The sequence below is a fragment of the Lissotriton vulgaris genome, chromosome 1_1, assembly GCF_964263255.1.
Source record: "Lissotriton vulgaris chromosome 1_1, aLisVul1.2, whole genome shotgun sequence".
Taxonomy (NCBI): Eukaryota; Metazoa; Chordata; class Amphibia; order Caudata; family Salamandridae; genus Lissotriton; species Lissotriton vulgaris.
In genome coordinates, this window is record NC_141685.1 from 99407724 (window position 1) to 99479812 (window position 72089).

Genomic DNA, 72089 nt, shown 5'->3' on the forward strand with positions numbered 1-72089 from the left:
GTATACTTAAGCTGTCCGGAATTCGGTTTAAACCGACTGTAACTGACAGTACACAACTGGAGGAAAATCAGCTGACTCATTTGAAACCGAGTGTCACTGATTTTCCTAGTTGTTGGCCACTCGGCCAATTGAAGGCGCCCAAGCATTACAAGCATTGGCCTGCCTGTGGTCACCTGGCACGGAGGTGTCAGGGGAAAACACTGCTTCAGTGCTTCTGCACCCGGGGAGCCGAGGAGTGAATGGTCCAAGGGCTAGAGCAACACCAGGTGGTAAGCAGAGACACTTTAGAAAGTGATCCGATGAAGGCAAAGCAGGAGCAGGTCTCTCTAAATTACAGAGATTCCACTTGTAAATTCGGATATTCCCTCTGAGGACGAGCAGCCTCACTAGAAGAAAACAACCATAACCGGCGTTCCACAGCAGGAATGAGAGAGGATGTGTGGTGTAACGGCCAGAGCTTCATTCTTTGTAGCAGGAAATCAGGTTTGAATCTCGGCGCCCCCTCAACATACTGTGATTCCAGGCAAATGAGTTAATTTCCCCGTGCCTAAAAACCACAAAAATGTGTGTGGCCTTGTGCAATGTAACTGGTGGCACTCCAATACATTTAGGTCGAGTCAGCGCTTCATAAACATTATCAGACGCAAAACTCAGCACCTGTTAAATGACACATTTTCAGTGCAAAGTCAGCGTCAGCATCCAAGCGGACAAGGACACAACAAAATATTCCACAGCTATTTTGTTACCCTTTCACTTCTAGGTAAAACATTTAAAACAAATACCGAAAATGAAAAGTACATGCAATTTAAAAAAATGACATCTGGAATTTCTGCTCAGTCAGTTAATGTGACCAGTGCAGATGACAGAATAATCAGACAGTCTCAGAATGTAATCCTGTGTGGCCCAGATTGGGAATAAATAATGACATGCATATATATAGTGCTACACCAGGCCCCCTGTTTAGCTCACGTGGGGGGGAGAGGAGCTGTTGTGGTCTGCCGTCTGTCTTATAGGACTGCACCCGAGTACTTCACAGGTCTTTAAAAAGACCATTTACTTAACAAGATGTTAATAAAGGAGTGGGCGCTGGGGCACGGGCACTTGAGAAAGAGGTGGCAACCACGTTTCTTGTTTAAACGTCCTGTGTGTTTGCTATTATCTCCAAATTCGAGGTTCAATGACATACTCTGCCTATAAATAATGGTGGCGCGGGATACAGATTTGTTCTTTCTGAGAAGTTGGGATCTGGCAGTGTTAGTCAGATCGGCATATTTTTATGACCATGCTGAAAGCTCATTCCTTGGAGGAAGAAGAGAGACTGACGGGTGAGCGATCTTGAAACCCCACCAGGGCTGATACCGCCAGCTCAGGGCGAGTGAGCTTTGCTGCCCTACAATGGAAGTCACTCACTCCATCAAGGAACGGACTATTGCAGAGAACAGCCTGATCATACTGCTGCAACGCATTCACGGGCTTGTCACCACTGTGGAGCTACGGGACGAGAGCACTGCAAAGGGACGCGTCATCAATGTGGACGCCTTCATGAACATCCGCCTTGCGGAGGTGACCTACACAGACCGGTAGGATCGTGTTTCCGAGCTGGATGACCTGTTTGTGACAGGCCGGAACGTCCGCTATGTTCACATTCCCAATGAGGTGGACATTATTAAAACAATTGAGAAACAGCTGGAGACCATTCACAGGGTTGGCAGATTTGGCGACAAGCGGCGGAAGGAATTCCTTACAAAGAAGAAGTGTTGTGACTTCCTATTGAATCGAAATGTGTCTTTCCTTTTTTTGTTTTTTTAGGGATCTAAGTTATTCTTGTACACCACAATGAGGGAACCTCCTCCAAAAGCAATATATACACATTTCAATAAGTTGTGCTCCGTTTCTAATGGTTTACAGCTCAGACAACAACCAAAGGTGCATCTGAGCAGCCAGTTAACTGATGCACATGCGTAGGTGCTTAGGAGAAATGAAGACCAAACTCTAGCGTTCTGCAGGCACTGACAACGATGGTCTGATTTGTGCGAGGAAACAATGAACTTTGTCTACTGAGCCTTCCTTCTTCATTCTTCCTGCTACCGGCACTGCTGCTATGCAGTAGTTAACGGGTAGCATAGATGTTGCTGGAATCTGAAACTTCATGGCAAGTTATTTTTTTTCGCTATCATTAAAAGGGCCTTATTTGTAAACTTTTCTTAAATCAAAAAAGCATTTCTTTGTTCTTTTTGTTAGATTTTGATATGCATAGGCACTCTATGTATGTTCAGAAGTGACTCCTGTTAAGAGAACACACGTGAAATACTTGAGAGGGTGGTGGCAGTAAAATTGTTGTTGGAGTGATAGCTGAGTAGACCAGACAGAGAGTCCCCCTCCTCCCCTCCCCCCCCCCCCCCCCATGTGGATAAATGCATTATTTTCATGCTATTCCTGTGGGGTAACAGTCGGCCTTACTTTACTTGAATGAATTTGAAGCACATCCTTAACCATGCATAGCACTCTTTCTGGGTTATTTTACAAGCACTTTTGTATAAATGTTTTTGGACTAATGACCGCATATTTTCTATAAATAATGGAGACTAGAGAATGAGGGTAGCAGTTGTAAAACATCACAGTAGCTTCATTACCATGGAGTTAAAATACTATTTAAAGAGACACTGAATATACAATGCTCGGATTCGGACTTTCACCCCCTCATCACCCTCATCACCCTCCACCAACACACACAACAAGATCGCTGCTTCATTTCTGGCCTCGCTGACAATTACAAAGTTAAATGTCTAAAAAAATACCTTGGCAAGAGTCTATCTGAAATGTTGATAAGTGCAAACTAACTTTTAATGCATCAGTTTTTCAAGCAACACATTCCCCAAGCTATGTAATCACAGCGTTTTTTTCCTCAGTGCAATTGATTTCTCTTCTCCCATTGACAGGCTGACCTCGAGTTATAAAACCGTTTGCTTGCGCGCTCTTGGCCGTGTTTGTGTAAATTATGTGAACAGTACACTGTAAATATTCACGTTCCTAGCTCGGTGGTTGAAACAATACCTGGGCTGGTCAGCTTGGTGACTATAAACAGCTATCTGACATCATCCTGCACTGTACATTCCCGGCATACACATTTACACAAACCCCCTGAAAAAATACAGATGTCTCCTGAGCCACACTATAACCCTGTGTAAACAGTGACCTGTGGGCAGGGGAGTGTGGCTTGTACTGGGAACAGGAAGCACAATGCGAGGGGAGCACAGCCTTAGGCCAGTTATAGAGGACTAGGCTGTAGCGCTTTTCCTTCAAAACTAATGGGGAGATACCTCACGGGGTCAGAGTTCAGAGCTTTACTATTGATACCAAATCACAAGATCAAAGGGTGCATTCTTGAGCACCTCAGCAGGTTGAGCGCCGCTTCCAGAGAAACTTGGTGACAAAGAGGTATGAATTGCTGCAGGGCCAACCTAACTATTGCGTCGAGTAATGTTATTTATAAAGGGCAAGAAGACAATTCAGTGTGTTTTGTGCACACACATATAGTCCTTTTTGGTTAATATTGTTTTAGGAGAATGCATGTGAAAAGGAGCTTATTTGGAGAAAATTGGTTTTACCTTTGACCGTTTTTAGGGTTTATGGTCTTGGATAAGTGTTTTTTTCTTTGTGTAGTGGCTGTGCAGCTTTTCAGAGTCTGCGACGTAGCATTTCTGTGGGAATTACACTTCTATGCTGAACTGTAGAAAATACTAAGCAACCCCCACCCTCTTTTGGAGGGAATCCCCTTTCTTGGATTCACCTTCGCCATCCAAAACGAGCAAAATGCCGCCCATCAATTTCATTGACCTCACATGACCTGGTAACCTTCCGCACATTACATAAATTAGTCCATCCGCCATGATTTCAGTATGCTCACCCTCTAAACGAGTCTTTTGAGTCTAAGGGCGCAGAGGTGTGCGGAGGTAGACAAAAGTGATAGAGTGGTGAGGGTGTACAAATGCGCAGCAAGTGCCAAAGCTAATTCCACGAGAATTGTGCAAATCCATCCACTTTCATTGTATTGCTGTAGAATTAACATTCTATGAGGAATTATACACAGTTCAAAATCCTACAAACATCTACATGTTCTACATGCATCTCTGCATTAACACAGCCCAGCACATGGTGCACCTAACAGTACCTTGTTCCATTTCAGCAGTTGCTACACAATCCTGTTGGAGAGCAGTCAAAAGAGCAAAAGCTACCATCACTGTTGGACAAAAAAAAAACAAAGTACAACAACAAAGCGCCAAATACTTATTATTTTTTTTGCTAGAGGATGTCTTTTTTTAACCCCATTTTTTTGACTTGCATATGCCCCTTCGGCCACATTGCAATTTCATAATAGCATTTTAAAAAGCTCTCTATGTATATTTGACAAACACTTGCTGAGTGACCAATGCACGCTTTCATTTAAAACAAGCATTTACAATGCAATGGGTCTTGCATTTACGCAAGTTTGAGCTATTCACATTGCAAATAACAATGCCTTTTATTTTTGTTTTCGTTTTTAAAACATAAATAAAAGGCTTTGTCATTTACAATGCCAATAGCTTAAACTCTCTTAAATGCGAGACCTATTGCATTGCAAATGCATGTTAAATCTGAGCTGTAGAGTCAAATGACAATGGAAAGTATTTCATGCCTTATTATTAATCTTCTGAAATGCAGAGCAGTATACAATTTCTGAAGAAAAATTGAAAAAGCAATCATAAAAGCAAAGCGTTCCATAAACACCGGCAAAACACTGTTTAAGTTGTTTTTTATGGCTCGAAAATGAGTAAACACTGAAAAGCACTGTCTTTTTGAGGTATGGAAATCACTGGAAAACACTGAAAAAACACCACCAGAATTTACCAAAAATAGAAACTGAAAACAGGAAAGCCTAGATATGTGTATGATGTGACTCTCGACATTCAAGAATTTCTCCACTATACACAAAATATACCACAAACTCCTAATATCCTAACCACTTAGCACTATACGTCTTCTATACAGATGGCTCTGCACATCCTGTGGTTGTTATGACACAGAAATACTCCGTGACATGTGCTGCATGCAAGGAAATTGTGAAAACACCTAATTTAAACCACTATAGACTCACATTAAAACCTTTGGTGACTGCACTGCAGGGCTCGCAGATATTCACGCCTTGTTGCTCACACAACAGAAGGCGGATCCATCCATTCCCACACTGATAGTGTCAGATTCATCCTTCCGTGCAAGGGCAAAATGTTGATTTAGCACAATAGCATTTGAAAGGTACCAGACATTCAAAAAGGAAACCCATTAAAAATAAGCAAGCGCAAGGTAAGCGTTTTTCTTTTTTTAAATGTAATTTTCCCTCGTCGTTGACTGTTGACTCCCTCCCCACCCCGCCCCGCCCCACCACCCTTATTATTGCATTATTATTGCATTTCTTGTATAGCGCCAGAATCGACCCCCGAAGGGGTATCTCCGCGCTTGCCTTGGGAACCCGTCCTGGTTTTTCCCTGTGAGATAGCCCCTACAGGGCATCCCCAAGGTGAAAGCCAGGCATCCCGCCGCGGGGGGGCCGTTGTGGAGATTAAGCAAGCTTAATGCCCAGAGTTGCATAGTGTGAACCCATGATTAGGTCAGGCACCGAAGCGAGAATTATCGAGTCCGTGGACATTTGAGCTCAACACCCTGCCGCGTCGGGAATCGAACCCTGGTCCCGGGTCTGACCTCTGCTTCAGGGTCTGCCTGCTCTAACCAGTGAGCCACGCTGCATGGGCAGCTCCTGTGCATAGATTCCTCATAGTGAAGTAAGATGAATTGCAGCATGCACCGACTCATAGTGCCCTGAGATGCAGTGCAGTGTGCACAGATTCCTCATACTGCAGTAGGCTCCAGTGCAGCATGGACAGGCTCTTCACAGTGCAGTAAGTTGCAACGCACACTGATCCCCTCTTTAACACAAATGATGCCCACAAACACCCCCATGGCTGGAAGGAAAGCCCCCCACGGCCCCCGGATAGAAGAGCCCAGCTCAGCCCCAAAGGCCCCGGGAAGAAGCACCCAGCTCGGCCTCAGGGGCCCCGGATAGAAGAGCCCAGCTCAGCCCGGCTCCTGCAGAGATTCCCTCCAGGATTATTCACTTTATTTCTACAAACACAGCAGAAGGTGCTGACAATCTCCTACTTGAGCAGAGACCTGTGCAGACGTGTCCAGGCTCTCTCCTCCTCTGGGGGTGGGGGGGCAGATCTGGGTTCTTAGGGGGGGCAGGGGTAGATCTGGGGTCTGAGGGGGGCAGATCTGGGGTTTGGGGGGGCAGGGGCAGATCTGGGGTCTGTGAGGGTCTGAAGATGAAGGTAACTGCACAGACAGGGCTCCTTCCTCCTCTGCAGCAGGCTGGAGACACGAGGAGAGGCCGGAAGTAATGTCAGCACCACTGCTGGTGCTGTCTCTACCGTCGCTGACCCGGAAGAGGAAATCCTTCACCCTTTCAACCAATGTACAGCTCAGCGGGTTTCAGCAGCAGGCAAGGAGCACCCTCTGGTGGCAGCTGATGGAACCGCCGCCTCCAGGCTCCAGCAGGGAAAAAAGCATTGGTGCCTGTAAAGACACAGACCTTTGTGTTTAAAGACACTCACAGTCCAAGGACAGGCCTCACCCTTCCCTGGTGTGTTCTTGAGGAGCCTCAGATTCAGCCCCTCATGCCAGCTCTGGCCCCTCCCTCAGTGAAATACCAGCAATGTGTTAATTTTTTAAACTTCTGCAAAGGAACAGACATGACATTCAGGAGTGAATTTAAATGACAACTTGTATTTCATTCAATGTGTGGAATGTAGACACAGCTGCTGCAATGAGACTGGGCAGCGTTTCTAATGTTCATGTTCCTGGGGGTGGTTCTTTATATTATACAGGCCTCTGAGTGTTTGTGTGAGTGGCGCAAGAGAGAAACAGAGAGCTTGACAAAATTAGCCTTTCTATTGCTTAATACATTGTAAATGTGAAACGCTTTGGGCTTAGGGATAAAGAGTAACGTCAGGAAACAAGCACAAATTAAAAGCACATTTTATTTATTCACTGAAAACTGTTTAAAATTTTAATTTCCAAGTTCCACATATCTGTTTAAAAATATTTACACTTTCAGTAATTTCTGAGTTTAGTTACAAACTAAAAGTGGGAAAAACCCATGATGTATAAAAACTTAAACCAAAAACTTATTTTTACATTATTTAATGTTTCTTGTTTTTTGTTTTTAAAACAGGCCATCAACCTCTCACGTGAAAATTATTATAAGGGCCTGACATCACTTCTTGTGATCGTAACACAAGAAGGGTACAAAGTTCCCCGGCGTGAGTGAAGAGACCAAGAGTGCGTGCTGCAACTAGTAAAGGAAAAGGGGGAATTTCCCTTTTTGGAACTAAAACCCTCACACACCTAGCAAGCTAGATGTCATGCTTCATCATATGGGTTCTGCTCCTCATCAGACTGGCGCTGCAATGTCTGACGGGCACCCGTAAAGGGGCTCTTTATCAGAGATCTTTTGTTCCGGCCATATGGTGCATGTGGGTGAGAGGGTAAGTGAAGGTGTAGTCGTGAAGTGGTGGTGGATAAAAAAGGTGGGTCAGTCCACAAGGAATTTATTAGCGTGGCTGACACCCTTGGTTAAAAACAGTGGGAGGGGAGATATGTGCTGAGAAAGTTCTCAGTAGGACATCTACAACCCTCTAGTCAGGTCAACATGTTTCTTGCTCCAATGGCAATTCGTCAGGACCTAGGTGTTCAGTACTACACAGTGAATAAAAGTGATTTACAACCTTATTTCAGGAGGTCATAAAAAAGGCAGGCCAACTGGTCCTGCTTTTAAAAGACGACCTAGGAAAATATACAAACATGGAAGATAATCAATGCAATGTTCTATTCATTTCTAGGTCACATCTATATTGAAAAGCACTCTTTTGGAAAGGACACTCACTAATTAAAACCCATTAATGAATGGGGACAACAATTCTACACATATAAGTAAATCTGAATTAAAAAGAGGAGGGGGGGCAAAGGTACCCACACAACTGAAGAGAGGGATGGACTGAAGGCGAGACAGAAGCTTACCCTAAGAGAGTCCCTAAGGTGCCTCGTAGTCTGCTCTCGTGGGACCTGTGCCAATGGTCAGGTACCTACAGTGAAGAAAATGTACACAGCTGGGACGTTGTTTTAGACTTGACTCATAAGGAGATGTAGTAGTGAGTCAATTTTATCAGGGCTCATTGGTGATGATGGCCGTATGAGAAGTTACTGCTAATCACATCATGAGAGGCGAGATTCCATTGCCAAGTGGTCAAGGAAAAGGGGCCGGGGAGTCGCACAACACACGACCGGAGCGCGGCGCGCACAGAGCTCACCCGACTGACCTTTGCCCACCCCGACCAGCGAACTGGCGGGAGTGGCGTCAGGCCTGAACGGGGCCCCGCGTGCACACGGCAACCTGCCAGCACAGTGCAACTAACCCGGCATAAACCCTCCACTAGAGGGTTTGGAACTCACCGATACTTGACGCGTTAGAGCTCTCAGGGCGAAGTGCTCAGTGCTTAAGGCCGGTGACATACCAGGCGGGAGACGGACTCAAATTCAATCGGACGGCACTTACCGGATACGTGCACGGTCAAAGCCACAAATTGGACTGCCAGGTCTTCAATTATGCAGACGATACCCAGCTGCTTGTACGGATTAATAACTCCAGTGCCTCTCAGGCACATGTTCAAGAGGTGCTGCATTTCACAGCTGGTTGGATGACCGATAACTCTCTTAATATAAATCCTGATAAGACGGAGATCCTGGCCGTTCCTTACACCAGTAGTCCCTGGTGTGACCTGTTCTGGCCGCCGGAACTGGGAGTCATCCCTAATCCAGTTTCAGTGGTTAGAAGTCTAGGCATTAAAATCGATGCCGACCTCTCCATGAACGATCAGGTGTCGGCGGTGGTTGGCACCTATACAGGGATATTGAGGTGTTTGCGAAAACTTGTTCCTCTCCTTACTACCAATTCCCTTAAGGTCATTGTTTCCGCCACAATTTTATCTCGGTTGGACTATGGGAATGCCCTGTAAATTGGCCTCCATTGGAAAATAACAAGGAGATTGCAGGTGGTGCAGAATGACACGGCACGTCTGGTTTTTGACCAACCCAGACGGACTCATGCTTCCCCCCTGCTGGCTAAATTACATTGGCTACCTATTAGGCAACGAGCCTCATTTAAGGGCCTTTGTATAGCCCACAAGGCCATCTACGGTCGAGCCCCAGCTTATATTAAGGATCGGGTGACAAGCTATATTCGGGCTCGGACCCTACGCTCTTCCGTAGCCTGTCGTTTGGTCAACCCCCGGTTTCACTTGGCCCGCAAAGGCCGCATTGCCTTCTCCACCTTGATTCTATTGCTTTGGAATGATTTACCTGACAATCCGCGTAAGGAATCTGCCATCCTTCCATTTAGGAAAAAACTTAAGACTATCTTGCTCCTGGAGGCATCGACCACAAAATAACTCATCCACTTCAGCCCCGCACATTGTCTGTTGTAATTCTTCCCCCTAGAAGCGCGAAGAGACCGGATGGTGAACCAGCGCTATACAAAAACTAACTAACATTAACATTAACATTAACAGCCATCACAACCTACCCCCACGAGCCTGGTCAGGGCATCAGAGCGACTAGTGGTTTCCATCTTGTTAAGCCGCCGTATTTGTAATCACCGCATTTTCGCCTCGACAAGCTCGCGGAGGGCGGGGCTGCAGACGGAGAATCCCGTGCATGCGCCAGATACCTGCCAGGAAGAAGGAGAACCCGATCGGATCTGGTTGTAGTAACCTGCGGCAAGCAATGGCGGCCATGTTGGTTGTGGGTCCTTAGTAAGGCTGTCATAATAATTTTGGACAATTTAATATAATTAATTCACATATGAGCCAATTGATGTGGTGGTCGGAATATTAACCACAGTGGGGCAATGGAAGGATTGATGTTACGCATGTGCAAAGGGTGCATTAAAAAATCTGAATATCAGTGACCCCACAAATATTGTCGTGCTTGGCAGAGTAAACCCCAAATCCTAATGTGAGCCAGTTGGTGGAGGCTATGGGATTGGTGAAGACTCAATGGACCATCAGAGTGGATATCGGGCCCAATAGTACACAGCCAGGTGCGAGGTATTCCCAGTTGTTTGTCTAAATATACCAGCCTTTAATCAGTCGGAATCATAGTCATAGCTAGCGTGTCAGTGATACCCATGGCACAGAGTCATTCAGACCTAGTGTGTCTAGTTTTAGCCGGTGCACCCATCTTTGTTCGATTCGAAATAGGGCCTGTTGTGTAATAGCGGGATGGGATTTCAACACAATCCAGCGGACACTGTCCGCGTGATGTCCCTGTTGTGTATAGTGTTCATAGAGTCTGGTATGTGTTTTTGAACATCTAATATTACTTTTATGTTCCATTATTCTTAGTTTCACCTGTCGCATGGTCATTCCGACATAATACTTGTTGCAGGGACAAGTCAGCAAATATATGCATTTAGTGCTGTTGCAATTAGTATGTCTCTTAAATTGCCACGTGAATGTCTCAGTAAGCATGATCTCTTTACATGGGTGGGTTTGTGGGCAGACAGCGCACCCACCACAGGGGAAATGACCCATCACAGGGGGGAGGTCCCATAGTGTGCCCTGGCTGTTAGTGTGTTGTTTCTTGGGCCGAGTGTGGATAAGAGCATCTTTTAGATTGGGTGTCCGTTTAAATGCAAAGCGAGGTTGAGGGATATCCAGACCTCCCGCATTGATGATGTTCCAATGTTTTTTAATACAGCTTTTGATAAAAGCCGAGTTTTTGGTGAAACTGGTGACACAGGTTATCATTTCAGATTGTTCTGTAAGACGTGTTTCCAATAGTGCTTTCCTGGGGTTGTTTAAGGCTCATTTGCATGAGTTGTGAATGAGCCTGGTAGGGTACCCTCTGTCCTGCAACTTATGTTGTAAAAGGCTGGCTTCTAGTTTGAAATCAGCTTTGTTAGTACAGTTTCTACGAACTCTGAGGCACTGTTCGAAGGGGAGATTGTCCCTCAGAGCTTTGGGGTGATGGCTCCCATATAGTAACAGGCTGTTCCTATCAGTGTTCTTACGGTAGAGTGTTGTGCTCAGCCCAGTCGGGGTCAAGTTAATGTTTAAGTCCAGGAAAGGTATGGCCGTATCTGAGATGGTGCCAGAGAATTTGAGGAAGGTGTTCTGCTGATTAATCCAGGTACAAAAGGCCTCGCAGGTAACCCTGCCTCCTTTCCATAGTACGAGGATATCGTCTATATACCTGCACCAGAGTGTTATGTTGTCACTGAAGGGGTTTTGTATTGCCCTAATGACATTCTCTTCGAATGTAGCCATATAAATGCAGGCCAGGCTGGGGGCGAAGGTAGAGCCCATCGAAGTCCCCTGGATCTGATGGTATAGCTGTGTTCCATACTGGAAGAAATTCTCAGTCAAGGCTAGATTAGCACAGGCTATAATGAAGGGGATTGGTGTAGGTGACAGCCACTCCTGTAGGAGAGTGGTTTCAACGGCTTCTAGTGTAGCCTGTTGCGGGATGTTGGTATCTAGTGCTTCCACGTCTAATGTGAGGAGGAGATCAACACCCTCCCTCCCCTCGATGTTATCCAGTAGACGGAGCACATCCATGGTATCTTGCAAAAAAGAAGGTATCTTCCTAACCACTGGTTGAAGAAAAGAGTCACAGAATTTAGACAGTGGCTCAAGCAATGAGCCAATCCCTGACACATACGGCCTCCCAGGGACTGGTGTTTGTCCTTTGTGAATCTTGGGGAGGGTGTAGAAATATGGTATCACTGGATCGGTAGTAATAGGAATGCTGCTTCATTCTTAGTGATCCATTCGTTAGTTTCACCCTCCACAAGGAGGCTGGTGATGGCAGTGGTAAGCCTTTTTGTGGGGTCTGTTGCCAATGGTCTATAGTGGTTGGTGTTAGCTAGCTGGCGTTTCCACTCTGTGTCATTGTCACCACTATTCTGGATCACCGTGGCACCCTCTTTCTCCGCCTGTTTAATGACAATGGTTGTGTCATTAGATAGTGCCCGTCAGACATTGCAGCGCCAGTCTGACGAGGAGCAGAACCCATATGATGAAGCATGACATCTAGCTTGCTAGGTGTGTGAGGGTTTTAGTTCCAAAAAGGGAAATTCCCCCTTTTTTTCTCCCTTTTTCCTTTACGAGTTGCAGCACGCACTCTTGGTCTCTTCACTCACGCCGGGGAACTTTGTACCCTTCTTGTGTTACTAGTCGTTCGGACATGTACATTGGACCCCGTTAAAATATAGTTCGCACATGGTTCCCCTTGTTGTAAAAAAAAAAAAATTACTTCTTGTGATGTCACTACTTGTGACGTCACTGTGATTTGATTATGATATTGAGTTCCTTCACTATTTTCCTTTCTTGTACCCTGTTTATTGGCATGACATGAGTCTATAGGTATTAAAAATAAACATGTAAATTCAAAGGTGTTCAGGCCATTTCTCTGGTGATGTCGCACATTGACATGTACTTGGCTGCTTCTTCTATTTTTAGGGGAGTACAAATAACGTGCAGTTCCCCCTTCTTCCATTTCTCTCTTTTTCTCCCCCTTTATTTGTCTCTCTCGCTCTCTTTATCTCTCCACCTCTGTATCTCCCACACACTCCTGTTAGCGTTAGCTTCATGAATGTCACTGCCACTTCTGGCATTCATATGACAAATCCTTTAGAACATTTGAGGACAAGGGACAACCAAGTGTGGAATACGAGTTGCTTGGAGTGCAACGGATTGTCCTGCTGTGGGATTTTGCTATTTCACCACATTCTTCAAACAGAGTCTACTGCTTACAATGACTCAATTCAGGTAAAAAGTAGAGTTTGGCAAGTCATAAAATGAATAGGGACAGCCAAGTCGGAGAGGAGCCGCGGGTCACACTTAGTTATAAGGCCCGAGGCATGAGCTGATCCATCAACCAATAACAGAGTGTAAAAGATAAGGCAAACATTACTTAAAAACAAGGTATATGCTCTTTTATATAAAAAAAATCGGTTATTTCTTGAACACCTGTGCTTTGCTTTAGTTCATTACACATACTGCAGTGGCATTTGTTAATAGCAATACCTACATTTTACCAATGACGTTTCTCATCTCCAGAGCCCTGACAACATGTCCACGATGGGGGCCTTTGGTTTATAGGTTTTATCACTAATCCGACAAGTTAGCTGAAAATATCGTTGTTTGTCCCAGGATTGTTCACTGTTGCTTTTACAGATAGTGTGATCAGGTGCGATTGAATGTTGTTCTTTGTATCTCTTCTTCACCAAATAAAAATCAACAATTTTTCTTTTCTTTTAGTCCACATTGTGCTAGCCTCCCACTGTGTATCCTGATACATCATGTCGCTTTGCTATGTGTACGGAAGTGAACAATCACTGAAAACAAACACTTTTATAATTCTGCAAATACTGTTATCTATTTTCCTTCTTTACTGCTAGTTCGGTCTTCAATCATCTGGTATTTCAATATACCACATAATTTGAATGTAATCTTTCTCCGTAATTCATTCCTCTCAAAATAACTGCACTGTTCTGCTCTTGTCTATGTCCTCAAATGGGTCAATATTATTTTTGATGTTCTTAAGTTCTTTCCGGAGTCTCTGTGTTCGCTGATGTGTTTGGAGGTTTGATAAATGACTAAAGTTCTTCCTACATTCACTGTGGTTCAATAGTTTTAATCCCGTGTGTGTTCGCTGATGTCTTTGAAGGCTTGATAACTGACTAAAGGAATTTGCACATTCACAGCACTTGAATGGTTTTCCCCTGTGTGTGTTCGCTGATGACTTTGTAGCACTGATAATAGACCAAAGCTCTTCCCACATTTACTGTGGTTCAATAGTTTTAATCCCATGTGTGTTAGCTGATGTCTTTGAAGGTTTGATAACTGACTAAAGGACTTTGCACATTCACAGCACTTGGATGGTTTTTCTCCTGTGCGAGTTCGCTGATGAATCCTTAATGCTGAAGAGTAACTAAAACTACTGTCACATTCACTACAATGATAGGGTTTTCCCTCAGTGTGTGTTCGCTGATGGTTTTGTAGGTGTGATGACTTACTGAAGCACTTCCCACATTCACTGCACTTGAATGTTTTTTTCCCCTGTGTGTGTTCGCTGATGTCTTTGAAGGTTTGATAACTGACTAAAGGACTTTGCACATTCACTGCAGTTGAATGGTTTTTCTCCTGTGTGAGTTTGCTGATGGCGCCTTAATGTTGAAGAGCAACTAAAACTACTGTGACATTCACTACAATGATAGGGTTTTTCCCCTGTGTGTGTTCGCTGATGATTTCGTAGTCTTGATAATCGACTAAAGCTCTTTAGACATTCAGTGCACTTGAATGGTTTTTCCCCTGTGTGTGTTCGCTGATGTATTTGTAGCCCTGATAATTGAATAAAGCTCTTTCCACATTCACTACACTTGAATGGTTTTTCTCCTGTGTGAGTTCCCTGATGATACCTTAATGCTGAAGAGTCGCGAAAACTACTGTCACATTCACTACAATGATAGGGTTTTTCCCCTGTGTGTGTTCGCTGATGTATTTGTAGCTTTGATAATTGACTAAAGCTCTTCACACATTCATTGCACTTGAATGGTTTTTCTCCTGTGTGAGTTTGCTGATGTGTTTGGAGGTGTGATAACTGACTAAACCTCTTTACACATTCACTGCTGTTGAATGGTTTCTCCCCTGTGTGTGTTCGCTGATGTCTTAGTAGCCCTGATAATTGAATAAAGCTCTTTACACATTCACTGCACTTGAATGGTTTTTCTCCTGTGTGAGTTCGCTGATGAATCCTTAATGCTGAAGAGCGGCGAAAACTACTGTCACATTCACTGCAATGATATGGTTTTGCCCCTGTGTGAGTTCGCTGATGTGTTTGGAGGCTTGATAAATCCCTAAAGCACTTTCCACATTCACTGCACTTGAAGGGTTTTTCCCCTGTGTGTATTCGCTGATGAATCCTTAATGTTGAGTAACGACTAAAAATGCTTTCACATTCATTGCAATGGTATGGTTTTTCCCCTGTGTGTGTTCGATGATGTGTTTGTAGATTTTCTAATCGACTAAAGCTCTTCCCACATTCACCGCACTGGTGTGGTTTTTCCTCAGAGTGTGTTCGGTGATGTATTTGAAGGTGTGATAACTGACTAAAGGACTTTGCACATTCATTGCACTTGAATGGTTTTTCTCCTGTGTGAGTTCGCTGATGAATCCTTAATGCTAAAGAGTAACGAAAACTACTGTCACATTCACTACAATGATAGGGTTTTTCCCCAGTGTGTGTTCGCTGATGTGTTTGGAGGTTTGATAACTGACTAAAGCTCTTCCCACATTCACTGCACTTAAATGGTTTTTCCCCTGTGTGTGTTCGCTGATGGTTTTGAAGGTTTGATAACTGACTGAAGGACTTTGCACATTCATTGCACTTGAATGGTTTTTCTCCTGTGTGTATTCGCTGATGAATCCTTAATGTTGAAGGTTCACTAAAACTACTTTCACATTCACTACAATGATAGGGGTTTTCCCCTGTGTGTGTTTGCTGATGATTTCGTAGTATTGATAATCGACTAAAGCTCTTTAGACATTCACTGCACTTGAATGGTTTTTCCCCTGTGTGTGTTCGCTGATGTATTTGTAGCCCTGATAATTGAATGAAGCTCTTTACACATTCACTGCACTTGAATGGTTTTTCTCCTGTGTGAGTTACCTGATGATACCTTAATGCTGAAGAGTTGCGAAAACTACTGTCACATTCACTGCAATGATAGGGTTTTTCTCCTGAGTGTGTTCGCTGATGTCTTTGTAGCTTTGATAATTGACTAAAGCTCTTCACACATTCATTGCACTTGAATGGTTTTTTTCCTGTGTGAGTTTGCTGATGTGTTTGGAGGTCCGATAACTGACTAAAGCTCTTTACACATTCACTGCAGTTGAATGGTTTTTCTCCTGTGTGAGTTCGCTGATGAATCCTTAATGCTGAAGAGCGGCGAAAACTACTGTCACATTCACTGCAATGATAGGGTTTTTCCCCTGTGTGTGTTCGCTGATGTGTTTGGAGGTTTGATAAATGCCTAAAGCACTTTGCACATTCACTGCACTTGAATGGTTTTTCCCCTGTGTGTATTCGCTGATGAATCCTTAATGTTGAGTAACTGAGGTTCCGTGACGATTTGAACCCGTGTTTTCAAGTTTGTCGGAAATACATAATATTAGTATCAGCGAACCGCAAATGATCCATTTAGCATATCCTGGTGTTTTCGCTACGATACGAGCAAGAGCACTCCTGTTATGAACACATTTCTGATCTACCCATGGCATCCATCTTAGATCATGGCAGCCATTTTGTGTTTCTTGCCCTCACATATGCAATAACCTCTGATCACTTCATTTCGATTAAGGACACGTAGCCTTAGCCGGAGATTCACCTCTTTCATGACACGTACACCTTAAACCAGATCACGCTGAAGCTGCATGACTCGACAAAGGCTGCCTCCTCTGCCCGAGGCCAGCCCACCTGAACTGGTTTTCCTGTCCATTGTCCTGATCATGATTAGGCGGCCGAAACTGGTAGCCTTGCCCATTTACAACCCACAAACATCTCTTATCCCGTTTTCTATCTTCTGCACCTGGCTCTGCTCCTTTCCTTCTGGGCCTTTATTAGGGGGAGGTAACGAACTTTACGATGAGGCGGTCCGGCACTTGAATGCAATATTGACAAGGGATTGTGATGGACTAGTGGGAACCCCTCTTCGTGATGTTTGGCATCAGATATTATCGACAGTTCCTGTGTAACGCCAAATATTTATTGTTTAAGACACAAAGGTTTGGGAATGTACTGACATGTGAAATATTTGCCTGAAGCACAATTTTTGGTATATAAGGAGCAACCCTCAATGTACAAATCGAACAGTCTCCTAGTCTCTGCCCGTGTGTAGATTCTGTGATTTCTGTGTCCCTGCAGTAATAAACCTTTGGTCTTTGACGCCACCATCGAGAAGCCCGTGTTTCTGTTCATTTGCGCACCAAGGCAGGTGGAACTCCGGGGTCTTTGGGTGTTGTTCCCTGACACCTCTGGACGGAACCAAAAAGTCCAGAACTCCAATTGGCGCCCAACGTGGGGCGACGTCATTCGGTACCGGTCCAAAAGCCCGAAGAGTTCGAGAAGCTTCGTGTGAAGATTCCTGAGGGAGGCGCCCCACTTCATCGATCCCGGCATATCGCAAAAGTGGCCCTGAAGTCCTCTTCCACGAGGGTTCCCGTTCAGGACGGCTGCAGTGGGCCGTTGCCTTGACCGTCGCCCTGTCTTGGACCCGAGGTGCAGCCTTAGTACAGCGAAACGTGACGGGTTTCTCCTTGGTGACGTCTTCAGTGCCTCAGTTAAGTATTTAGTGATAGCTAGCTGGTTACTTTGTGAGGATTGTTAAAAATCCTTGATCGGTTCTTGGTTTGGTTTGGTTTCGTAAGATTATCACTAGTTGTTCTGATTACGATAATCTATTTGGTTCAGTTTGGGTATCGATACATTAGTTTGGTTTTGGTAGGCCTAAGTTCTTGGTTCAAGTGCACATATCTGTTTCGTGTTTTGTTTGTTTTGTGTTCCAGACTGAAAATGGTAAGTCGGAAAATGTTGTCTTGTTTCGGTTGCAACCATGACTCACGATTGGAGGATTCTTGTTTGGTTCCTCCAATTGGGACTCCCCTTTATGACCTATATTGCAAATTTGGAGTGGGTCCTATATCCTATAACGAGGTGTGGGTCCGTTACTGTAAGAAGGATGGTGTCCTTAGTTGGCCACTACATGGTAGTTTTGAACCCGAGATCCTTGATAATTTAGAAGCGAAATTGTTTAGTAAGAAAGCCCGGCCGGCAATGTTTGATTCTTTCCGTTATTGGCGAAAAGAATCTAAACAGAGAGAAATGAAAAGGTTGAAGAAAGAACAAAAAGAGCAAGAAGAGTTAACTCTAGAGCAAGCAACTAAACAACTGCAAGATAATGAGTGCGAAAAGGCTATAGATGTAGCAATTAGAGAGCATAATTTAGCGATTGACAAGTGCTACCCTGCCTTGCCATCGAAAACAGCTAAGATACTGGAGGATCCCGAAAACGATCCTCTGTTGTCTTATCTGTTACGTTCACCTCCACCGTACGCACAAGGTGCTACGGCTCAACTTGTACCGAATGTTCAATTGCCGGTTGCTGGACAACCTGGTGTTCTTGTTCCTCAGAATCTAGTTCCTGTACCTCCTGTGGTTAATGTGAATGTTCCTACGGCTCCTCCTCTTCCTGGGTTGCCGACTTCTATACCTGTATCTGTCTCGCTTACACCTACTACTTCACAAACTATTTTCATCGATACTCCTACTGCTTCGCAATCTGTTCCTACCTCTACTGTGTTCTCTACGTCTGCAAGTGTATTAACTCCACTTTCTGTACGTCGAAAAATAACTGATTCTGTTGCTAATATTCTGTCTCCTTTATATAAATCCTTAATTAAGACTCCTACTTCTGATTCAGTTCAGAGACGTAGTCAGCTACCAAGTACTGAAGAACGGGGAGTTTTAGATTCCACGGCTCTCAGATGGATTACGAAAGTTAGAAGATATAATACGAGAGATGTATTAGATACGTTTATGCAGTGGAAGGAACCAACGCAACGATACGTCTTTGATGAGATGTGCTCGTTGTTACGTGAGGAAATAGAGGAAGATGAAGTTGAATCAGACTTGGAGGATTTAATTAAGGTGCAAAAAGAGTTTGCTGCAGGAATGATAGTGGGTGATAATATAAAAGAAGCGATGGAACTTATTTTGAGTTTTAGGAATGATCCATCTCTTCGTTCGCCGAGAGATTTAGAGAAAGGTAAAATGAAGCTAAGTCGCCAATATCCTATGAGGGAGGTTCCTCCAATTTGGCGCGAAGCTGTGCAAGCTGATCATAACGCTGGTATTGTAGCTGCTCCAGCACAGTTCCAACGAGTGTGGATACACATTCCATGGAAGCGAGCTGAAGTACTAGCAGTGAAACAGGCCTTACCAGATCCGCGTAAGAATCCAGCCGGATATTACAAGGAATTGACACAGACAGTTGAAGCTTGTATAATGAATTTGGCAGACATTGACATGGTATTTGGCAATGTAGTTCCACAACCAGTGTGGGCTAAAATTCGTAGAGAGGATCATCAAGCAGCTTTAGGTGGTGATTGGGCAGCTATCACTGCAGCAGATGGTCAGCAAACGGGTGGTGCAAAACCCGAACCCCTAATTGCTAATCTTCCAGGTAGAATAATTGACTTAATGAAGACTCTGATGCCTGCGTTGCGTGTTAATTGGGATAAATTATCCGCATGCAAGCAAAAGAAAGATGAAAGTGTCTCCGACTTCTTCACGAGGTTCGAAGAGACTTTTGTAGACCATAGTGGTCAGGATATGAGCACTGAAGGAGGACAGAGATTGTTTGTCGATAAATTTGTGCATAATTTGTTACCTGAATTATGCAATAAATTAAAGGATTCAGAGAGTGCGTGGGCTGTTTCCACAACTGCGCAAATACTTGCGACTGCGCAGTACTACGAAAATAGGGATAAAGAGGAAAAGGAGAAATCAGAGAAGAAAACGAAAGATTTAAAGACTAAAGTTCTTTTACAGCAGGCGTATCCGCCTCGCACGAACCAGACTAATATGCAACAGAATTCGTATCAAAGGACAGATTATAGTTCAACCAGGCCTCAATATCAGTGGAATCAGTGTGCGTACTGTAAGAAAGAGGGTCACTACAAGAATGAATGTCCGATTTTAGCGCAAAATAACGCAGCAGCAGCTCAGAGAGGTCGTGGTGGTTTTGCGCAGAATTCTAGAGGTCGAGGGCGAGGTGCTATGCCTCCGCAAACGAATGATCGTCCCTCTAATCACTTTGATCAACGAAACGTACAGTCAGCTCAACAGAATAGATCTCAGCAATATCTTGTTGAGGATTATTGTGAAGTTGATGAGGGATTCCAGCAAAATGGGTACTAGGACAGCCATGGACAGAGAGAGGGAGTAGTATCAGTTCCAGTGGATCAGAGTGGGCCTTATGTCGCAGTAGCAACATCAGGTGTAGTCGAACCGTTTCTGTTGGATACTGGTGCCGCAAAAAGTTCTATAATTCATGCGAAACTCCCTGGCGCACCTTTGTCTGGCTCAACAAATGTTTCCGTAGGTTTTTCAGGCGCCCCTGTTTACAACCCGATATCTAATCCTTTGTCTATTTCTGTTGGACCATGCCAATTGAAAGCACCCTTGATTTTGACGACAGGTTGTAATGAAAATCTGCTTGGTTTAGATTTGTTAAAACGACTATATGCGACATTGTACTGTTCTCCGGAAGGAGTACAGCTTACTTTGGGTAAAAGACTCACTTCTCCGATGTACTTGTCAATGGACGCACTCCCGCCAGAGCTGCGCTCACTCCCTAATTCTCTTTGGGCGACTGGTCCTAATGATGTAGGCCTTTTAGAAATACCACCGTATGTAGTAACTTTGAAAGCAAATGTAAAATTTCCCAGAATTCCCCAATATAAAATATCGAGTGAAGGAGAACGTGCACTTTTATTGATTGTGCAAGATTTGATTAAGAAAGGTGTGGTTGAAGAAACTCGAGGAAATGTTTGTAATAGTCCTGTATTGCCAATACTGAAACGAACTGATCCTACGAAGCCTCCAGTATATAGGTTTGTCATAGACCTTAGAGAAGTTAATAAGATTGTGGTTCCGCAGTTTCCTGTGGTTCCAGACATTACTGCCTTGTTAACATTGATTCCTGCTACAGCCAATTGGTTCTCAGTCATCGACTTGAAGAATGCCTTTTTCAGCATTCCGATAGCCGAGGAAAGCAGGGATATTTTTGGCTTCTGTCTAGGAGGTCGAAGCTTCAGATTTAAACGCGCTCCACAAGGCTACTGTGAGAGTCCATCTATTTACAGTCAAGCATTAAAAAGTCAGCTAGATTCTTTTGTCCTTCCTCCAGGTTCTGCCCTAGTACAGTACGTAGATGATCTTTTAGTGGCTGCCGATGACAAGGAAACTTGCAAAACAGCTACAGTATCGTTGTTACATCATTTGTCTGATTTGAATCACAAAGTATCACCTTCCAAGATGCAATACTGCTGCCAAGAAGTGACCTACCTAGGTCATCTCTTGTCAAAGGAGGGAAGGAAGTTGACCCCAGAAAGAATAAAAGCAATTACGCAAATGAGTGTTCCACGCACACAGAGAGAAGTACGTGCCTTTTTAGGTATTACCTCCTACTGTAGGCAGTGGATTCCAAATTTTTCTCTTTTAGCGAAACCATTGGTAGCTGTGACTGGGAAAAATGTTCCGAGTCCGGTGCCATGGTCTGATGAATGTCAAGAGAGCTTTACCGAATTACGAAAAGCCTTGTGTTCAGCTCCTGTATTGGGTACACCTGATTACAGTAAACCATTCACGCTCTACGTTCACGAGAGAGAAGGTTGCGCGTTGAGTGTCCTGACACAGAAGTTTGGTGATAAACAACGCCCTTGTGCGTATTTCTCATCAACATTAGATCCGGTAGCTAGAGCGTTGCCTAGTTGTTTGAGGGCTACAGCGGCAGCTGCGGCTTCCATTCGGCAATCTGCTGGTTTGGTGATGAACAACATGCTAGTGGTCATGGTTCCTCATGCAGTGGATACACTCATGAACCGAACGAAGACACAACACCTTACCAGTGCGAGATTATCTGGTTACGAACTGACACTACTAGCGAGTCATATTCAGATCAAAAGGTGTAATCTATTGAATCCAGCAACGCTGTTGCCGACTGATCAAGAGTCGAGTGATTCTGAGCCACATGACTGCTGTTTTAAAACGGAGGAAGAGACAAAAGGACGCATCGACTTGAAAGATACTCCGTTACCCGATCCGGATGGTACGCTGTATGTGGACGGGTCATGTTTTAAATTGGAGAATGGTGATGTGACTGCTGCTTACGCGGTGACGACTTTGAAGACGATTGTGGAGACTGCAAGAGTGAGTCAGAATTCTGCCCAAGCTGCAGAATTAATAGCTCTAACGAGAGCATGTGTTTTAGCTGAGGGAAAGAGAGTGAATGTGTTCACAGATAGTCAGTACGCATTTGGCGTGGCCCATAGTTTTGGCCGGTTGTGGAGAGAAAGAGGTTTCATTACGTCCCATGGGACTAAGATTCAACATGGTCAGCTAGTTAACGACTTGTTGGAATCTCTAACCTTGCCAACTGAAGTTGCAATTGTAAAGTGCAGTGCTCATAAAGCAATCACGGATGATGTTGGACGTGGGAATGCTTTTGCTGATGAAATTGCTAAACAGACAGCTAGAGATGTGATGAGTAGAATGTATGTTGCAACGTCTGCAAGATGGATCGCTGAGTCTGGGATGTGTGAAGACACAATGGAAAGTGTGAAAGAGATTCAGAGAGAAGCAACTGAGGAAGAGAAACGTGTATGGAGAGAGTACGGGCAAGTTGGACTCGAATGGATGTTGGATTGATTTGACAGAGCAGCAACGTTGGATGTTGCCGGATGCGTATGTGCTTGCAGTAGTGACAATGGCGCACGGAGTAGGGCATATAAGTTCTAAAGGTATCTGTAAGATGTTGGCTCCGGTCTGGAAGAATGATGGGATCAGTAAGTGTGCAGAGAGAGTGGTGAAAAATTGTATGGTGTGCTTGATGCATAACCCTGGCAAGGGAACTCCAACTCCAGCTGGTCATTTCGCTCCTCCTTCCTGTCCCTTTGAAGTGATTCAGTTAGATTTCATTCACATGGAACGCTGTAATAATTTGAAATACGTCTTGGTGGTGGTTTGTGCTTTTTCCAGGTGGATAGAAGCATACCCACTGAAGGACAATACCGCCTTATCAACTGCCAAAATTCTTCTCAAAGAATATTTCCCTAGATTCGGTATGCCACGGATTGTATGGTCAGATAACGGAAGTGAGTTTATAGGGAAAGTTATGCAGAGTGTATGTGCAGGCCTAGGTTTGAAACAAAAATTTCATAGTGCGAACCATCCCCAGTCAGCTGGTCTAGTGGAGGGTTATAATGGCACCCTCAAGCTGAAGATAGCTAAGATACAAGCATCCACAGGTTTGGCTTGGCCAGACGCACTTCCTTTGGCTCTGTTATCCACAAGAGCGACTGTACATTCTCGAGTGGGGCTTAGCCCTTACGAGATTGTATTTGGTCGTCCTGCCAATATTTGGGGGGTGCCAAGACCAAGGGAGTTCAGACAGCTGGAATATCCTATGTTGATAGACTACCTTTACGACTTGACTGCTAAATTGAGTCTTATTCATCAACAGGTTTTCGATGCACTACCAAAGCCTCCGGAGAGTCCAGGGCATCAACTGAATCCCGGCGACCAAGTGGTGGTCAGAAATTTTGCGAGGACAAAGAATCTTCAGCCCCGCTACGTCGGCCCCTTCCAGGTCCTACTGACAACGAGGACAGCAGTCCGTGTAGCTGGCCGTAAACATTGGGTACACGCGTCACATGTAAAGCGTGTACCCTTGCCGCTACCTTACGACGACTGGGTGAAAAAGGGAATTGGTGCCTCCGAAACTGACAGCACACCAAAGTTTATTCCTTTCAGCGATGCCAAATTGATTACTGATACTCCAAAATCTGACTCTCCTCCTGAAAAGACTCTTTTGAACACTGAACATTTGTCTCCAGCATCAGAAGACACTTTGCTATCTGCGAACTTAAACACTACAACAGCTGCTAATGATACACTATTTTCCGATCAGACGATACCTGCGAAACAGAAATACAATTTGAGAAAACGCAAAACGGACAAATAAAGCAGGCAACTGCATATTGTGATTTTTTGATATATTGAACATTTGATATTGAACATTTGCCTTCAGCCAGGAAGTTTGCTATTGTTTGTTTTTTTAATTGCCTTGCCGTCTGGGTAGCCGTAGGGTCGTGGCTGTGTGCCTAGTTTGAATTTGCAGGGGTCTGACACAAGGTCGATCTTTCTGTTGGTTCTGGGAACTCCCAGGGCTGACAGAGGCATTTTCATCTACGTACACATCATCAGTGGTCGCGAGCGGATTGTAGAAGATGGAGCTTCCTGCGCTGCAACGAGAAAATGTGATTTATGTTCGCAGAAACAGACTGTACAGAATTCTTCGTAACAAATGCTTTTTGATGCAATGTGCCGTTACATTTTTGATTATTTTAGCAACATTGGTGGGTGGAATCGTCTTTAGTATAAATCTGATTTTTGTGCCAGTTACTACAGTACCTCCCCTTGATCCTGTTACTTCTACTGTTTCTTCTATACACTCTTTTCACTCGTTTCCTGAACATGAGCAAGCCCGACGTACAGAGTTCATTAACAACACTTTTGTACAGCTCTTGCACCAACACCAACTGGTAGTTAACACTACAGACTGCTGGGTGTGTGGCTTGATACCCCACACTATGGATAAAGGTATTCCTTATCTGGTTTTGCCTTTCAGCTACAATGGATCATTTCAGGCCCTTCAAACCATCTTTGCTTATGCCCTTGAGACCTATCCTCCGCGTCCACCACGTTCCACTAAATATAACTCTGCCAACAAAGCTTTAGTCCAGGGAATTATTGACATGATCAAGGATGTCAATAATACTCCATCATACCCTAGAGACGAACTACGAGTGTATTTGAGTTGGAATACTTCAGAGTATCGCCTTAGTTTAGGAGAAAGCAAGCGTAAAAGCTCAACTCCAATCTGGGTCGTACCTCACCGAGGTCAAGTCTGTTTGCAAGGTAATGGGAGAAATCCGAGAGCTCAGCTAGGGAGGAGTGAGTGCGTTGAGACTTATGTGTTTCCGGCTAACTCTTCCCCTGCCTTCCTTACTGCTAGGGGTACCTATTTCATTTGTCGAGACCGAGCTTATACATGGTTGCCTGCAGACTTTTCAGGTTCATGCTATATTGCTCGATTGTTGCCTCCAACATACACTGCTTCATCTGATTACCACAGAACCAGAGTAGCGAGAGGTGTCTTCAGCAAGGAAGATACTGCTGGTCAGGAAGCTGGAGACTTCTTCAAAGGCTTCCTTCCGTTTTGGGGGCCTATGGCCAATAGTAGAAACATACGTCAGCTAACACGGGTAGTTGAATCTACTATTACCGAAACTGCTGGTGCCCTTAGCAACCTGACAGCTGAGCTTCAAACGGACAGACTCATGACGTTGCAAAACCGTATGGTTTTAGACGTTATCCTTGCAGACCGAGGTGGGGTATGCAGAATGATCCAATCGAGCTGCTGTGTCTTTATTCCTAATAATGCTCCAACAGTTTATGAGGCGATCTCTAAGCTACACAAGATTTCCGACTCTATACATGTAGACAAGGGAAACTGGTCCTTTATGGAGTGGGTTTGGACTCTGATCTCAGCGTGGGGATGGAAGGTTCTAATGGTCATTGGTGTCATCTTAGTATTCCTCTTCTCATGCTGCCTGATTATCCAGTGTGGTCCAGCCCTGTGTAGCCTTTGTGCTGCAACCTGTTTTAGGAAACCACCTGCGTTTGGAGAAAAGGCACGAGAAAGGATGATGATACAACAACATGTCACTGACCTGATGAGTATAGAACTAGACTCTGATATAGACTGAGTAATTGCCTATGTAAGGGCAAAAGGAGGGTCTGAGGTTCCGTGACGATTTGAACCCGTGTTTTCAAGTTTGTCGGAAATACATAATATTAGTATCAGCGAACCGCAAATGATCCATTTAGCATATCCTGGTGTTTTCGCTACGATACGAGCAAGAGCACTCCTGTTATGAACACATTTCTGATCTACCCATGGCATCCATCTTAGATCATGGCAGCCATTTTGTGTTTCTTGCCCTCACATATGCAATAACCTCTGATCACTTCATTTCGATTAAGGACACGTAGCCTTAGCCGGAGATTCACCTCTTTCATGACACGTACACCTTAAACCAGATCACGCTGAAGCTGCATGACTCGACAAAGGCTGCCTCCTCTGCCCGAGGCCAGCCCACCTGAACTGGTTTTCCTGTCCATTGTCCTGATCATGATTAGGCGGCCGAAACTGGTAGCCTTGCCCATTTACAACCCACAAACATCTCTTATCCCGTTTTCTATCTTCTGCACCTGGCTCTGCTCCTTTCCTTCTGGGCCTTTATTAGGGGGAGGTAACGAACTTTACGATGAGGCGGTCCGGCACTTGAATGCAATATTGACAAGGGATTGTGATGGACTAGTGGGAACCCCTCTTCGTGATGTTTGGCATCAGATATTATCGACAGTTCCTGTGTAACGCCAAATATTTATTGTTTAAGACACAAAGGTTTGGGAATGTACTGACATGTGAAATATTTGCCTGAAGCACAATTTTTGGTATATAAGGAGCAACCCTCAATGTACAAATCGAACAGTCTCCTAGTCTCTGCCCGTGTGTAGATTCTGTGATTTCTGTGTCCCTGCAGTAATAAACCTTTGGTCTTTGACGCCACCATCGAGAAGCCCGTGTTTCTGTTCATTTGCGCACCAAGGCAGGTGGAACTCCGGGGTCTTTGGGTGTTGTTCCCTGACACCTCTGGACGGAACCAAAAAGTCCAGAACTCCATAACGACTAAAAATGCTTTTCACATTCATTGCAATGGTATGGTTTTTCCCCTGTGTGTGTTCGCTGATATGTTTGTAGATTTTCTAATTGACTAAAGCTCTTCCCACATTCACCGCACTGGTGTGGTTTTTCCTCAGAGTGTGTTCGGTGATGTATTTGAAGGTTTGATAACTGACTAAAGAACTCTGCACATTCATTGCACTTGAATGGTTTTTCTCCTGTGTGAGTTCGCTAATGAATCCTTAATGCTAAAGAGTAACGAAAACTACTGTCACATTCACTACAATGATAGGGTTTTTCCCCAGTATGTGTTCGCTGATGTGTTTGGAGGTTTGATAACTGACTAAAGCTCTTCCCACATTCACTGCACTTGAATGGTTTTTCCCCTGTGTGTGTTCGCTGATGGTTTTGTAGGTGTGATGACTTACTGAAGCACTTTGCACATTCACTGCACTTGAATGGTTTTTCTCCTGTGTGAGTTCGCTGATGGCTCCTTAATGTTGAAGAGTAACTAAAACTACTGTCACATTCACTACGATGATAGGGTTTTTCCACTGTGTGTGTTCGCTGATGATTTCGTAGTCTTGATAATCGACTAAAGCTCTTCCCACATTCACTGCATTTAAATGGCTTTTCTCCTGTGCGTGTTCGCAGATGATTTTGTAGGTGTGATGACTTAATGAAGCACTTTGCACATTCACTGCACTTGATTTTTTTTTCTCCTATGTGGGTCCACAGATGGCTTTCTAGGTGTGCCGAGACAGTAAAACACTTTACACAGTCACTGCACTTGAATGGCTTTTCCCTTGTGTGTGTTTGTTGATGTATTCGTAGGTTTGATAAACGACTAAAGCTCTTGACACATTTATTCCACTTGAATGGTTTATCTCCTGTGTGCGTTCGCTGATGAATCCTTAATGCTGAAGAGTAACTAAAACTACGGTCACATTCACTACAATGATAGGGTTTTTCGCCCAGGTGTGTTCGCTGGTGACTTTGTAGCTTTGATAATCGACTGAAGCTCTTCACACATTCACTGAATGTAAATGGCTTTTCCCCTGGGTGTTTGATTATGTATATGAAGGTGTGATAACTGACTAAAGCACTTTACACATTCACTGCACTTGAATTGTTTTTGTCCTGTGTACGTGCGCTGATGAAGCTTGAGTACTGATGACAAACTAAAGCTCTTACTGCAGGTGTATGATTCTTCTTTCTTAGTTAGTGTTTGTGGGTCGGGTATATATTTGTCTACATCCCATGACTGTATTTCCTGATGGGCCAACGTGGCTGATAAAGCACTTGTGTTTTTCTCACACGCTATATATGTGTGCTGTATTTTGCATGTTTAATTTCTGTTTTAACAATAAAATACAATAGCCACCAAATATTTGCCACACTCCTAAAACGTACAATGTGTCTTTGTAGAAGATTGTGCCTTTAGATTGGATTATGGCTAAGAACGCTTGCAGGTAAAGATGTATCTTCCTTCTGGCCGGTGCAAATTGGGACAGTCTGTTGTATTGTAGATAGAAGAACTCCTCTTTCCTTTACCCATCAGTTGGCTGGCTCTGCTCTGTTGTGCTTTTTGCTTGTTACTGTGGTTTGGCCAGAAAGAGTTTACAATTCTCCTAGAGCACGGAATGATGGCTTGTTGTCATTTTATAAAACAGAGCACTGCGGTAATCACATCATACCAATCCCATGATCAAAGTTGGTATTTGACACTTGTTTATACAGGAGGCGGTTTGTTATTGTTGTTGCCTTTATTTTCCTAAGGTCATTTATTCGTCTTTTGGCGTGGAGGTGCACAGCTCAGCCTCTTACAATCACTGACCTGCCCTTGATGCTTCATCCAGGATCTGTCTGTTTATGTGCAGGTTCCTCTGTCGCTGACTGTGTTGATGTTTTCCTGAATACTGGAGCTCAATATTTCTGCTATTATTGAAGATTTACAGCATTCGCTTCATTATTCATGGTCATTTCATACATTCAAGGCTTGTTTTCTGTTGGATGTAAAGATATTTAAAATTACTAAATTAAAACACAATGGAATGAGAATTCAATGTGTTTAACTGGTTTAAAAGACATTTTGGGGGAGATTTACCAAATCTCCACGCAATGCAGTGCAACACCCCCCACGAGTCTGCGATGCGTTGCGAGACAAGGAGGGAGCAGGAGAGCATCATCTTTTCAAAGATATGGCTCTCACCTTCCCTTTCCCTTGCTCCAGCACTGATTACAGCAGCCCTGCGCTGTGCACACACCTTAGCACCAGAGCTCTAGGGTGTGTGTGTATGAGCCCAGCATAGGTTTTGTACAGGAAGGACACCCTTCCTGTACAAAATACTATGCCTAGACTCGAGGGAAAGCTTTTCCCACTTTGTATGCATGTTGCACAGTGCAGCACGCATGCAAAGTCAGAAAAGGAAGAAGAAATAAAATCATTTCTCCTTCCTTGCGCCTAGTTTAAAAGGGCGCAGTTTTCTCATGCTAAACCCAATCTACTGTATTTGGTAAATTGGGTTTAGCGTGAGAAACGTTGGGTGGTTGCACGGGAACACCAATCCACCACCCTTGGCAGGCCACCATGTAATGTAAGAAAAGGCGGTGCTTTACCAGTGTTCACAGGGTAACTTAGCATAGTAAGGGCGCTCACGGAGCACCCAAGTGCTAAGGGTATAGCTTAAGATAGACGCATATGGTCAAGATTTCATTTAAACAACAATAGAGTTTAGAAAAAGAGATGGATCAGGCTGGGCTGCGAAATTTCCAGTAACTCTTTATGAAGTATACAACAAAAGTAACTTCATTCACACACTTCTTCTCGTTCCTTTCCTATTCACTTAAGATCATCTCAAATGCCAACTTCTGTCTTTACCTTACTGTTACTAAGTCACCTTTGACACTTTCAACAGCTCCCTTGGTTCAAGCACTTCTGATTTCTTCTAACCTAGAAGATTGGAATATTATTGTGAGTTGAGGGGGGTTTTCTATCGCCATAACATCTGCCCATCTCCCTGAAATAACACAGGCCAGGCACGACGAGAATCTGATGCCAACAATGCAATAACACAGGCCAGGCACTAGGAGAATCGGATGCAAACAATGCAATAACACAGGCCAGGACCTGGGAGAATCTGAGACAAACAATGCAATAACACAGGCCAGGCACTAGGAGAATCTGACGCTCAAAATGCAATAACACAGAACAGGCACTAGGAGAATCTGATGCAAACAATGCAATAACACAGGCCAGGCACCAGGAGAATCTGACGCTCAAAATGCAACAACACAGACCAGGCACTAGAAGAATATGAAGAAACAATACACTAACACAGGCCAGGCACCAAGAGAATGTGATGCAAACAATGCAATAAAACAGGTCAGGCACTAGGGTTGATGCAAAGAATGCAATAACACAGGCCAGGCACTAGGAGAATCTGATGCAGACAATGCCATAACATAGGCCAGGTACTGGGATTGACGCAAACAATGCACTAACACAGGCCAAGCACAAGAGGAATCTTATGCAAACAATGCAATAACACAGGCCAGGCACTAGGATTGATGCAACAATGCAATAACACAGGCCAGGCACTAGGAGAATCTAATGCAAACAATGCAATAACACAGGCCAAGTAATATGATTGATACAAACAATTCAATAACACAGCCATGTACTAGGATTAAAGCAAACAATGCAATAACACAAGCCAAGTACTAGGAGAATCTGATGCAAACAATGCAATAACACAGGCCAGGCACTAGGAGAATCTGAAGCTCAAAATGCAATAACACAGGCCAGGCACAAGGAGAATAGGATGCAAACAATGCAATGACACAGCCCAGGCATAACGAGAATCTGATGCAAACAATGCAATAACACAGGCCAGGCAGTAGTAGAATCTTATGTAAACAAGGAAACAACACAGGCTAGGCACTAGGATTGATGCAAACAATACAATAACAAGGGCCAGGCACTAGGTGAGTCTGATGAAACATTGCAATAACAAAGACCAGGCACTATGTGAATCTGATGAAAGCAATGCAATAACACAGGCCAAGTAATAGGAGTGATACAAACAATGCAATGACAAAGGGCAGGCACTAGGGTTGATGCAAACAATGCAATAACATGGGCCAGGCACTAGGATTGATGCAAACAATGCAATAACACAGGCAAGGCCCTAGGAGAATCTGATGCAAACAATGCCATAACACAGGCTAGGTACTGGGATTGAAGCAAACAATGCAATAACACAGGCCAGGCACTAGAGGAATATTATGCAAACAATGAAATAACAAAGGCCAGGCACTAGGAGAATCTGACGCTCAAAATGCAATAATAAAGGCCAGGCACTAGGAGAATCTTATGCAAACCATGCAATAATATAGGGCAGGCACTAGGAGAATTTTATGCAAACAATGCAATAACATGGGCCAGGTATTAGGAGAATCGGATGCAAACAATGCAATAACACAGGCCAGGTACTGGGATTGGAGCAACCAATGCAATAACACAGGCCAGGCACTAGGGTTGATGCAAACAATGCAATAGCACAGGCCAGACACTAGGAGAATTTTATGCAAACAATGCAATAACACAGGCCAGGCAATAGGGTTTATGCAAAGAATACAATAACACGGGTGAGGCACTAGGAGAATCTGATGTAGACAATGCCATAACATAGGCCAAGCACAAGAGGAATTGTATGCAAATAATGCAATAACACAGGCAAGGCACTAGGATTGTAGCAAACAATCCAATAACATGGGCCAGGCACAAGGAGAATCTGATGCAAACAATGCAATAACACAGGCCAGGCACTAGGAGAATCTGACACAAACAATGAAATAACAAAGGCCAGGCACTAGGAGACTCTGACGCTCAAAATGCAATAATAAAGGCCAGGCACTAGGAGAATCTTATGCAAACCATGCAATAATATAGGGCAGGCACTAGGAGAATTTTATGCAAACAATGCAATAACATGGGCCAGGTATTAGGAGAATCGGATGCAAACAATGCAATAACACAGGCCAGGTACTGGGATTGGAGCAACCAATGCAATAACACAGGCCAGGCACTAGGGTTGATGCAAACAATGCAATAGCACAGGCCAGACACTAGGAGAATTTTATGCAAACAATGCAATAACACAGGCCAGGCAATAGGGTTTATGCAAAGAATACAATAACACGGGTGAGGCACTAGGAGAATCTGATGTAGACAATGCCATAACATAGGCCAAGCACAAGAGGAATTGTATGCAAATAATGCAATAACACAGGCAAGGCACTAGGATTGGTGCAAACAATACAATAGCAAGGGCCAGGCACTATGTGAATCTGATGCAAACAATACAATAACACAGCCAGGTACTAGGATTGTAGCAAACAATCCAATAACATGGGCCAGGCACAAGGAGAATCTGATGCAAACAATGCAATAACACAGGCCAGGCACTAGGAGAATCTGACACAAACAATGGAATAACACATGCCAGGTACTAGTAGAATCTGATGCAAACAAGGAAACAACACAGGCCAGGTACTAGGATTGATGCAAACAATACAATAACAAGGGCCAGGCACTAGGTGAGTCTGATTAAACATTGCAATAACACAGACCAGGCACTAAGTGAATCTGATTAAAGCAATGCATTAACACAGGCCAAGTAATAGGAGTGATACAAACAATGCAATAACAAAGGCCAGGCACTAGGGTTGATGCAAACAATTCAATAACGAAGGCCAGGCACTAGGGTTGATGCAAACAATGGAATAACACAGGCAAGGCACTAGGAGAATCTGATGCAAACAATGCCATAACACAGGCTAGGTACTGGGATTGAAGCAAACAATGCAATAACACAGGCCAGGCACTGGGAGAATCTGACGCTCAAAATGCAATAACACAGGCCAGGCACTAGCAGAATCTGATGCAAACGATGCCATAACACAGGCTAGGTTTTGGGATTGAAGCAAACAATGCAATAACACAGGCCAGGCACTAGAGGAATATTATGCAAACAATGCAATAACACAGGCCAGGCATTAGGAGAATCTGATGCAAACAATGCAATAACACAGGCCAGGTACTGGGATTGAAGCAAACAATGCAATAACATGGGCCAGGCACTAGGAGAATTTTATGCAAACAATGCAATAACACAGGCCAGGAATTAGGAGAATCTGATGCAAACAATGCAATAACACAGGCCAGGTACTGGGATTGAAGCAAACAATGCAATAACAATGGCCAGGCACTAGGAGAATCTGATGCAAACAATGCAATAACACAGGCCAGGTACTGGGATTGAAGCAAACAATGCAATAACATGGGCCAGGCACGAGGAGAATTGTATGCAAACAATGCAATAACATGGGCCAGGCATTAGGAGAATCTGATGCAAACAATGCAATAACACAGGGCAGGACTAGGAGAATCAGATGCAAGAAATGCAATAACACAGGCCAGGCACTAGGGTTGATGCAAACAATGCAATAACACAGGCCCGGCACTAGGATTGATGCAAACAATGCAATAACACAGGCCAGGTACTGGGATTGAAGCAAACAATGCAATAACATGGGCCAGGCACGAGGAAAATTGTATGCAAACAATGCAATAACATGGGCCAGGTATTAGGAGAATCTGATGCAAGCAATGCAATAACACAGGGCAGGACTAGGAGAATCTTATGAAAACTATGGGCCTGATTCACAGAACTAACTTAAGACAAAATCCTAAACTTACTACTTTTGGTATTCACAGTAGTTAGGATTTTGTCTTAAGTTTGTCTTAAGACAAATTTAAGACAGACTTAAGTTAGGATTTTGTCTTAAGTCTGTCTTAAGTTTGTCTTAAGTCAAATGTAAGACAAAATCCTAACTTCTGTCAATACCAAAAGTAGTAAGTTTAGGATTTTGTCTTAAGTTAGTTCTGTGAATCGGCCCCTATGCCATTACACATGCCAGGTACTGGGATTGAAGCAAACAATGCAAAAACACAGGTGAGGCACTAGGAGATTCTGATGCAAACAATGCAATGCAGGGCTCGACAAATCTGAAAAATGGTACTAGTCCTGCAGGTCTAGTACTTAAAAAAACTCCTCGACCTAACAGTAACCTCACAAGATTTAAAGACCTCTTTATTGCTCATTTGCTTTGTGAGCAATAAAAAGGCCTTTAAATCTTGTTATCTTGTCACTTTTGCTCCGTTTTCAAAGACAGAGGACAAAAGTTAGTATATTTTCCTACTCGCCAGAAAGGGCGAGTAGGACCTAAAAATAGCTCGACCTCATAAAATTTACCACGCAAATGCGAGCGGTCGAGTGGATTTGCGAAGCCCTGCAATGACACAGTCCAGGCACGAGGAGAATCTGACACAAACAATGGCATACCACATACCAGGTACTAGAAGAATCTGATGCAAACAGTGCAAGAACATAGGCCGGGCACTAGGAGAGTCTGACGAAACACTGCAATAACACAGGCTAGGCACGGGGAGAATCTGATGCAAACAATGCAATAACACAGGCCAGGCAGTAGAAGAGTCTTATGCAAACAATGCAATAACACAGGCCGGGCACTAGGAGAATCTAATGCAAACAGCGCAATAACACGGGCCAGGCACCATGAGAATTTGAAGCAAACAATGCAATAACACAGGCCAGGCACTAGGAGAATCTGACACAAACAATGCAATATCACAGGCCAGGCACCAATGGGATTGCATCCAGTGAGTTACTAACAGAAAGTGTTCAGTGTCTAGCCGCAGGAAAAGTTCTATTCCGTTTGTAAGTTCTTTTGACAGGTGAGCATGTAATAGCTGCAGGATCCAGGGTACTGTGTGGACAAGAGGGAGGGAGGGCAAAGACTAGTTTCATATGGACTGAAGCATGGGAAAACAAGCATTATTTCAAGGAAGTATTTAAAATATAGTAAATCATGCAAAGTAAAAAAATGAAGGGCCAGGTATGGGATATTACGTACAAAGTGGTGTCCGGGAGATTATAATCTTCCTGTTGGACCCGGCCCTTTAGGCAGGTTCACCCCGAGACTTTTTGCTTTTTCCTAGCCTGTTTCTGTGACCTGGTGTTGGTGATTTTAGGCCTCTGCACACTTTTTCACTGTGGTACAGTGTAAAGTGCTTGAGCTCTCTGTGTATGTGTGGTGAGTGACCTGCCCTCCCATAGGAATGAATGGGGAATATGTATGCCCATGGTAGTTCCTGATGTGTGTGGGAGTGCAGGGGCGAGTTTGGTATGAGAGAACTCGTGAGACTGAATGCTGCAAAATGGTATATGCGGCATGATTGTGTCTAGTCTAGAAGTGCCACTTTTAGAAGTTGGCATCTTTGTGTAATTTGTGTCTGGCGTGTGATTGGCTGGTGAGCCTGGGTCAGGAGTGCCTGGGCCTGCTTGTGGATTGACTGTCTGGTTTGAGGGTGACAGAGGCTGGAGAGCCCAGGAGGTTGTCTGAGTCAGCCCATGGATGAAAGGCAAAATAATAATGGTTCTGTCGGACAAAAATACACACTGCTTTAGTATTTCAATGTTTCCTTTTGCAGGTCTCGTTCCTAACCAGGATATCAAGACAGGTGTACTAATACATTCACAAACGAACACACTGACCACAAAGAAAAATGAAAGCAAATTTTTACTCAAATACTTTCACATGTGAAGACAGATTACTTCAATCACTGTCCCAAAACGAATATTTAAAACATATATGGCACAAAAACTTTGTGCTAAAGCATAATACACACTAAAAACAACAAGTAAAATGTGTTACTTCATATACTTTTTGGAATCAACAACTATATATATACAATAATCCTGTAGGTACATCAATTCAATCTTGGATCCTACAGGGTTTTGAATAGTTTGTTCACGCCAAAAGCGGGGATTGCGTCGACGTTTCGACCCTGGGGGCGATGCGGTGTTTTCACGCATCAGGGGCGGGTCTTCATCAGGACTGTATATATATGTGGGACAGCCTGTTAATCATAATGGACATGTGTCAGATATTGGTCAGTGTTTTAACATTAAAGCAATTATGAGCATGAGAACATTGCTCACCTCTTGCAGACCTAGCTCCGCATGGAGTCCTGGTCTCTTTCTGAATCCTATTGTCGGTCCGTCTTAGTCAGGCCGGCTAGATGTGCAATGAACCTATAATTAAGGAGTAGGGGTTACTCACTTCCTAATTATTCTGTCCTTTAACCTATTAATTCCACGGTCAAAGGTTTCCCATACATACCTCTGTAATGATTTAGTCTATACAGATGGTTGAAAGGTTGCTCCTTTGTATCTGTAATAAAGGAGTGATGTATACCATTACCTTCTACAACTGTTTGTCATTTATACAAAACATATATTATTGTCGTGACTCCAGTGCACATGCAGATGCTCTAAGTTTCAAATGTGAGACTATTGGTGCACCAGGGATTCCTAATACGCATCATCTCGCGTTAAGATGCTTTGTATATTTAGTAATGGGGTTACGATTCATGCGATTATTATTCTGGCCTGCGCGTCCAACCCACCCTCGTTGTGGTGCGCTCCTATTGCTTCCTAAATGCTAATTATACTAGTGCCCTTCTAAGTTTCCAAACTATCGTAAAGCTAATTTTCGCCGTGCCCCTCTTAGTTTTTTTTGACATACAGGAGGTCTCTGTGGCCCGATCTAACCCGTGGCGTGATTACTCCATTGTTTGACCCTGGCCGGTCGCGGTTCTCATGCCCAGTGTAAATATCTTACAGTAGTGCGCCTGCTCTCAAAGTGACATAAAACAGGTGTCTGTGGCCCGATCTCACCCGTGGCATGTTTACTCCGTGTTTAGACCCCGTCTGGTCATGGTTATGCTGCCCAGCGTAAACATCATACAATAGTGCACCTGGCGATTAAAGTGACTTGTGAAGGACCAGCTACAGTCTATCTTGGCCTAAAAGCTCTTTTCACTTACTTCTAACTCTCCTGGATCACGTCCTTCACCTTCCGTTCGTGTCAATATCTCCTGTCTGCTAGTTTCCCCTACGTATATAACGTGAAACGTCTCTCTCATTCTGAACTCGACTGATGGTACTGACGGTGGCCTATCACTTAGATCACTTAGGCAAATACAAGTTAGAAAATACTATATGTGAGAAAGGAATCATCCTGAAGCAACACAATGCCTCGTGGAGAAATAGGCTGTTTCCAATCATTATGACAATATGCCACTAGAGGGCGATAGGCAGAGCCAACCTGCACGAAGGGATGAAAGAGGTAGCCGAGTGGATGACGACCAGCCGCCTGAAACTGAACTCGGACAAGACGGAGGTCCTCATCCTGGGCTCCTCACCCTCCGCCTGGGACGACTCCTGGTGGCCTCCCGCCCTGGGCACCGCACCCAAACCGACAGACCATGCACGCAACCTGGGCTTCATCCTGGACTCCTCCCTCTCCATGACCAGGCAAGTCAACAACGTCTCCTCGGCATGCTTCAACATCCTACGCATGCTACGGAAGATCTTCTGGTGGATCCCCACCGAGACCAGGAAGACCGTCACCCAGGCCCTCGTCACCAGCCGACTGGACTACGGCAACGCCCTCTACGCCGGTACCACCGCCAAGCTCCAGAAGAGACTCCAGCGGATCCAGAACGCCTCAGCCAGACTCATCCTCGACATCCCAAACCAGCCACATCTCCGGACATCTGAGAGACCTTCACTGGCTCCCCGTCAACAAAAGAATCACCTTCCGCCTCCTCACCCACGCACACAAAGCCCTACACGACCAAGGCCCGAGCTACCTCAACAGCCGAGTCAACTTCTACGCTCCCAAACGCCACCTCCGATCAGCCAACCACGCCCTCGCCGCCGTCCCCCGCATCCGAAGAGCGACTACAGGAGGAAGGTCCTTCTCCTACCTGGCCGCCAAGACCTGGAACTCCCTCCCTCCCGACCTGCGCCTGACCCAAGACCACCTCTCCTTCAGGAAGAAGCTGAAGACCTGGCTGTTCGAGCAGTAGCGGCTCCCCCCCCCCCCCCCCCAGCGCCTTGAGACCTTACGGGTATGTAGCGCGCTTTATAAGTGTCACTGATTGATTGATTGAATAGGAGCGCACCACAACGAGGGTGGGTTGGACGCGCAGGCCAGAATAATATTCGCATGAATCGTAACCCCATTACTAAATATACAAAGCATCTTAACGCGAGATGATGGGTATTAGGAATCCCTGGTGCACCAATAGTCTCACATTTGAAACTTAGAGCATCTGCATGTGCACTGGAGTCACAACAATAATATATGTTTTGTATAAATGACAAACAGTTGTAGAAGGTAATGGTATACATCACTCCTTTATTACAGATACAAAGGAGCAACCTTTCAACCATCTGTATAGACTAAATCATTACAGAGGTATGTATGGGAAACCTTTGACCGTGGAATTAATAGGTTAAAGGACAGAATAATTAGGAAGTGAGTAACCCCTACTCCTTAATTATAGGTTCATTGCACATCTAGCCGGCCTGACTAAGACCGACCGACAATAGGATTCAGAAAGAGACCAGGACTCCATGCGGAGCTAGGTCTGCAAGAGGTGAGCAATGTTCTCATGCTCATAATTGCTTTAATGTTAAAACACTGTCCCACATATATATACAGTCCTGATGAAGACCCGCCCCTGATGCGTGAAAACACCGCATCGCCCCCCAGGGTCGAAACGTCGACGCAATCCCCGCTTTTGGCGTGAACAAACTATTCAAAACCCTGTAGGATCCAAGATTGAATTGATGTACCTACAGGATTATTGTATATATATAGTTGTTGATTCCAAAAAGTATATGAAGTAACACATTTTACTTGTTGTTTTTAGTGTGTATTATGCTTTAGCACAAAGTTTTTGTGCCATATATGTTTTAAATATTCGTTTTGGGACAGTGATTGAAGTAATCTGTCTTCACATGTGAAAGTATTTGAGTAAACATTTGCTTTCATTTTTCTTTGTGGTCAGTGTGTTCGTTTGTGAATGTATTAGTACACCTGTCTTGATATCCTGGTTAGGAACGAGACCTGCAAAAGGAAACATTGAAATACTAAAGCAGTGTGTATTTTTGTCCGACAGAACCATTATTATTTTGTCTATTACCCACCCAGGTTCTGAGGGTTACAGGGTTACCCCATTATATGCATGGATGAAAGGCAGCATCTGCTGCCAGGGAAGTGGGAGGAGATGGCACCTGATAGTGAAGGGCTGTGCCTGCCTGACCACAATGCTGGCTCCACCCCCCCGCTGGGCGACTGTCACCTCTGTCCCTGATACTGAAGGGACTTCCCTATAACCAGTCCTAGCTGGTTCTCACACTGCCTGCACAAAGACTTCAAAGACTTTTCTCTGTATAAGAAGGGGCTGTGTCCCCTTCCAAAATGTTCTTGTTTCCAACTTGAATCTGCCAGGGGCGTGCTGCTGCTTGGGACCAGGGGAATCCCTGGTCCCTGCCCAGCCCCTGGGTGCCTGGAGGACTTCTGGGGGACCCCTCTGCCTGTCCTGGAAGGATGGGGGACTTTGCTCTGCCCTGGATACCTGATGGACCTATCTTGAACTCTGGAGACCTTTTGCTGGGTCCCCTTTGCTTTCCTTGCTGCTGGACTTTGCTGGTAGCACTGGGGGAGTGCTTTGTTTGAGGCAGAGACCTTCTTTTCTTTGCTATAGCACTTGGGAGCGCTTGATTTGTCTTCCCTAGCGCTTGGGAGCGCTTTGTGCTTTACATGAGCGTGTCTCTGCCCCGCATTTTGCGTGGGGAATTGCAGGTGCCACCCTGCTTTGTGCCCGATATCGCTATATTTTTAGTGATGGGTGCCACCCCATTTATTTACGTGTCTAACGGGTGCTCACCCCGTTTCTACGTTTAATTTTGAAACCGAGGGTGCCCACCCCTCGTTATGTCCCTTTGTTCACCGCCGCGGCCCGAGTTGTGTTTAATGGCCGCTGAAGAGAAGCTTTCCTCGAGAGCCGCGCAGCCATTGGCTGGCTGTGGGAGGCTCGTCCCGTGAGGCCGCGCTGTGATTGGCCAGCGCCGGAAGCAGTGCTTCGTCACACGGGGCTCGTCCTAGTGAGCCGCGCTGGGATTGGGCCTCGGCAGGAAGAGAGGAAGTGCAGCTGGTCTATCGCGGTCCTGGGCTCCGGTGAGTTATGGAGAGCCCCGGGACCGCCACGAAGAGGAGAGGACACAGCGCGAGTGGTGCGGGGCTCCCATGCAATGGAGGGAGCCCCGGAAGCCCAGCTACACGCAGCGGAGATGCCGCAGCAAGAGAGGAGACGCATTGCTTCCCCGCCGAAAGAAGCCCCAGTGAAGACGCCGCCTCACAGCAGGCATCCGGTGAGTGCGGGCGTCTCGGGCGGGGGTCTCCAATGGAAGTGTAGAGCAGCCCCGTCTGGCAGCGGGCCGCTCCCCGGTGTAGGGGCGCATTTTCGCAATTTATAGCCCAGAGAGGCTCCGTGGTATTTGTTTGAGCCCAGAGGGCTCTGGGGGCCATTAACTCTTGAGTCCCCCAAGTGGGACTCCAACGACGGGGCAAGACTTGTGTTTAGAGCCACGGAGGCTCTAGGGGGCCCATCGTTATTTAGAGCCATGAGAGGCTTTTAGGGGCCATTTTAGTTAAGAGGGGGCATCGGGGCACATTTCCGGTGCCCGCCCCCTCCTGCCTGCGAGAAGCTTGTGTACAAGCCCAGTGAGGCTCGAGGTGCCACATTTGTTTTAAGAGCCCAGGGAGGCTCAGGGGGCATATCTGTGCAAGAGCCTGTGTGGCTCCAACGTTTGGGGACATGTGCGATGTCCAGAGCCTGTGTGGCTCCAGCAGTGGCGCAGTTTGCGCCTAAGGGTCAGTGAGGGCCCTGGCGCAGTTTTGATGATTCCCAGCTGCCCAGCAATTAGTGGGCAGCTGCACCGTTTAGGTCTTGGGATTTCACAGGTGCCCAGCAAGTAGTGGGCACCTGCTACATTTAGGCTTGTGCTTGGACTAGCGCTGCTTGGCAGCGTGCCCTGACATTTGGACACAGGGCATCTGAGCCCCAACAAGGCCAGTTGGCCTAGGGACTGCCACAGAGGGTGGCTTATGTAAGTTTTGCGTAATTGTATGGTTATTGCACCTCTGAATGTGCATGTGTTATTCCTGCACCTCTGAATGTTTTTAGGCATCATGTGATTTTTGCGCTATTGTATTGTTCTGGCACCTCTGAATGTTTTTAGGCATCATGTGTCTTCCTTTCTTTCCCTGCGCTGCACCTCTGAATGTTTTAGGCATCATGTGTCTTCTTGCGCTGCACCTCTGAATGTATTTTATTGCATCATGTGCTTTGTTCTTAACACCGCTGAATGTGTAGGTTTATGCATCATGTGTTTTTCCTTTACTACTCCTCTGAATGTGTTTCATGCATCATGGGTAATGTGTTCTTCCTTATACCCCTAAATGCTGTGTGATACTTAGGTGGTTGTTCTTTTTAGTACAGGTGGTCCTAGTAAGGTCCTGGTTCCCTGCGTGATATTCTCCTAAGGTGGTTAGGGTTGCGTAGGTGGTACTTACCTGTTACCAGTAGATACTGGTTGTGAGTTATAACTGTTACTTTGTGCTACAGTGATTTTATATCCTATATTTTAATTTCTACTAAGTGCTGATTCTGACAGTGGCCCATGCAGCCCTGTCCTGTAAATAATCCCATGTGAATATTGCCCGTGCCAGTTGGCACCATGTATTTTGTGTGATACTATCTGATGTGTTTTTACAATACAAAAGTTATTTTATAATAACCTTGTGTGGAGTCTCTTTTGTGGTGTGCCTAGTATGTTGTTGCTGTTGTGTGCTGGCGCAAACGCTTTACACATTGCCTCCGAGTTTAGCCTTACTGCTCGTGCCAAGCTACCAGGGGGTGAGCAGGGGTTATCTTGGCGTGTGACTCCCTTGCCCTGACTAGAATGGTGGTTTCTGCCTGGCTTTGGCGGCAGCCTTAGCCTACCATAAATAGCCAGTTCTAACATTGTTGGTCAGCGGTGCGGATTTGGACTTGTGTTTGCGCAGTGCCACAGCGACAGCTGGCTACATTACAAAACTCTGCAGTTTATAGATAGTCACATGTTTGGGATTATTGTTTTTGATTTTTGTTTTTCCTCAAGAGTGTCATTTTCAAATGTGTTTCTGCGCTTTATGTTTAGTGGCAGATGAGAGAAATTGACAGGGCGGGACTCCAGTAGAGGGGGAGGTTCCCATAGATTAGGAATCCCTTGCTGGGTCCAGTGCCCATCCCTGGTCCTGTCCCTGTGTGGGTAGATGGAAGAGAGGGAGTGTGGAGGAGAAATGACTAGCTTGGGAGGGTGGTTATCCCCTGAGTGTAGTGTGTGTGTCTGGATTCCCCAGTATGGTAGGATCCAGTGGTGGCAGCTTAAATGTGTCCAGTGCATGTGAAGTCCCATTCCCAGTTCCCAGAGTATGGTGCCTGGTGCTCAGTAAGAGGGTGACAGGTTGAGAGTCAGGGGCAGTGAGGAACTGTCTCACCAGTCTGGAGGGGGAGTGTGTGGATGAGTGGTGTCTTGAACTGGAGGAGTTGGTGTGAGTTTTTTTTTTAAGGAGCTTGCACGTGAGGTGTACCTCTGGTGGTGTGCAGGAGGTCTTGAAGAGGCACTGGACAAGAAGGTGGATGTCTGGCGGTGTGCTAGATGTCTTGCAGAGGCATTAGGGAGTGATTCTAAAAGGAGTGGCTTGTGTATCTGATGATCCTGTGAAGGGGAAGAGGTTCATGTGTAACCCAGCTAGGTCCCAGTAGTATGGTAGGGGTGTAGGGGCTCACGCCCTGTCTCAGTGGAGGCGGAGTGAGTGTGGGACGGTGTGTCCCACGTTGGCCTGAAACCCTATCTCAGGGCCTGGAGGGTTCCCTAAGGGAGCGCCAGGTCAGGGGCCTAAGCTGTACATAGGTCATTTGAGGAGGATCTTCCTGTGTCTAGAGGACGGGGAGTGCCTGTAACCAGAACTCCGGCGGTCCTAGTGTTAGGCAGTACCGCTCCTAAGTGGAGGGTGCAGAAGTCCTGGCTCGCTGAGCATTTGACCGTCTAGAGTGCTTGACCATTTGTGGGTCCTCTGGAGGTCGTTCCCCGAGGAGGGGGGAAAGCCAGGTTGGGGTTGTGGCCTGACCTGGAAGGAGTACTGAAGGAAAGTGTGTCACTGATACGCCGCTGGCGTGTGCTCTGTCTAGCCTGGGACATACTGAGAATTACCCTGTGATAGGGAGTACTGGAGGAGAGTGTGTCGCTGATACGCCGCTGGCGTGTGCTCTGTCTAGCCTGAGACATACTGGGCCTGTAGTCATGGAACTGGAAGGGGGTGCAGAGGGACGGTGTCCTTACTTCTGACCCCGGTGCAACCTGAGGGTTTAGATCTTAGGTTGGGAGATTAGGAAACTTCTAGGTCAAGAGGAATCTCTGCCAAAGTGGATCAGCTGAAGAGACTGAGGGGGCTGCCCTTGCTGTGTATTCTGGGGCTCACCTGCAGTTTGTTGTTTACACTAAGGTAGACGAAAGGGGACTTTGCTGTGTGCTGTGTCCCCCCACCTGCTTGAAGAGGAACTGTGCTGTGTGCTTTGTACCTCAGAAGTGAAATAGTTTCCAGGTGGTAGACCAGTGATGGAGTGAGGTCCTGAGCTGGTAGGAGAATTGTGTTCTGGTGAGTGCCTCTCTGTGAGGGTGTGGAAACCCAGAAGTAGAGGTAGGGTGGGGCATTCTTCCCTGTGACCTCTGGTCAGCCTGGGGGTGTGGACCCTAGGTTGTTGGATCAGTGGTAGTTGAAGCAACACTGAAAGAGAGAGAGTGGAGAATGGCTATTGTGTGCCAGGGGTTACTACCCCCCGCTCTGTGGATTGGTTAGGACCTGTGATATTTGGATTGCCTATGGCCTGGTCTTGGCCGTGGATGACTAGGGAGTACCAATGGGATATCCTAGTTGTGACAGAGAGTTATTGTTTGGAGGTAACCAGGTGGGTTCAGAGTGGCGTAGAACCGGAAGGTGTCCCTGCCGTGCGGGCCCGTGTCCGTGTTTTGTCGCCCAAAGCAGTGAAGCCCATCAGTGGAGTGATTGGTCTACCCTGCGTTTTGGCTGGAAGGGGGTTGTGTTGGACCCGGCCTTTTAGGCAGGTTCACCCCGAGACTTTTTGCTTTTTCCTAGCCTGTTTCTGTGACCTGGTGTTGGTGATTTTAGGCCTCTGCGCACTTTTTCACTGTGGTACAGTGTAAAGTGCTTGAGCTCTCTGTGTATGTGTGGTGAGTGACCTGCCCTCTCATAGGAATGAATGGGGAATATGTATGCCCATGGTAGTTCATGATGTGTGGGGAGTGCAGGGGAGAGTTTGGTATGAGAGAACTCGTGAGACTGAATGCTGCGAAATGGTATATGCGGCATGAATGTGTCTAGTCCAGAAGTGCCACTTTTAGAAGTTGGCATATTTGTGTAATTTGTTTCTGGCGTGTGATTGGCTGGTGAGCCTGGGTCAGGAGTGCCTGGGCCTGCTTGTGGATTGACTGTCTGGTTTGAGGGTGACAGGGGCTGGAGAGCCCAGGAGGTTGTCTGAGTCAGCCCATGGATGAAAGGCAGCATCTGCTGCCAGGGAAGTGGGAGGAGATGGCACCTGATAGTGAAGGGCTGTGCCTGCCTGACCACAATGCTGGCTCCACCCCCCCGCTGGGCGACTGTCACCTCTGTCCCTGATACTGAAGGGACTTCCCTATAACCAGTCCTAGCTGGTTCTCACACTGCCTGCACAAAGACTTCAAAGACTTTTCTCTGTATAAGAAGGGGCTGTGTCCCCTTCCAAAATGTTCTTGTTTCCAACTTGAATCTGCCAGGGGCGTGCTGCTGCTTGCTGGTATTTGTTTGAGCCAGAGGGCTCTGGGGGCCATTAACTCTTGAGTCCCCCGAGTGGGACTCCAACGACGGGGCAAGACTTGTGTTTAGAGCCACGGAGGCTCTAAGGGGCCCATCATTATTTAGAGCCATGAGAGGCTTTTAGGGGCCATTTTAGTTAAGAGGGGGCATCGGGGCACATTTCCGGTGCCCGCCCCCTCCTGCCTGCGAGAAGCTTGTGTACAAGCCCAGTGAGGCTCGAGGTGCCACATTTGTTTTAAGAGCCCAGGGAGGCTCAGGGGGCATATCTGTGCAAGAGCCTGTGTGGCTCTAGCAGTGGCGCAGTTTGCGCCTAAGGGTCAGTGAGGGCCCTGGCGCAGTTTTGATGATTCCCAGCTGCCCAGCAATTAGTGGGCAGCTGCACCGTTTAGGTCTTGGGATTTCACAGGTGCCCAGCAAGTAGTGGGCACCTGCTACATTTAGGCTTGTGCTTGGACTAGCGCTGCTTGGCAGCGTGCCCTGACATTTGGACACAGGGCATCTGAGCCCCAACAAGGCCAGTTGGCCTAGGGACTGCCACAGAGGGTGGCTTATGTAAGTTTTGCGCAATTGTATGGTTATTGCACCTCTGAATGTGCATGTGTTATTCCTGCACCTCTGAATGTTTTTAGGCATCATGTGATTTTTGCGCTATTGTATTGTTCTGGCACCTCTGAATGTTTTTAGGCATCATGTGTCTTCCTTTCTTTCCCTGCGCTGCACCTCTGAATGTTTTAGGCATCATGTGTCTTCTTGCGCTGCACCTCTGAATGTATTTTATTGCATCATGTGCTTTGTTCTTAACACCGCTGAATGTGTAGGTTTATGCATCATGTGTTTCTCTTTACTACTCCTCTGAATTTATATTTATGCATCATGGGTAATGTGTTCTTTCCTAGACCCCTAAACGCTGTGTGATACTTAGATGGTTGTCCTTACACCTCTGAATGTTTTAGGCATCATGTGTTTTTCCTTTACTACTCCTCTGAATGTGTTTCATGCATCATGGGTAATGTGTTCTTCCTTATACCCCTAAATGCTGTGTGATACTTAGGTGGTTGTTCTTTTTGGTACAGGTGGTCCTAGTAAGGTCCTGGTTCCCTGCGTGACATTCTCCTAAGGTGGTTAGGGTTGCGTAGGTGGTACTTACCTGTTACCAGTAGATGCTGGTTGTGAGTTATAACTGTTACTTTGTGCTACAGTGATTTTATATCCTATATTCTAATTTCTACTAAGTGCTGATTCTGACAGTGGCCCATGCAGCCCTGTCCTGTAAATAATCCCATGTGAATATTGCCTGTGCCAGTTGGCACCATGTATTTTGTGTGATACTATCTGATGTGTTTTTACAATACAAAAGTTATTTTATAATAACCTTGTGTGGAGTCTCTTTTGTGGTGTGCCTAGTATGTTGTTGCTGTTGTGTGCTGGCGCAAACGCTTTACACATTGCCTCAGAGTTTAGCCTTACTGCTCGTGCCAAGCTACCAGGGGGTGAGCAGGGGTTATCTTGGCGTGTGACTCCCTTGCCCTGACTAGAATGGTGGTTTCTGCCTGGCTTTGGCGTCAGCCTTAGCCTACCAGAAATAGCCAGTTCTAACACTTCCCTACAAGGCTCATCTGCTTTACAAAGAATTTCAATACGAGGAGTGACTCTAAAAAGCAGCGGCAGGGCATGCAGTGAGAGGAAAGAATGCAGATTGTCACTAACGTTATGGAACAGCGCACAACTTTAGAGGCTACTTAGATACAAGGGAGACACCCAAAATGGGCTCTGCACCTCACATGTATCTAGTACACGGAAGCGCCTTTACACACAGACTAAACATCCTTGGTGGGTCCGAGGGGAGAATGAGGGGCTCAGAACACAAACATAGAAGGAAGAGCAAGTAGGTGTTCAGGGACACGTTACTGGAAACTGACTACTGTAGTTAGTAGTGTCATGGAGTGGTTGTGGGGACAGTAGTCCCCTGAAACAAGCAGCTTTTACTCCACGACTAAAAGAAAAGGTCTCAACCTTCTTCTAACTTTTTCCATGAAATGAAAATATTGGTGGGAAGGCACTTATAAATATGCTCAATACATCTTGCACATGCTGTAAAAAAAACTTGGGGAAAAGCAACAGGAGTATACCCTGTAGACCAGATGGAGATCTGAGTGTGCATATGCATAAAACAATATCTCAATTGGATTCACTAGAGCTGCAGATATATTTGCATGTACAGGACATTACAAAGAACATGGATGACAAAGTAAGAGAGACTCAGATATTTCAGTTTTTAGAAGTGCATATAGCATCATATATTTAAGGACATATTTTATACAAAACAGTCAAAAGCAGCACTGGAGGCATATAATGCGGTGGCAACCCAAGGGGGCGTTATGCACTAAGTGATAGTGAAACAAAGAGTGACGGCGTGAGTGACATGTGGGTGAACACAGCGAGGGACGCAAGGTGACACAGTGAAAAAACAGTTTATACAAAAATGATGGTTCGTCCTCAGTGAATGAGTAATTGATGTTAGATTAGGAACCAAAGAAGATGATGCTCCATGAGTCGTGCTGTATTGAGGGTCAGTCTTCACCTAAACTGTTGTTTCGAGTTATGCTGCTAGAACTGGTTTACTGAAAAACAGCAACTTATGGAACATACAATTGGAAGAGGACATATGATTACGTCCGTTTTTGGATCAAGAAATAAATTATTGGATGTTCGATAGACTTACTTACATTATTATTGTACATGCCGCTGGTCATTCAAGAGCGGTTTTAACAGTGATTAGCCCTGAGGAAGTCCGCGGCTTGCACCACCAAGGACAAAACATGTGTTGGAGGCTAGACCTTGTGCTTTGAAGAAATATTACAAAATAAAAAAGAAGATTGAGAAGATCAACTTGTCTTTTAAGGACTCTTTATTGGGAATATAAGCTCAGGATATATTGTTTGTTTGGTTTAATGGTATGGTTTTCCACGCCATTTGGTGAACGGTGGATGGCTGGTACCTTATCCTTTGAGCTTTAATTATGTGGATTCAACTTACTACTTCACAACTGTGCACAATTGTCACCCAGCCATCCTTTTCTTTGTGTAATATTATTCTCATAACAAAAGGTACTTATTTTAAGTTTGGCTTGCATATTTTACAAGAAGGGGATAAAGAGACAACTGATAGCCAACATTATAAAGCTTACCAACTTGTCTTATAAAGGTTACTGGTACTTTTAGAACAACACAAAGGTCAAGGAAAAGCAGAAGTATCAAGGTAGACAGTGTATCCGCAATGACGAACAATAAACCCTTATTAGCAGTGACCTCATAAGAACCGTCTCCAGGTAGGAGTGTCTAATCACAAAAGTTCTGCAAATACGGCGAACGACTACAGCGCATCAAACTGTGACTATGACTATGACATTGGTCTATCAAAACATTTAAATTCTGCGTTTGTTCTTCTCGTTAGATGTTGATCCTGGAAGATATAGGTCGATGGGTTTCAGGCTTGTGCTTTATGCACGCTTTAGGACTTCGCAAACAAATGTTAAACATCGCACCATGTTGAGGAGGCCATTGGGGTGAGAGTGGGTCACGTAAAATGGAGCGCCACAATAAAACAACTGTTCGAAGAAGTACTGGGGTTACCAGCTTCTCAAAAGGCATGTCCTCTGTTTAGATATCTGTCCAGGGGGCCAGAGACCTGAGTGGGGCCATCAATGTAAGCAATGGCACTGAGCCGCCATGGCTAATTTGTAACTCGAGTCAGTTTGCTTGTGTGGTGGCGGCAAAGATTCGCAACATGCTGATATGGTTGGGTTGGGTTGCGAACACGATCCACAAACTGGCATGTGGACACTCAATACGGGATCCTTGATGCCCGACAGCTCCTGCCACCCAGCAACAAACAACAAGGACTTGTATAGCTGAGCTGTGTGTGTCCTGCCAGGCTGTTCCAGTTGTACTGGCATCACCGAGCTGCACTAGATGAGTGCGGGCAATGGAGTAGACCACCCGAGGGCGCGACAAACCTGGAGGTTCCCGGTGACAAAGAATAATTCTTTTTAAGGTTACTGTGAGGTTGTTACCAGTACTTCTGAAATGCATTATTTTCATGGAAACCTAAATAAAGGTAAACACTAGCTACGGTGTGATTACGGTTACTACAAATTTAACATCTGGTAGCATGGTAAGCATTTACACATTCTCTCTTGTTGCAAATTATGCGCGACTGATCTAATACTCTATACAGCCCATCCTATAATTTGTGTAGCGTATTTATATGTTGTTTAATTCTTTGTGCTATTGGCTTTTATATTCAAAGTGCTGTCTCTCAAAGGTAGGGATGTCATACCACTGTGAATATACAAGTCATTATTCACTAGTGCACCAACCAGGATTCAAATTAGCGGCCCTCCAGTCTGAGAAGAAGATATCAGAAATTATAACACTAAACAATTGACCACTTCATACAGAACAGTTTACCTTGCATTTGCTCTTCATTTTAGATGTGTACATTAGATTACAATTCCACCCACCCTGAACTGATTGGCAGGACCCTCGTCCAGCTCAAAGTTCTGCTGCAGTATATTGTGGCTTTACAAATGAAGGCTAAAATAAATAAATGTAAATATCAGAGACCAATTGTTTTACAGGAAGACAACAATATAGACAGGCTGGGCCCTGCTTGGTCACTCTATCCCCCACCTTGGCCAAAGCCCGTGCACTCTTGCCATGAGAGACGGAACTGCAAGTGACTCTGGTATCCTGGTTTTATTTTAGCCTAAGCACAGAGAAGATACTGTGTGCGCACTGCATGACTGGGCTCAAAATTGACCCTAAGACCCAGAGCCTGGCTCTCGGGACATAGACAGACACTAAAAGTACACTGTTGGTGGGGCAAAGACTATGGTCTGTGTCCCTCGCCAACTACAGTGAATGGTGGTGGCGGCGTGCCATGTTCTTAGAGGTCACGAGCTGAACAGGCCATTTTACCTGTCAGAGGGTGGCCGCGATGCCTACAGGGCATTGAGTAAAGTTCCATTCACGTGTCATGACCAGACCCCGCATTGGCATCCCGTTTGAATTTCGAGACGTGTATTTATAATATAAGGTAGCAGGCTCTATATTGTTTACACATGTGTAAGTATGTTGTTACCAGTCGCATCCATGTTCGATTGCCCATCATCTAACAAGGCACAAGATGGGCAATTTTGTCAGCAATCCAGACGAGAAGGGTGAAACTTTGGACACAAGGGTGGAGGGATGGAGTCAGGACCGCCTTTTAGAAGGTTCACACTTACTGTGTTCATGTTGTAAGTATTCCTGCATGGAGGCAGCATCATCACTACCTGCTGTGAGCAGCAATCACCCTGCACAAAGTCCTTGTTTGTGCGGCAGAAGAAAATGGACAATGAAATGCAACCAGGGAAACCAGTAAACCCAGACAGGGAATAAGCATTCAGGGTCTGGAAATACCACAGAAAAGTGGGTCACAGACATATTGGCTTTGTTGTAACTCAAGTTGCTTTACAGCCCGACACGAAGAGCTGCTGTTTCAAGATAAATATCACTGTTAGTGACTCCCCCGTAGGTGAGGGCACATTGCCTGGTTTCTGCAAGTCTTCCGGGACGAAACTATTGCCTCGGGCAGTTGCCCTGTGAGCTGCCTGTCTGATGAGAGGGAAGAGGAGAGAGCCTTGTCCGGCAGAAGTCTGCCTGCCCTTTGAGAAGGACCAGCAGCAGAGCCCGCTGTGAGGAAAGGCCCAGAAGGAACAGAGGAAATGTGGCAGAGTGCCGAGAAGTCCTGCCACTGTCAACTGCTAAATAAAAAACGCGGATTCGGAGACCGCAGTTCGAAGATGCAGACAACCACTGCGGACTCTACCGTTGTTGCTCTTCTGCAATAACACCAGCACCTCAGACCCAAGATGGAGATCCTCCCACCGCGACTGCTCGACCTTCCACCATGAGTACTGGGGCAGACATCTCAACGTGTCGTCATGGAGACACTGTCACACCAGCGAGCTGCCCATGGAGAGGAACTCAAAGGGACAGCGATGGGTTGTCTTTCTGCCCCACAGTTAGTCATGCTATTCATGGCCAAATCTGAGGAGAAGTTTATCTTTGATAACAATCCATTTGTGCATCATATCCGAAAATGGTTTCGGTTTGTTGATGGAATTGTTTGCATTTGGGATGGACAAGATGATATCTTAAATGTGTTTATTGAATGGTTGAATGCCAGATCAGTAGATATACAATTTTGTGTGTTCAGTAGCCAGTCACCTCACAAATTTCTGGATGTACCGGTCTTTGGCCACAATGGCTGACTATGAACTACATTGTTTACCAAATCAATGGTTAGGAACAATGCCCTGCATTATACTAGTCATCATCCACGCAGTTTACGTGACAATTTGCCTTTGGGCCAATTTCTCCGGATAAGACGGAATTGCTCAGGTAAAAGTGATTATTTCATGAATGCAGAAATTCTTGTGCACAAATTAAAGGAACGCAGATACCCAAATAAATTGCTGAAAAATACAAAGAAACGTGCTTGGTGGAGTCCAAGTTAGACCCTTCTGGAAAATAGACCAGCAAATGACAAGTAAGAATTCATGGTATGCTTCTCCACATTTTGTTCTAAGACTACCTGTAGGAAAGTGGGTTTCTGTAGTAGTAAGCCCCCCACTTTTTGCCAGACCACTGATGCACTTTGACTTGATGTGCCCTGGGACCCTGCCAATCAGGTTCCCAGGGCCTGTGTACTTTCCCCAAAACGAGCCCAATGGGCATCTTTGACCACAGTTCAGCCCCTGGTATATGGTACCACAGGTACCCAGGGCACTGTGACCAGGGAAAACCTCTAAGGTCTGCAGAACTTATTGTGCCACCCTTAGAGGCCCTGTACCTCTACACACACACACACACTGCCTTTGCAGGCTGCGTGTTTTGATGCAGAACAAAGTGAAGAGTCGACATGGCAAACATCCCTAATGAGCCATGCCTACAACCCACTGCCCTGGCTTAGATCAGTCACCCCTTCAGCTGGGTGCACTATACCCGTAGTGAGGGTACAGGTGAATGAGCCCTGTACCCCTACAGTGGCGAAGTCCATTCTTAGGCATTGTAATTGCAGTGCTGCCATTAAGAGTATATGGTGCTGGGAGTTTGTCATTACGAACTCCACACCATAATGGCTACACTGAAACCTGGGAAGTTTGGTATCAAACTTCTCAGCACATTAAACCCACACTGATGCCAGTACCTCATGTATTTTTATCTGAAGTGTTTTAGTGCGCCAAATTATATTTTGGACCAGGGAATTAAAATTAGAACTGTTTATAGGGAGTCACATATATAATCTCCTTTTTAAGTAAAAACACAATAACATGAGTTGTATTTTTTTATATTAAAGCTATTATGTGGAATTTCTTTCTTGGTGGTATATATGTATAATTAACGGATCTTGAGTAGATGTGATTGAGTAGAGTGGATTGAATAGTGGCTATACCTATTTGGTGATATTTTTGACTCCAAGAGGATATTTTATTTTCTACTCTTCAATAAAGATCAGATCTCCAGAGGACAGCGGACCTGTCCAGAAAACCTTTAACTTTAAGGATTTCGAACAATTGAACTCTGAAGTTCCGTCGTCTGACCTTCTCAATTCTCAACACACATCCAGGCCTGGCAACTGTGACTATAAACCTGTCAATTTATAAAGACATATTTTCTTTTTGGTTTCAGTTTCTAAAAGGTGTAAGCCCAGTGTTGGTAGGGTATGCCTCTGGTGGAGTGTATGGGCCTAAGGGTTCATTCCTGGTATAAAAAACGGGTGTCAGAGGGCGCTCTAGCCCACTGCCCCAGGCGATCTGAATGGCATCTGAGTTAAGCCCATTTAACTAAACGCAGGCCATAGGCTGTGTGTCCAGGAGCTTCCTACGTGATCTTAAACTCCCTGATCCTAAATGTCTCAATCATAAAAGTCTATTTCAGGGAGTCAAACGCCTTATCGGCATCACCAGCCTTCATGTGCGCGTTTTCCTGATGCAGCACTGCGAATACCGTCCTTAGATGAACCGTTGTGGATTTATGTGGGACAAATCCCAACTGTACCAGGGAGACTATTCTCTCTCGTAGGAGGGATACAGAGTCGCATCACCTCAGGCAGGAATTTATTGTCACAGTGAAGCAGTGACAGAGAGAGATAAGAGATACACTTAGCCGGGTCTGTCCCAAGCTTGGGGGCACTGATATGATTGTGTCACTTTTAGACAGCAGCGTCACACCACCATTTAATGCCTCGGTGTTAGAAATGGGAATTTCTGGTTGGCTAAGGCTTGCGCCAAAGCCAGGCAGAAACCACCATTCTAGTCAGGGCAAGGAAGTCACCCGCCAAGATAGCCCCTGCTCACCCCCTTGGTAGCTTGGCACGAGCAGTCAGACTTATCTCAGAGGCGATATGTAAAGCATTTGCGCACGCACCCAACAGTAACAACATCCCAGACCCCTCACAAAAGGAACTCCACACAAGGTTATATAAAAATAGCCTTTGTATTATCAGAACACATCAGAATCATAATCACAGATGTACATTGTGCCAACTGGCACGGGCAATATTCACAAGGGATTATATACATGGGGCAGGGCCATATGGACCACTGTCAGGAATAAGCACTTTTAGAACTAGCATTTGTAGAATTAGCACTTTGAAGAAGTAACACTTTTAGAACATAGCACTTAGAACCTAGAACGCTTGTAGCACCAAATAGCAAATGTAGCACACAACCAGTAACTACTGGTAAGAGGTAAGTACCACCTACGCAACCCTGACTACCTTAGGAAAGTATCACGCAGGGAACCATGAACTCACTAGCATAAAGATACTAGATAAAACAACCACCTATGCATGAAAATACATTTAGGGGTATAGGCCTGAAGCTTCACACATGATGCATAAAAACACATTCAGAGGTGTCAGAACACAGGGTGCGCAAAACATACTACACACAGCACATTTCCTAACACCCAAAGCATTAGCGTATGAATCATAATAGCATATAAATCACATTTAGCACAGAAATCACATGTAGCACATAACTCACATTAAAGTCCAGGTTGCGCCACTGCGCCAGAACCTAAACGTAGCAGCTGCCCAATACTTGCTGGGCAGCTGGGGCCAAGAGCAGGGCCTAAACGCTGCAGCTGGCACTAAGTGCTGCACAGTTGAGGCAGGCCAAAGCAGGGGAAAGGAGTGCGCCTCACTCCTCAGTCCAGAGAACACATGTCCCTAGGAAGAAAGGAACCTAAACGGAGCAGCTGCCCACTACTTGCTGGGCAGCTGGGGAACGAACTGCGGCATGGGCTCTCACTAGCCCTCAGGAACCAAAACTGCCCAAAGCTGGAGCCCTCTAGGCTGAGCCAACACTTGCCCATCGGTGGAGCCCTCTAGGCTCTTAAAAATAATGGGGCCTTGTGGGAGCCATCTGGGCTCGGGGACCATCATGCCGACTGGGGGAAGCGGCCCGCTGCCAGCCGGGGCCGCTCTACCTCCCATAATGCCCCCGAGACATTGGAGCCCGCAGGCTCTAACTAACAATGCCCCCAAGGTGGTAGAGCCTCCTGGGCTCGAGATACAAAATGCCCCCAGGTGCCTTCTAGGCTATAACTACCAACATGCAGGAGAACAGTTGAGCGCCGCTCTACCACTGACAGGGGGGGGCCCACCAAGACGCCTGCACTCACCGGTCACCCTTAAAGAGGAGCAGAGAAGTCCCGCGGAGACGCCGCCTCCCTGAGCAACCGGTGAGTGCAGGCCTCTTGGTGGGGCTCCCCCCTGTCGCTAAGGGAGGCGGCATCTCCGCGTGGAGGCCATGACTTGGCCGGCTTTTCTTCCTTCTTCTCAGCGGCGGCCCCGGGCAGCCAATCTTAGTGCGGCAGCGGCCGGGGCTTCCTTGAAGCAAGCGGAAGTCCCGCCCCGCTCCAGGCGCCCGGCTGCCTGACTTCCGGTTTGGGTGGCATTTTCCTTCCCGGTGCCACGGCGGTGAAACTAAGGGGCATAAGATGAGGGGTGGGCATCCTTGGTGAAGGAAATAAACGTAGAAGCGGTGTGGGTACCCACTAAGGCGCATCTGAAAAGGGGTGGCACCATTATTAAAAAAATATCATAACGGGCATAATGCAGGGTGGGCACCTGCGATGAAGGGGCCACAGGGGAAATCCCTACGCTCGGGATTCCCTCACACAGGGCCACAGCGGAAAGGAGCCCTGCGCTCCCAGGGCGCCAAGAGGTAGCATCAAGTCCTGGGGCAAGGGCAACAGCAAGGAAAAAGGTCCTGCAGGTCAGGGGGGCATGTAGGGCCCAGGGGCCAGCACACAGGGCACTCCAGCAAGGAGACAGCCCCCATGGCGGTCCCTCCTGGGCCCCACCATCAGCCAGGCCCCCTCTGTCAGGATTCAGGAAGTAGAAGGGTCCTCCAGGCATCTAGGGGCTGGGCAGGGCCCAGGGAGGCAAGCCTTCCCCTGGGCCCTAGCAGCAGCACGCCCCTGGTAGATTCAAGTTGAGCACAAGAACCTTTTACAGGAGGACACAGCCCCTTTTTATACAGAGAAATCCCTTTGTCTGTGTCTGTAGGGTGGGGGAAAAACCAGTCGCAGCTGCTTTTGGAGCACTTTGTTTTTCTCAGCCCCTCTCCCCATTCACTGGCCAGGCTAGGGTCATCAGTCGCACCACAGGGGGCGGAGCGAGCATTGTGCGGAGAAGCCCAGCCCTATTCAGGTCCCAGGTGCACTCCTCCCTTACATCAGCATGCTAATCCCTCCACTCACCACAGGGGCAGACCCATCCTGGCTCCTGGAGCCAGGCTCACCAGCCAGCTCCAGCCAATCACACGACGGACATAAATTACACAGGTATGCCAACTTCTAGAAGTGGCACTTCCACACTAGACATATTTATGCCACACACATCATCGCGCAGCATTTAATCACACGAGTCCGCACATACCAAACTCGCACCTGCTCTCCCCACGCATCAGGAACTAACATGGACACATACATTCCCCATGCATTCCTATGGGAGGGCAGGTCAACCTCACACACGCACTCAGAGAGCGCACGCACTTTACACTGTGCCACAGTGCTAAAGTGCGCAAAGACCAGAAATCATTATAATTATGTAACACTAAAAGGCAAAAAGTTCAGGGGTGAACCTGCCAGAAGGGCCAAGTCCAACACTCGGCATACACATCCAGCAGATATGCATCCAGTTTTTATTTCTAAGACTTGTTAAACTCCACACCTGACCTTCAGATCCCGAAGCCTTTAGTCCTACTAGGGCGTCTATAGCTGCAACGATCTGTTGCCCAGAGATAGATGGCTTATGACTGGATGTGAGAGCAAATTAATATAGCACTGAACAACTAGTTCGGGAAAGAAGTGTCCTAGCGCTAGTATAAGAACATAAGTATCAAAATCCCACAGCCCCTGAACATGAACAGAAAGATTTTGATCTGTTTCCTGAAAAAACTCATGTTTTCTTTGGCGCACAGAGCAGGTGGAAGGGCATTCCATTCCAGGTACCCGCAGTCACCACAGGCAGGGAGCAGCCATCTATTCTGATTTCGTAAACTTAGATACTTTACGCAGCAAAGCATGATGGGTTCTCACCACTTGGCCAGCTGATACCAGGCAATAAGCGAGGATATAGAAGAATGAACCCCCTGATTGTAGAGCATTCATGACATAAAGTGCTTTATATTGACGTCTTTTCAGGACAGGAAGCCGGTGCAATTTGACCAGTTTGTTGGAGATCGACCTTGATTTTATAAACCTCACAACCAGCCCAACTGCTGTCTTTGTCGCAGCAACAATCTATGTAGGTGATATTCAGATATGCCTACCTATAAAGTGATGCAGGAATCCATTCTCGATAGGATCAGAACCAGTACCAGGTCCTCCTAGATGAAGCAGGGATGAATGGAAGTATTTTTCTGATAACTTTCAGCAGTCAGAAGCCTGTAGAGCAGGTGATTTTAATGTATCCTGTTAGGAACAGATGCAAGTCCACCCAAACGACCAGTTTGCTGGCCTGATGGAATGGGATGGACAGAGCTCCCAAAGGCACCGGCCTCCACCCTTGTGCCGTGAGGCTCCGGTCCGAAATACCACGATTTCTGTTTTTTTCACTGTTTAGCGCCATGGAGTTTGAGCTCATCCAATTAGCAACTTCCTGGCTGCAGCTCCTGAAATTACTGGCCATTTTATCTGTAGAGGTGATATTGAATGGCTTGATCAGGCGTATTTTCTTCTAATCTAATGACTTGTGTATTATCGAGTAGAGGTGATATCAATTATCGAATGACTTGATCAGGTGTATTTTCTTCTAATCTAATGATCTGTATATCATCGAGTAGAGGTGATATTGAATGACTCGCTCAACCTGGCTAAGTGGGCCATGTAAAGATTGAAAAGATTGTGGCTCAAAACCAGCCGGGGGAGGGGGAATTGTCTTAGGGGTTGATCTGAAGTTAGCTGAAGCCACCACTTGGGTCAAATCTTTCAAAAAGGATAAGAACCAAGCAGGTACTTTCCCCTAAGACCCACCATCTGCAATCTCTGTAGTAATGTGTAGTGGGAGATGGTGGCAAAGGCTGCAGACAGATCTGATCAGATCCGAGCCCCACCTCCCCTCCCCCATACATAATGTCGCTAATATCCCACGTGGCTTTAGCTAGCTTTTGGAGCCCTGGATGGACTTTGTACAGAAGTTGGTCGGACTCAAGGTATTTAGTGAGCTGCTTGTTCACCGTGGCCTCAGTTAGTTTGGTGAACATCAGGAGCAGAGAGACAGGCCGATCCTTAGAGTTAGAACTGCTGTGACTACTGAAGCAGACAACAATGGAAGTAATGTTAGCTAAAACTCTCTGATTGGCTGTATGCTGAGGTGTGACGGAGAGCAAGAACAAGAACGTTGGGCTTGGATGTGTCCCAGAGTAATTACCAGTGGCAGAGATGAACTCAAACGTTCCACCCATCATTTTGCTTATTCATAAATACGGCAGGTGTGCCCATGTGTGGGTCCCGTGCTCACTGCACCACTGGAATGAAGTCTCACCCTGCAGTCAGAGCCCAGATATGGGTCCCGTGCTCGGTGCACCACTGGAATGAAGCCGCACCCTACAGTCAACGCACAGATAGGCTGAAACCAGTCTTGGGTTGATTGTGTTCCAGTTCAGAAAGGATCTGGATTGGCTCTTGAGGCTGGACTGTCCTAATGGAAGACGTCTAAAGCTGATTTGCATATGTCTGCTTCCTGTTTGAGGTGGCATTGTGGGCCAACAACCAATTGATCTCCCTCTCTGGCTTGGCCTGGTGAGTACCTGGACGTGAGCCGGAGTCTAGTGAGGAAGAGGATGTGATCAGGGCCTGTTGAGGACCAGGACGTGAGTCAGGGGCTTGTAAAGACCAGGACTTGAGCCAGGGCCTTGTGAGGACCAGGATGTGAGCTGGTGCCTTGGGAAGACCATGACGTGAGCCGGGGCCTTGTGAGTACCAGGACGTGAGCTGGGGCCTTGTGAGGACCAGGACATGAGCTGGGGCCTTGTGAGGACTAGGACGTGAGCTGAGGCCTTGTGAGGACCAGGACGTGAGCTAGGGCCTGGTGAGGACCAGGTCGTGAGCTAGGGCCTGGTGAGGACCAGGTCGTGAGCCGGGGCCTTGTGTGGACCAGGACATGAGACGGGGCCTTGTGAGGAACAGGTCGTGAGCCAGGGCCTCGTGTGGACCAGGACATGAGCCGGGGCCTGGTGGAACAGGATGTGAGCTGGAGCCTGGTGGACCAGGACGTGTGCTGGGCCTTATGAGGACCAGGACGTAAGCGTGGGCCTGGTAGACCCGGACGTGAGCCAGGGTCTGGTGGACCACGACATGACCCAGGGCCTTGTGGGGACTAGGGCGCGAGCCAGGGCCTTGTGAGGACCAGGACGTGAGCTGGAGCCTGGTAAACCAGGACTTGAGCTGGGGCCTGGTGGACCAGGATGTGAGCTAGGGCCTTGTGAGGACCAGGACGTGAGCCGGGGCCTTGTGTGGACCAGGACATGAGACGGGGCCTTGTGAGGAACAGGTCGTGAGCCAGGGCCTCGTGTGGACCAGGACATGAGCCGGGGCCTGGTGGAACAGGATGTGAGCTGGAGCCTGGTGGACCAGGACGTGTGCTGGGCCTTATGAGGACCAGGACGTAAGCGTGGGCCTGGTAACCCGGACGTGAGCCAGGGTCTGGTGGACCACGACATGACCCAGGGCCTTGTGGGGACTAGGGCGCGAGCCAGGGCCTTGTGAGGACCAGGACGTGAGCTGGAGCCTGGTAAACCAGGACTTGAGCTGGGGCCTGGTGGACCAGGATGTGAGCTAGGGCCTTGTGAGGACCAGGACGTGAGCCGAGGCCTGGTGGATCAGGACGTGAGCTGGGGACTTGTGAGGACCAGGACGTGAGCTGGGGCCTTGTGAGGACCAGGACGTGAGCGGGTGCTTTGTGAGGATCAGGATGTGAGCCGCGGGCCTTGTGAGGATCAGGACATGAGCCAGGGCCTAGTGAGGACCAGGACGTGAGCCGGGGCCTTGTGAGGACCAGGTCGTGAGCCAGGGCCTCGTGTGGACCAGGACATGAGCCGGGCCTGGTGGAACAGGATGTGAGCTGGAGCCTGGTGGACCAGGACGTGTGCTGGGCCTTATGAGGACCAGGACGTAAGCGTGGGCCTGGTAGACCCGGACGTGAGCCAGGGTCTGGTGGACCACAACATGACCCAGGGCCTTGTGGGGACTAGGGCGCGAGCCAGAACCTTGTGAATACCAGGACGTGAGCTGGAGCCTGGTAAACCAGGACTTGAGCTGGGGCCTGGTGGACCAGGATGTGAGCTAGGGCATTGTGAGGACCAGGACTTGAGCCGAGGCCTGGTGGATCAGGACGTGAGTTGGGGACTTGTGAGGACCAGGACGTGAGCTGGGGCCTTGTGAGGACCAGGACGTGAGCGGGTGCCTTGTGAGGATCAGGATGTAAGCCGCGGGCCTTGTGAGGATCAGGACATGAGCCAGGGCCTAGTGAGGACCAGGACGTGAGCCGGGGCCTTGTGAGGACCAGGATGGGAGATGGGACTTGGTGGACCAGGATACTGAGCCAGCTGTCGCTCCCTTAGAGAGGTCAGACTAAACACCTGGTTTGTCCTCTCTTGCAGGACCAGGGAAGGGTCAGTCCAGAGATCCAAGGACACCAGAAACTCTGGCGCTGGACTTGCACCCCCTGTTTTTCATTGTATTTCTCCCTGGAACAGATAAAACTGTGTGAAATCTCCTTGAGAGAGATCCATATTATCACAGATCTCACTGGACAATCTGCAGATAGAGCCTGAGAATGAACACCCTTGCACATGAACTGTTCTACTCTTATCTGCCATGATGCCCTGGGAAGTACCAAATATTTCCATAGAGTAATACCCAGAATATTCATGCCTGTAATACGTAAGTGCATTCTGGGGGTTGTAGTCTTGGTTACTTTACTAAAGACAGTGGTTTAAAAAATAAACTCCATGCTTGGAGGAGATGTGTGCCTTTGTCAGGAGCTTTAATTGTGCTTCCAATTAGTAATTGGGTGCACCATTTTTTTAACCACACGCTTGTTGTTCACTCATAGAGCTTTCTTCACTTACTGCGCCAAATTATACACCTCCTTTAAATCACATCTCACTTCACGTTTTATAGAGCACGGGGACACTGTTGCAGGCTGATACAATTGTTTATATACATTTTTTGTGATGTCTATGTAATCTAAAACTTAGCTATGTTACTATTACTTTAGACACGCTCCCAGATGAAGGGCACGGCGCCCGAAATGCATTGGAGCTTACAACTGAACTCGATATGAAAATTTACAGTTTTTCTGTTTACTGAGCATGAAAGAAATGAAAAGAAATTAATATAATTTCTGAACGATTGGAATAAACATTATTCTCTTGGAACTATTTTGGCAAAATTGGTTTCATTTTGAACATTAGTGGAATCCTTTACTGGAACCATGTAAGTGTGCCCTATGGGATGCAACCAATTACTAATTGGAAGCACAATTAAAGCTTTTAGACATTCTGCGTCACCAGGACAGGAGGCGTTACCAAAGGAGCACCTAAACTAGCAGAATTCGACACATAAACATCTTAAAACAAGGCAGGGCACTCACGAAAGAGAAATTAGCCAGTTTGCCTTTGTCAGGAGCCATCTGAGGCTCTAAGGTAACTCCAGATACTTTTCAAAAACTCGGATTATGAGCTCTTAAAATAAAATGATATGTCTGGAAAGGAGCATCTCTGGGCGGTGAGAGCAGCGGCTGAGGCGGTCCACATTCTTCATACCAAGAGAACAGGACAGGCCTCACCTCCTACCCCTACAGGGCAGGTTTCATCCCAGCAGACAACATGCCTCCACTCCTCTGCATCCTCCTGGACAGGCCTCAACCACTCTGCACCCCTCTCGGATACGCCTCACCTCCTCTGCACCCCCAGCCAGGAACAGGTACCACCTCCTCTGCACCCCTGGACAGGCCTCACCTGCGCTTAACCCCCTGGACAGGACATGCTTTACCTCCTCTACACCCTGGACAGTCCTCGCCTCCTCTGCTCCCCATGGACATGCATCTCCCCTGCAACCCTCAGGACAGGCATCACCTCCTCTGTACCCCTGGACAGGGCACACCTCCTCTGCACCCCTGTGGAACAGGCCTCAACTCTTCTGCCTCAGCTTTGCAGGCCTCATCACCTCTGCACCCCTAGACAGGCCTCACCTCCTCTACTCCCTCTGGACAGGCCACCTCCTCTCCTCCCCCTGGGGAGGCTTCACCTCCTCTGTACCTCTTTACTGGCATCACCTTCTTTGCAACTCCCCTGAAAAGGACATGCTTCACCTCCTTTGCACCCTTTGGACAAGCCTAACCTCCGCTGTACCCCCCTGGACAGACCTCACCTCCTCTGCACCCCGGACAGGCCTCACCTCCTCTGCACCCCTGGACAGGCCTCATCTCCTCTGCACTCCTGGACAGGCCTCGCCTCCTCTGCACCCCTGGACAAGCCTCACCTCCTCTGCACCGCTGGACTGGCCTCGCCTCCTCTGCACTCCTCTGGACAGGCCTCTCCTCCTCTGCACCCCCTGAACAGGCCTCACCTCCTCTGCACCGCCTGGACAGGCCTCACCTCCTCTGCACCCCTGGAGAGGCCTTACCTCCTCTACACCCCTCGACAGGTCTCTCCTCCTCTGTACCACTGGACAGGACTTTCCTCCTCTGCACCCCTGGACAGGCCTCACCTCCCCTGTACCCCAAGGACAGGCCTCACCTCCAATGCACCCCTGGACAGGCCTCACCTCCTCTGCACCCCTGGACAGGCCTCTCCTCCTCTGTACCCCTGGACAGGCCCCACATCCTCTGCACCCCTGGACAGGCCTCACCTCCTCTGCACCCCTGGACAGGCCTCACCTCCTCTGCACTCCTCTGGACAGGCCTCACCTCCTCTGCACCCCTGGACAGGCCTCTCCTCCTCTGTACCCCTGGACAGGCCTCACCTCCTCTGCACCCCTGGACAGGCCTTTCCTCCTCTGCCCCCTGAACAGGCCTCACCTCCTCTGCACCCCTGGACAGGCCTCTCGGTGCTTCTCTCAGGAGCTCTCAGTGAAGGATTCTCATTAAGGTCAGAGGAGCCCAGACTTCATTCCACCCCATACAGTGCCTCTCACTCCGCCCTGAGCCTCGAGGCTCTATGCCCAGTTCCCCGAAGAGAGACACTGCTCACCTGGATAGGCCTCACCTCCTCTGCACCACTGGACAGGCCTCACCTCCTCTGCACCCCTGGACAGGCCTCTCTTCCTCTGCCCCCTGGACAGGCCTCTCCTCCTCTGCATGCACCCCTGGACTGGCATCACATCCTCTGCACCCCTGGACAGGCCTCCCCTCCTCTGCACCCCTGGACAGGCCTCACCTCCTCTGCACTCCTGGACAGGCTTCTCCTCCTCTGCCCCCTGGACAGGCCTCTCCTCCTCTGCATGCACCCCTGGACTGGCATCACATCCTCTGCACCCCTGGACAGGCCTCACCTCCTCTGCACCCCCTGGACAGGCCTCACCTCCTCTGCACCCCCTGGACAGGCCTCTCCTCCTCTGCACCCCAGGATAGGCCTCACCTCTTTTGCCCCTGGCCAGGCCTCTCCTCCTCTGGACAGGCATCTTCTCCTCTGCACCCCTGGACAGGCCTCGCGTCCTATGCACCCCTGGACAGGCCTCACCTCCACTGCACCCCTGGACTGGCCTCACCTCCTCTGCACTCCTCTGGACAGGCCTCTCCTCCTCTGTACCCCCTGGACAGGCCTCACCTCCTCTGCACCCCCTGGACAGGCCTCTCCTCCTCGGCACCCCAGGATAGGCCTCACCTCTTCTGCCCCTGGCCAGGCCTCTCCTCCTCTGGACAGGCCTCTCCTCCTCTGCCCCTGGACAGGCCTCTCCTGCTCTGCCCCTCCTCTGGACAGGCCTCTCCTCCTCTGTACCCTTGGGCAGGCCTCCCATCTGCTTCAACCCTGGACAGGCCTCACTTCCTATGCACCCCTGGACAGGTCTCTCCTCCTCTGCACCCCTGGACAGGCCTCTCCTCCTCTGCACCCCTGGACAGGCCTCTCCTCCTCTGCCCCTCCTATGGACAGGCCTCTCCTCCTCTGCACCCCTGGACAGGCCTCATGCTCAGCAGGAGGAAGAGCTGAGCTCTCCTGACGTCACCGTGAATGCCAGGGGGGGGGGGGGGGGAGGGGTGAAACTGATCCATGGATTCATATATTGCAGCCAAGTGAGTTAGCAGCTCTCCTACCTGAGCAGAAACCTGTCCAGGCTCTCCTCCTCCTGGGGCAGATCTGGGGTCTGAGGGGGGGGGGGCAGAGGGGGGGGGGGGGGGTCTGTGATGGTCCGAAGATGACGATAACTGCCCTCCAGACAGGGCTCCTTCCTCCTCTTCAGCGGGCTGGACACACCAGGAAAGGCCGGAAGTGATGTCACCACGCTGCTGGTGCTGTCTCTGCCACTGCTGACCCGGAAAAGGAAACCCTTCTGCTTTTCATCCAATGTGCAGCTCAATGGGTTTCATCAGCAGGCGAGGAGCAGCCTCTGGTGGCCGCTGACGGAACTGTCGCTTCCAGGCTCCAGCAGTGCCTACATTTCACACAAACAAGCACTTATAGCTGTAAAAACCTGGGATTTCAGATGTCACAGACGTGAATGTTTTTAAGGGTCAGACAGTTCAAGTACAGGGCCTCAGACTTGGTTGTTGCTGTAAAAAAGCATTTATAGCTTCACTTCTGATGAACATCTTCCAAACACTGACGTAAAGGATTAAAGAGTATTTACAGAATGGTGACAACTGGAAGCGACAGTCTGTATTTCATTGAATATATCTGTATTTCAATGAATATATCTGTATTTCAATGTATATATCTGTATTTTAATGAATATATATCTGTATTTTAATGAATATATATATCTGTATTTCAATGAATATATCGGTATTTTAAAGAATATATGAGTATTTCGGTCAGTTTTGCAATTAAACTGGGCAGCTCATTTATTCTTTTAAATAATTTATTTGCAGTTTTTCAAATCCACAACGTGCTAGATAGCAAAGAAAACAGAGGTAAATACCATGGAGTTTTAAACACCAGATCAAATCAAATGTGTCATAGGTCATGTGTCAAAGCGACAATTGAAGGAACAGCTTATTTCTAATTTTCCTATGTCTATGGCTTATTCCTTATATTTGATACGGTTTTATATCCTCAAACAAGACTGAGTTGCAGGTTCTAATTAGGTTTTGAGTTTCTGGTTTAAGATCACAACTGTCTCCTAAAATATTAAGATAGCGGCCTCTTCCAGGCTTTGTTGTTTTGTTTACAGTAACCACCTCACTCTCTCAACAAAGATTCACTGACAAAAAATAAAAAATGTATCTTTGAAACAACTAATTCCTAAGATAGAGATATCAAGTATGAACCAGAAATGACTCACACAGTTGGCATTGTATCATAAAAATGAGTGGGTGTTACTGGTCTGAGGAACAGGGGAGGGGCATTTCACTACTCTAAAATATTCTACTCCTTCACAGAGGCCCCTATATCACAGTGCGCTCGTCATCAGTACATCGCTGATTAGTGAGTGCGTCAACTCTTTGTAGCATTGTCATGCAAGAAGCCTTGAGTGCCTCGACAGCGACATTAGTTCGGACGTGCATACATCAGAGCCCTCAAGCCTCACTCATCATGAGTGGCACACACATTTGGAGGTCGGTCTGAAGTGTCCCTCAAACCTGGCTCATTCTTCCAAAATATGGAGTATCAACTAGAACTTCACAAGTGACTATTCGGCACAGAGCAGACTCTCTGTCCCACATTTTAGTGGCAAAACTTTTCTTATATTTCACCATGAGTACTGCACACAGTTCAGTGGAATGTTAAATTGAATGTCAATTTTAGTGAGAATTGGTTGTTAATTTTATCACTTTACATTTGTTCTGATCATGTCTATAAATTCAGTAATGTCTCTTCCTTTGGAATTGTCAAAGTCAAATGTTAAGTGACACCACTCCCTGTATCTTTTATAAATATTTAATTTTTGTATTGACTTTTCATACACAATGAGCATATAACAGGGATGGAAGTTTATCGATTCAGCAGAGTCCAAGATACTGTGTAAACTAGAACTGGTGAGACGACATTGATAACTGGAAAAATGATAAATAAAATAATATCTCCAGATAGAGGTGATGTGTCCTAGAAGATCCTGCAGAAGATCATGGAGGGAGGACAAGGGGGAACAGGAGGGAAAGGGACATGGAAACATGAGAGAAAAGTCAGGGTGCCAGGACCCATGGTCGTCCCCCAAGAAACCAACTACCACTACGAAGGCCGTAGCCAGCTTACAGTTACCATGGGGTCTTAAATCCTGGAATATTGACATTTTGTGAAGCAAAGTCTGACGGGCCATGAATTGCGGTGCCACCCCTTGGTTGGTCATTAAGTTATTCCAAACGGAGCCCAGTAGCACAAAGTACTGTACAGTCCACAGGAAATGCAAAATGTCACAGGCGAGTGCGCTACACCATCAGCACCTCCAGCACTTGGAATCGTCTGCCATATGTGCTTTATAGACCACTCCGGCGTCAGTGCCAGTGGTGTAGGAACTTGAAATAACTGATTTCAACCTGACCTCCTGAGGTATACTGCCATGATCTTTCCAAAGGTCGTGTCCGTCCTGCTCAGAGAGTGAGAGGCCCAACCTCTGCTCCAGCAAACAGCATAGATTGTAGGCAGCAGTGCTTTAAAAAAGGCTGCCCACAGCTGTAACATACAATCCCACCTTAGGGCCTGATTCTGATGTGGTTAGGAAGGCCTCCTAATGGCATTTGCTATGTCCAAATCGGATCGGAAACGTGTCTTACCAATGAGGGCCCTATTACGATGCGATTAGGAAAGCATTCCCACCTCGGGCCCGATTATTATGAGGTTAGGAACATAGGCTCCCATTGACGTCAATGGGAGTCCATCCTTTCTTATCTGGAAGCATCCCGACGCATCAGACTGAGGGGTTTTCAACAATCAAAGTTTATGGTTAGAGTTGCAGAAGATCATGATCAGGGGTACTGTTTGGGAGGATCAAGGCGTAAACGTTTACAATGGACGCAGGAGGTGAAAGTATAGTCCGCGTCCTTCAGGTGCGTCCATCACCATGGATCCATCAAGGCATGATCATCAATAATGTCAGAGAGGATGAAACGGTCTCGGGCGGCTGGTCGTTTGGTTTCTGGACTTGTCAAGGTGCCATATTCCAGCACCCCCTCTCATGAATACCCCAGCTGTCCCAAAGGAGAGCAGGAGTTTGGTCAGCCGCCCGGGCATAGATAAAGCCCACACACAAAGACTCATTGAGAATCTGAACCTTGGCAAAAAGATATCTGCCCAGGGTGCTCCCACCATGTCTGCAGTGTGCAAACCCCCAGGGATTTGTGAAAACAGATGTCCAACCCACTCTCCCCATGTTCCAAAGGAGTAGATGGCTGTGTAAGGGTGTAAGGGTGTGTAAGGGTAGTCAGGATCCTGCTGGCATGTAGTACCGTACTCATCCAATCCCTTCTGAGTTCATCATGTTCAATAGGTGACAGGTGTGTGTCCTTGAGCAATGCTTCATCAAGGCGGTGCATCTTCTGAAATGAGAGGATTTTCTGCCTCTTGATAAAATAGGTCAGGCTGTTGTCATTAAGGGGTATATTTACAAGGAAGTGGTGGTCTGCATCACCATATTGAAATGCAAAGACACACATTTTTATGGCTTTCTGAGCTGTCAAGTGCTGAAGCGCTGCTATAATAATTAGAAGTCAAACTGAGCAAAGCTGGCAGCGCACATTTAGGGGTTCTGGTTTAGCTACATTCAGGCATGTTATGTATGTTGCTATGTTAAGTTAATTTCTATAGCGCATGACTCACCCGGGGGCATCTCAGCGCTCGCCTAGAAATTTGGCCCGAGGACTTAAAGTCAGAACAGAGTTAGAGCAGGAATGCTTTTAGTTGTTTCCTAAAGGTGCTGTATATGGAAATTTGGTTTAGGGACAGCAGTAGTTTATTCCAGTATCTTGGAGCCAGATACGAAAAAGCTTTTCCACCAGCCTGACTCAAACGTATACGAGGAACCTGTAGAAGGCCTAGAGCCCTGGATCTGAGATCTCTGTTCGGTGTATGAAAGGCGAGTTTCTTTTGTAGATAGTAAGGGCCTCTGCCATTCAGCGCACAGATTTTGAAAAAGGATCTCTTCCTTACAGGTAACCAATGCAGCTCTCTCAGCAAGGGAGCAGAAGGGGCGCCAGCAGGGCGGTTCAGTAAGCATTGCAGCGCTCTCAGCAAGGGAGCAGAAGGGGAGCCAGCAGGGCGGCTCAGTAACCAATGCAGCTCTCTCAGCAAGGGAGCAGAAGGGGAGCCAGCAGGGCGGGTCAGTAACCAATGCAGCTCTCAGCAAGGGAGCAGAAGGGGCGCCAGCAGGGCGGTTCAGTAACCAATGCAGCTCTCTCAGCAAGGGAGCAGAAGGGGAGCCAGCAGGGCGGTTCAGTAACCAATGCAGCTCTCTCAGCAAGGGAGCAGAAGTGGCTCCAGCGGGGCGGTTCAGTAACCAATGCAGCTCTCTCAGCAAGGGAGCAGAAGGGGAGCCAGCAGGGCGGCTCAGTAACCAATGCAGCTCTCTCAGCAAGGGAGCAGAAGGGGAGCCAGCAGGGCGGGTCAGTAACCAATGCAGCTCTCTCAGCAAGGGAGTAGAAGGGGAGCCAGCAGGGCGGCTCAGTAACCAATGCAGCTCTCTCAGCAAGGGAGCAGAAGGGGAGCCAGCAGGGCGATCAGTAACCAATGCAGCTCTCTCAGCAAGGGAGCAGAAGGGGAGCCAGCAGGGCGGGTCAGTAACCAATGCAGCTCTCTCAGCAAGGGAGCAGAAGGGGAGCCAGCAGGGCGTTTCAGTAACCAATGCAGCTCTCTCAGCAAGGGAGCAGAAGTGGCGCCAGCAGGGCGGCTCAGTAACCAATGCAGCTCTCTCAGCAAGGGAGCAGAAGGGGCGCCAGCAGGGCGGTTCAGTAACCAATGCAGCGCTCTCAGTAGGGGGCAGAAGGGGAGCCAGCAGGGTGGCTCAGTAACCATTGCAGCGCTTTCAGCAAGGGAGCAGAAGGGGAGCCAGCAGGGCGGCTCAGTAACCAATGCAGCTCTCTCAGCAAGGGAGCAGAAGGGGAGCCAGCAGGGCGGCTCAGTAACCAATGCAGCTCTCTCAGCAAGGGAGCAGAAGGGGCGCCAACAGGGCGGTTCAGTAACCAATGCAGCGCTCTCTGCAAGGGAGCAGAAGGGGAGCCAGCAGGGCGGCTCAGTAACCATTGCAGCTCTCTCAGCAAGGGAGCAGAAGGGGAGCCAGCAGGGCGGCTCAGTAACCAATGCAGCTCTCTCAGCAAGGGAGCAGAAGGGGAGCCAGCAGGGCAGCTCAGTAACCATTGCAGCTCTCTCAGCAAGGGAGCAGAAGGGGAGCCAGCAGGGCGGGTCAGTAACCAATGCAGCTCTCTCAGCAAGGGAGCAGAAGGGGAGCCAGCAGGGCGGTTCAGTAACCAATGCAGCTCTCTCAGCAAGGGAGCAGAAGGGGCGCCAGCAGGGCGGTTCAGTAACCAATGCAGCTCTCTCAGCAAGGGAGCAGAAGGGAGCCAGCAGGGCGGTTCAGTAACCAATGCAGCTCTCTCAGCAAGGGAGCAGAAGGGGAGCCAGCAGGGCGGTTCAGTAACCAATGCAGCTCTCTCAGCAAGGGAGCAGAAGGGGAGCCAGCAGGGCGGCTCAGTAACCAATGCAGCTCTCTCAGCAAGGGAGCAGAAGGGAGCCAGCAGGGCGGCTCAGTAACCAATGCAGCTCTCTCAACAAGGGAGCAGAAGGGGAGCCAGCAGGGCGGCTCAGTAACCAATGCAGCTCTCTCAGCAAGGGAGCAGAAGGGGAGCCAGCAGGGCGGCTCAGTAACCAATGCAGCTCTCTCAGCAAGGGAGCTGAAGGGGAGCCAGCAGGGCGGCTCAGTAACCAATGCAGCTCTCTCAGCAAGAGAGCAGAAGGGGCGCCAGCAGGGCGGCTCAGTAACCAATGCAGCTCTCTCAGCAAGGGAGCAGAAGGGGCGCCAGCAGGGCGGTTCAGTAACCAATGCAGCTCTCTCAGCAAGGGAGCAGAAGGGGAGCCAGCAGGGCGGTTCAGTAACCAATGCAGCTCTCTCAGCAAGGGAGCAGAAGGGGAGCCAGCAGGGCGGGTCAGTAACCAATGCAGCTCTCTCAGCAAGGGAGCAGAAGGGAGCCAGCAGGGCGGCTCAGTAACCAATGCAGCTCTCTCAACAAGGGAGCAGAAGGGGAGCCAGCAGGGCGGCTCAGTAACCAATGCAGCTCTCTCAGCAAGGGAGCAGAAGGGGAGCCAGCAGGGCGGCTCAGTAACCAATGCAGCTCTCTCAGCAAGGGAGCAGAAGGGGAGCCAGCAGGGCGGCTCAGTAACCAATGCAGCTCTCTCAGCAAGGGAGCAGAAGGGGAGCCAGCAGGGCGGTTCAGTAACCAATGCAGCTCTCTCAGCAAGGGAGCAGAAGGGGAGCCAGCAGGGCGGCTCAGTAACCAATGCAGCTCTCTCAACAAGGGAGCAGAAGGGGAGCCAGCAGGGCGGCTCAGTAACCAATGCAGCTCTCTCAGCAAGGGAGCAGAAGGGAGCCAGCAGGGCGGCTCAGTAACCAATGCAGCTCTCTCAGCAAGGGAGCAGAAGGGGAGCCAGCAGGGCGGGTCAGTAACCAATGCAGCTCTCTCAGCAAGGGAGCAGAAGGGGCGCCAGCAGGGCGGGTCAGTAACCAATGCAGCGCTCTCAGCAAGGGAGCAGAAGGGGAGCCAGCAGGGCGGGTCAGTAACCAATGCAGCTCTCTCAGCAAGGGAGCAGAAGGGGTGCCAGCAGGGCGGCTCAGTAACCAATGCAGCTCTCTCAGCAAGGGAGCAGAAGGGGATCCAGCAGGGCGGCTCAGTAACCAATGCAGCTCTCTCAGCAAGAGAGCAGAAGGGGAGCCAGCAGGGCGGGTCAGTAACCAATGCAGCTCTCTCAGCAAGGGAGCAGAAGGGGAGCCAGCAGGGCGGCTCAGTAACCAATGCAGCTCTCTCAGCAAGGGAGCAGAAGGGGAGCCAGCAGGGCGGGTCAGTAACCAATGCAGCTCTCTCAGCAAGGGAGCAGAAGGGGCGCCAGCAGGGCGGGTCAGTAACCAATGCAGCTCTCTCAGCAAGGGAGCAGAAGGGGAGCCAGCAGGGCGGCTCAGTAACCAATGCAGCTCTCTCAGCAAGGGAGCAGAAGGGGAGCCAGCAGGGCGGCTCAGTAACCAATGCAGCTCTCTCAGCAAGGGAGCAGAAGGGGAGCCAGCAGGGCGGCTCAGTAACCAATGCAGCTCTCTCAGCAAGGGAGCAGAAGGGGCGCCAGCAGGGCGGGTCAGTAACCAATGCAGCTCTCTCAGCAAGGGAGCAGAAGGGAGCCAGCAGGGCGGCTCAGTAACCAATGCAGCTCTCTCAGCAAGGGAGCAGAAGGGGAGCCAGCAGGGCGGTTCAGTAACCAATGCAGCTCTCTCAGCAAGGGAGCAGAAGGGGAGCCAGCAGGGCGGCTCAGTAACCAATGCAGCTCTCTCAGCAAGGGAGCAGAAGGGAGCCAGCAGGGCGGCTCAGTAACCAATGCAGCTCTCTCAACAAGGGAGCAGAAGGGGAGCCAGCAGGGCGGCTCAGTAACCAATGCAGCTCTCTCAGCAAGGGAGCAGAAGGGGAGCCAGCAGGGCGGCTCAGTAACCAATGCAGCTCTCTCAGCAAGGGAGCTGAAGGGGAGCCAGCAGGGCGGCTCAGTAACCAATGCAGCTCTCTCAGCAAGAGAGCAGAAGGGGCGCCAGCAGGGCGGCTCAGTAACCAATGCAGCTCTCTCAGCAAGGGAGCAGAAGGGGCGCCAGCAGGGCGGTTCAGTAACCAATGCAGCTCTCTCAGCAAGGGAGCAGAAGGGGAGCCAGCAGGGCGGCTCAGTAACCAATGCAGCTCTCTCAACAAGGGAGCAGAAGGGGAGCCAGCAGGGCGGCTCAGTAACCAATGCAGCTCTCTCAGCAAGGGAGCAGAAGGGGAGCCAGCAGGGCGGCTCAGTAACCAATGCAGCTCTCTCAGCAAGGGAGCAGAAGGGGAGCCAGCAGGGCGGCTCAGTAACCAATGCAGCTCTCTCAGCAAGGGAGCAGAAGGGGAGCCAGCAGGGCGGTTCAGTAACCAATGCAGCTCTCTCAGCAAGGGAGCAGAAGGGGAGCCAGCAGGGCGGTTCAGTAACCAATGCAGCTCTCTCAGCAAGGGAGCAGAAGGGGAGCCAGCAGGGCGGCTCAGTAACCAATGCAGCTCTCTCAGCAAGGGAGCAGAAGGGGAGCCAGCAGGGCGGCTCAGTAACCAATGCAGCTCTCTCAGCAAGGGAGCAGAAGGGAGCCAGCAGGGCGGCTCAGTAACCAATGCAGCTCTCTCAGCAAGGGAGCAGAAGGGGAGCCAGCAGGGCGGCTCAGTATCCAATGCAGCTCTCTCAGCAAGGGAGCAGAAGGGGAGCCAGCAGGGCGGGTCAGTAACCAATGCAGCTCTCTCAGCAAGGGAGCAGAAGGGGCGCCAGCAGGGCGGGTCAGTAACCAATGCAGCTCTCTCAGCAAGGGAACAGAAGGGGATCCAGCAGGGCGGCTCAGTAACCAATGCAGCTCTCTCAGCAAGGGAGCAGAAGGGGAGCCAGCAGGGCGGGTCAGTAACCAATGCAGCTCTCTCAGCAAGGGAGCAGAAGGGGAGCCAGCAGGGCGGCTCAGTAACCAATGCA

At 47.6% G+C, this 72089-nt stretch overlaps 1 protein-coding gene and 1 pseudogene across 1 annotated transcript; one reads left to right on the forward strand and one right to left on the reverse strand.

The window, feature by feature from the left end:
- The first annotated feature begins 1395 nt into the window (after positions 1-1395).
- On the forward strand, positions 1396-1809 carry LOC147737569 (U7 snRNA-associated Sm-like protein LSm10; annotated as a pseudogene).
- A 10790-nt stretch (positions 1810-12599) lies between these two features.
- Positions 12600-28079, reverse strand: LOC147737570 (uncharacterized; the record flags this gene model as incomplete). Its single annotated transcript, XM_086924500.1, is given in 4 exon segments — positions 12600-14204; positions 14206-16254; positions 26768-27738; positions 27821-28079. Coding segments are annotated over 4 exon segments (3699 nt in total), but the record flags the coding sequence as incomplete, so codon positions are not given.
- Positions 28080-72089: the final 44010 nt, after the last annotated feature.